This window comes from Monodon monoceros, unplaced genomic scaffold, assembly GCF_005190385.1.
Source record: "Monodon monoceros isolate NGI ecotype Baffin Bay Population unplaced genomic scaffold, NGI_Narwhal_1 Super_Scaffold_19, whole genome shotgun sequence".
Classification (NCBI taxonomy): Eukaryota; Metazoa; Chordata; class Mammalia; order Artiodactyla; family Monodontidae; genus Monodon; species Monodon monoceros.
The window spans coordinates 76931925-76995874 of record NW_021703775.1 but is presented as its reverse complement, the minus strand read 5'-3'; the positions used below and the strand labels follow the sequence as shown (position 1 = coordinate 76995874).

Genomic DNA, 63950 nt, shown 5'->3' with positions numbered 1-63950 from the left:
ATTAAAACAACTCTCTCTTGCTGCTTCCCTCTTGGTGGTGGCTGGATCCTTAGGAGCTAGGAACGAGGGCCCAGAAGGAGCCGGGATAGGGACTGGGGAGTGTGGCTGGGTGCCAATGAAAGGACAAAGTAAACAACCTGATTTGAATTACATTCCCTAGGTTGGGTTCAGGCTCACTTCCTCCATTACACACGGCACATTTCATCTTCATTTTTGGTTGTGAGGAAGTGACCGTATATTCAAGGGCTGTTTTAGTTTTTTAATTCAAGTGATTTTTTTTTTTTTTTGGCCATACCACTTGGCATGTGGGATCTTAGTTCCCTGCCCAGGGATCGAATCTGTGCCCCCTGCAGTGGAAGCATGGCATCCTAACCACTGGACCGCCATTCCTCAGGGTTGTTTTTGAAGGTGCCTTCATGACTCAAGCCAAGGTCGCCTCCATCTTGGAGCCACGATAGGTTTCTTATTGCTCTATTCTAGAACATTTGAAAAAATTTTCGGAGTGATTCATTACACAAAATCTATACTGATGAATGTCTCACCTCCTTTCTTTTCTGTACCTGTTGGGTATGTGTTGGGTGGTGAGCCAGAGAGAATTAACAGTGGCTCAACTACTTAATGCATTCTCCAGCCACAAGAGCTCTTGAGGCAGACAGAGCTGGGCTGGTAGCTCACCACCATCATCAAGGACCCAATCTCCTCCTATTTCCTGCTTCAATAGCCTTAGCATGAAGCTTTCATCTTCAAGGCTCATCACTGCCTTTCCAGGTACCATGTCCATATTCCAGAGCACAAAGGGTATCTTCCAGTCAGATCTTTCCTTTTTTTTTTTTTTTTCTTTAAGGAAATCCTCTCTGTACTCTCAAGGGCCTGGGTATCTCAAGGACCTATTTCGTAGGCCTGACTTTGTAGCGGCAAATCCATCTGGTCTGCAGTGGCCTAGTAAGTACAGCTTACTTGAAAATTCAACACATAACACAATCTCTCTGGGTGTATGGATAATACAGCAAAATTCCACCATATGTGATTGGCTATGGGTCCAAAAGGTCCAATTACCCAACCCAATAAGATGCTGGGTTATTGTGAGGTTATAGAAGTAAATGTCCAGGGAAAAGTGCCAGCTGGGAGTTTTACGTCCCTTTCAACCTTTACCGGGATCAACTGCAGTTTGGCGCCACCTAGTGGTGGTTGTCTTCCTACCTAATGATTTATGTAGGTGGGTTTCTGGAGCCAGGCAAGGATTACAGGACTGTCTCCCTGGATAGTATGTGCCCATTTAATCAGCCTGTTTTGGGCAGGGTGGACCAGCAGGATACTGGACTGGGGACTCCCATCATTTATCTCTTGGTTGGATGAAGGGGTTGCCTGCCACTTCTTTGCTTGGCCTTGTCCTACCTGCCAAAGAGGGGAGCCAATCACATTATATCACAATTCACATTATTGAAGGTATTATTATATCTCTCTCGTATTATATTTACTAAATAAGCTAAACTTGATAGGGAATGAGCAGAAAACATTATCTGTTACCTTGAAACCCTCTCTAGAGACTATTTCTTCCTCTGACCTAGATGGAGTCTCCAGCCTCTTCCAGAGTTTTTCTGGTCACTCCCAGGTAACGAAATGTTGCCGGGCTATTTTCATCCCAATTATAGTCCCATTTCTGTAATTAAACTATTGGGTCCAGTGTCATGATCATAACTCACAACTTTAACCAAAATGACAGCAGCTTCCTCCCTCCCCAGTTTAGCAATGTGGTGAAGGATGCAGTCCATCCCTTTTCTGCTCTCCCCTCTACCATTAGCTGTTGTTTCTGACCCTTGGGGAGCGGTAAAATCTGGACACGGAGGAGACCCACCTTTATTTGGCTGGTGCGTTTGTGATCTGAATCTGGCGCGCTCTGGCTCAATAATGCCCAAGGTCGATTTGTTTTTAGATCAGGGGTACTTTTTGTTGGTTTCTTGGAGATTCTTCTGCTGGTATCCTCCAAATGCAACTTCCATGAAGCAGGTGATGTCTGTCCTCTGGTTAAAAGGTATGAATAAAACAGGGTCCTTTGGGGATCTGTCTGCTGCATCATTTAGCTTCTCCAGGCAGCTTTCTTGGGCACATTCCCCCCCCCCTTTTTTTTTGGCTGCGTGGTATGTGGGATCCCGACTAGGGATCGAACCTGCGCCCCCTGCATTGGAAGTATAGAGTCTTAACCGCTGGACCACCAGGGAAGTCCTGGGCATGTTCCCTTTGAAGAGAGCTTCAAGTTCACTCTCCACAGGTCCAGTCAGCCCTGGGTTTCCCCACAGTTGTTGGAAGAGTGGTCTGCTCCTACAGCTGGCTTCTCTTCCCTCTGGCTCTTTTCCTGCCCTGCTGCCTTGGGGCCTTCTAGTCACAGTTTCTCATAGCATGCCTTTTGCTTCCCAAACTCCTGAGATCAAGAGTCCCCTGGAAAATGCTTTGTCCCTTGAGAGAGGAAAAATATGGCGTACGTGGCATCTATTCAGAACCGCTACATCGCCTAACTCTCAGGGGGTATCACATATACATTTATACAAAATATAATGAGAATATAGACTATAATGTGAATGGTGCCCCCTGGAGGTGCGAAGCTGCAGGCAGGCCTGACTGTCCTTGTTGGAACTTTAGGTGAATCCTATTACATGTAATAGTATAATAATAGAGCTAACACATATATTGTTACCACGTGCTGTGCACTGTTGTAGGTGCGTTACCTATTTTATTCAAGCCTCATACCAATCCTTCAAGATAGGTACTATTATTCATGGTTATTTCACAAATGAGTAAACTGAAGGCCAGACTTGTTCAAGGTTACACAGCTAGCAAATGGCAGGGCTAGAATTCAAACGCAGGGAGTATGGCTCCAAAAGTTGTAGTTCTAAGTCCATCTAAAACATCTTGCCTGAGGGTTTGACTTTTCTCATGTCATTCTGGGGCAGGCTACACATTAGGTACAGCATGGACCCTGAAGTTAGGCGGATGTGGCTCAGATACCACGCTGCCATTCAGTAGCTATATGGCTTTAGATAAGTTACTTAATTTTCCTGAAACTTAGTATCTTCGTCTAAAGATGCTAATACAAGCTGACAGAGTTGTTGGCAGGATTAAACATTCGTTTACTTTTCCTATCTTTCTGCAAAGAGAAGAGTCAAACTGTAAGGACGTCAAATAAATGTGAAATTATCAATAATCCATCAAACACCGGGGAAGGGAGGTTGGGAGACCGAAATCAGTCAAAAGTATTTAGGAAATGACTGTTGGGTGCCAGGTGCTCACTAGCGCTGGTTTTCTGGGCGATGAATTCGGTACGTTCTCTCCAGGTCATTCACACAGCACAAAGCCCTGCTTATCTTTGAGAGGCTGCGGGGTCTGAGTGAGGCAGGAGAGATGGCACAGTTTTGCTGTCAGGTCATCCTGGGCCATTGTGTGACCCTCATCAGGTAACGTCTGCTTCCTTGCATGTGCAAAAGTGCTCCTGATGACACATAGCGTGCTCTACATAAAAGGTAACTCTGAGTACGTCTAATGATGACGGGTCCTGGCCTACTTAGGAAAAGCAAGGGGCAGCTGAACTGGGTCCGCGCCGAGGAGTCCGCGGCGGATCTTTTCTTTGGTCGGAACAGTTCTTTTGGAGCTGGGTCCTTGCCGGGACTTGGAAAGCAGCACACTCGGGCCGGGGGAGGGGGCCGGAAGCGCCGGCCGCTACCGCGCCGCGTGTCCTTTCGGAGGGAGGGAGCGCGAGCTGAGTCGCGGAGGACTGGGCGAAGATGGCGGCTTTCTCCGGTGCGTCTGCGGAGCTGGGGCTGGAGCGGGCGGCCCGATGCACGCCTCGGCCCTGGGCCGGCTGGAGGGGAGCCTTTGGGGCAGGGGCGCACAGGTGCCGCGCGGGACAGGAGGGAGCTGTCCAAAGCTGTCCCCTCGGTCCCAGCACTGCGGGCGGATCAGTGGCGGTGCGAGAGGCCCGATCGGTGCCCGATCGGTGCCCGATCGGTGTTGCAGGGAGAGCCTCCTTTCCCTCCAGGTGCTGGCCGGGCCGGGCCTCCCCGTGCTCGCTCTCTTCTTTCTCTCCTTCCAGCCTCCCTTCACTCGGCTGTCCTGCCGGGACACCCGGGGCTGCGAGAACGATGCGGCGGCGTTGCTGCGGCCGCTCTCGGAGCCCCGGCCTCTTGCTCTTTGACGTGGCAGTGGTGCTCAGGAACCCTTTTCTGTCCGCGCCCGATAGGGGCTTGGCCTGGCCGAGAAGCAGCAGGGCGCGGGGAGGGGTCAGTTGGAAATGACCATCCTGCATCTAGTTTTTTTCAGGCCCTTCCAAAACTAAAAGTTCCAGGCACAAACCTGATATTTATTTGTGGTTAAGCTCTATTATATCAACAGTAACGTTGAATATCTAAGCTAAAGGGAAAGCACTTTCGTCTGCGTACACACCAGCTCATCACAGATTTTGAAAATCGTTGTTTATTTGCGGATGATGCCCTCCTTTATTTCAAACAGGAATTTTAGGTGGCGTACCTAACCCGACAGTTGTTTTTCTCTTTTCCTTTATCATCCTTCCTTTATACATCCACAGTTTTACAAGTTGCAGTAAGCCTTATAGACTAAAAGTCGTACGTATGTTATATAGCAATAAATGTATCAACTTAGGCTTACTATCTTTTAATATTGTTAATCTATTAAGATGACTTCAGATATAACAGAGTATTGTACTTTCTTCATTTTTCTCCTATTAGAACATTAGGAATTCCAAGTTTTTAGTCGTGAGAGAGGATTTCCGATTGTTTTAGTTGCATTTCATAATAGGCAAGGGGAAATCTGCTCAGACTGGGAGCTGTTTTTGTTTCCCCAGCTCTCTCCTCAAACAAGATTTCAGAGCCAAGGTGTGTAGAGCAGTTCCAGGTTGTCATTTTATAGGTTCACTTCTTTGGGAGTCATGCACAGATTTCAGGAATATTAGAGTAAAGGACTAGAAGAGTCTGTGATGTGAAATAAAGACAAAAGTGGAATTAAAGAGCATGAATATTCCTATTTTTCTTCTGAGCGTTAAAAATGTTCTGTTTAAAGAAAACATGGTTTCAAAGCAAACCTGCAGAAAACATGACCAGAATGGAACAAGAAATTGCCTGGAATTTGCTGAAAGCTGTCTGTGGTTGCTGCTTGCAATATAATAGTTTCACAAGCAGCTTCAGCTTGCAGTATTCTGTATGAAGCATATTGAAGACCATCGCTCCCTTTTTTTAAGCAATTTGCGTTGTAGGAGAGAGAATACACCTAGACTTTAATGGGGGCAATTTTTAAAAAGGTCAGCTTGGATATACAACTTTTGATCTTGAGTAGTTTTGCAATCTGTGGATTTTTCTGAAGAGATTTAGGGGTAGGAGAGCCTGCCTTTCTGAAAAAGATTTTTACCCTTTCCCATGTCATCAATGTTTATATTAACTAGTTTACTATACAAAATGTTAGTGTTGTATCTATTGTTAATTGCTAGTATGTGTCTTCTCACCTGATACAAAGAAAAAGATTTTTACCCTTTCCCATGTCATCAATGTTTATTATTAACTAGTTTACTATACAAAATGTTAGTGTTGTATCTATTGTTAATTGCTAGTATGTGTCTTCTCATCTGATACAAAGAAAAAGCTACTGTTGCAGTGGATTGTAGCTTTTTGTGTTTTTTTTTTTCGGTACGCGGGCCTCTCTCACTGTTGTGGCCTCTCCCGTTGCGGAGCACAGGCTCCGGATGCGCAGGCTCCGGACGCGCAGGCTCCGGACGCGCAGGCTCAGCGGCCATGGCTCCCGGGCCCAGCCGCTCCGCGGCATGTGGGATCTTTCCGTATCGGGGCATGAACCCGCGTCCCCTAGCATCGGCAGGCGGACTCTCAACCACTGCGCCACCGGAGAAGCCCAGATTGTAGTTTTATTTTATGCCTTTTCACAAATGATTACAAGAAATACAAAATTTCCAAATAGCTTATCTCTGGGGCTTGGGTATATTTGAGTGTTGCTCATTTTTTAATAGAAATATATACTTTTGTAAAGATAACAATAATAAAAGCTACATTTTAAAAATGCAGGCTTAAAAGAAAGATCACTTGTTTGGAAAGGAGATTTAAGTAATACAACTCACTATTCCATGTATACCCTCTACAGTTCATTTGAGAAGTGATAAAATTTCAAAATCCAATCAGAAATAACCCAATCTGTTCATTTAGGATTCACTTTGCTGTAAATTACTTAAATATGTGAACAATTAAGAACAGAGTAGTTCTTCAGCTGACATTTCCAGTTAACCCAAGTTCTCACCAGCAGCCCCTCCCTTTTCAGTTTACCAGAGTTTTGATCATGACTGCCTGTAAATGTGGGCTGTCTCTACTTGCCTATTCATTTTTCTCAGATCGCTGAGGGTATTCACATGGTCCTCAAAGAGTCAAGGCACATGATTTCCACATTATCTCTAGGTGAAACAACCATGGTACTGGTCTAGAACTTTCCAACTCTGGCAGATTTTTCACCAGTCATAGGGAGGAAACACTCACTGGTGGATACTATGTACTGAGTGATAACTATGTGCCGGATGCATGCATATGATTATCTGTAATCGTCCCATATTCCTACAACATAAGCAATATTAGCTCCATTTTGTGTGACGAAATAGGTTTATAGTTTGCCCAAGGTCACATTGCTAGTGAGAGCTTGAATTTGAACTCAAGCCTTTCTCCAAAATTTATACTCAACAGATACTATGTAACTGAGCTATGCTTCAAACCTGTTTCCCCATTGAACAGTAATTTTAAGAGCAATATGATTTAAGTTTAGTCTGTGTAGTTTTTAAAATTAATTTTTGTTTGCAGAGATGGGTGTTATGCCTGAAATTGCTCAAGCTGTGGAGGAGATGGATTGGCTGTAAGTACCTCCATCTTGAAAAGCTTAAATGTACCTGTGACAACAATGTTTTTCAATTTAAATAGTGGTTAGTGTTTTTATCAAATATTTTTGGGCCCAGTTGGGTAAGTGAAATTCAGTTTTTTCCTGTGATTCTTTAAATCATAGAGTTTCCTTTCTAAACGTTGATATATTTTTAGCTGAAAAAGATTGGCAGTGTTTACCAAATAAAATTCTCTTTTAGGTTTATAGTTTAACATGACTTAATTAGCTTAGGTGATTTTTTTTTTAATTAACTAAAATTCTTCAAAATATGATTCTTTTAGTCTCCCAACTGATATCCAGGCTGAGTCCATCCCACTGATCCTAGGAGGAGGTGATGTCCTTATGGTATGTTTAAATGTGGTGAGGTCGTTGGAAGCTGGGGAAACACAATTCTGAGGCTGTTATGACCCACTTTAAGAACTCCATAGGCTTAAAAATGGTATTTTCGCCAAATTAATTTTATTTATTCACAAACATTTAAGCTACCTATGCTGCATTCAAAGTAATTAGGTAGAAGTTGTGGGGAACACAAAGGTGAATAAAATGCAGTCTTTGCCCTTCAGAAGCTTCAACCCAGTAGCACAGTAAGACATGTACATGGATAAATGTCATACAAGGGAAAATGTGGCACCTGCCTGAGAGGTGCAAAGTATGAAGAGATTCAAGTGGGGTCCAGTTACCCTTCTGCTTGAGGAATCATAAAGGACTCTGCTTGGAAGAAGTAGATTTTGGACAAGGGAAGATAAAAGAGAAATGCTCTCTAGGTAGAGAGCACATCAACAAAAACCGTGAATAGGAGAATGCAGGATATGATCCCAGAGTAATTCACTTCAATGGTAGCATAAAATACGTGTGTCTGGGGTGGAGAGTGTAACTTGAGATAAGATGAGAAGTATACAGTGGGTCAGATTATTTGTGCCCTTTCTTAAGTGTCATGCTGAAGAAGTTGGGTGTTTGTTGGCAGTGTGGATCATTGGAAATGTTTAACTAGGGATGTGTTGCACAGTTAGAATGGTGTTTTTATGAAGACTGCTTTGATAGCAGCTTGTAGTGTAGCTCTAAGACATGAGATACTGTTAGGATACTTTTATAATAATCTTGGTTAGAATAATAAGGGTTTAGATTTGAATGGTAGCAATGGGAAAAGAAAAGGGAGAACAGATTCTTGAGGGAATGGAAGAGGAATGGCAAGATTGGCAATAAAGTTGAATGAGGAAATCTTAATAATCTGGAGACACTGTGGAAATAAAGGTAGCTTGTGAATTGTTAAAGATTTCTACATGGTATCACATTAATTTGATTTCCTTAACTGACAACTTAAACTTTTTTTTTCTTTTTCATTTAGGCTGCAGAAACAGGAAGTGGAAAAACTGGTGTAAGTAATAAACTTAAATTGACTTACTTTTTAAGAGTTGATTTTATTTTTCATGAATTTATTTTATTTATTTATTTTTGGCCACTTTGGGTTTTCATTGCTGCACGCGGGCTTTCTCTAGTTGCAGTGAGCGGGGGCTACTCTTTGTTGCGGTGCACGGGCTGCTCATTGCAGTGGCTTCTCTTGTTGCGGAGCACGCGTTCTAGGTACGCGGGCTTCAGTCGTTGTGGCACGCGGGCTTAGTAGTTGTGCCTCGCGGGCTGTAGAGCGCAGGCTCAGTAGTTGTGGCTCATGGGCTTAGTTGCTCTACAGCATGTGGGATCTTCCTGGACCAAGGCTCGAACCTGTGTCCCCTGCATTGGCAGGCGGATTCTTAAGCACTGTACCACCAGGGAAGCCGGTAAGAGTTGATTTTTTACAGCAACTTTGAACAGTGGTTTTTACTTTGAAGTATTTAATCAAGTATCCTCCTTCCAAAATGTAAAAAGTGGTTGCTTGCCACAGAGAACAATATTTTTGTTGCCAGCTCATTCTGAAATAAGATTTATAAGAGTATGGCTTTAAGAATATAGTTTAAAACTGGTCTTGGAGAAAGAGTTACAGTATCTTTAGTATTTATACTCACTTCTGAATTTTAATGCAGTGGCTCTAGTAATAAGTTGCAAATAGAGGTTGATCTCTTGTTGGCCTAGACTAGAGAAATGGTTTGTCGGAATAATATTTATCCTTTTTAGTTTACTTCATTCTGTGGGTCCCGATTGTTTATTGTTTTGGGCTATCAGCTGGTTCTTATTTCCTTCATTCAGTCAACTCTTGTTATCTTACTGGTATTTTGGGTTTGGGCAAATTGGAGCAGCGCTCAGGAATATGTGTCATTATTTAAGGTGCGTGCATGATTTTTGTAATTTATATTGATTATTGAACTGTCACTGATATCTGAATGCTAATATAGAGAACTCTTGTTTATTTGCTAGGCTTTCAGTATTCCAGTTATCCAGATAGTTTATGAAACTCTGAAAGACCAACAAGAAGGCAAAAAAGGAAAAGCGACAATTAAAACTGGTGCTTCAGGTAATTTTTGCATATTATTAATTTCCTTTTGTATAAATTAGTAATTCTCATTCCTTGCATTTACAGATGTGAAGTTTTTTTTTTTAATAAATTTATTTTATTTATTTATTTTTGGCTCCGTTGGGTCTTCGTTGCTGTGTGCGCGCTTCCTCTAGGTGTGGCGAGCTACTCTTTTGTTGGAGTGCGTGGGCTTCTCACTGTGGTGGCTTCTCTTGTTGCGGAGCATGAGCTCTAGGTGCGCAGGCTCAGTAGTTGTGGCTCAAGGGATTAGTTGCTCCATTGCATGTGGGATCTTCCCGGACCAGGGCTTGAACCTGTGTCCCCTGCATTGGCAGGCGGATTCTTAACCACTGCACCACCAGGGAAGCCCCAGATGTGAAATTTGAGTGTGCATTTTTATTGTCAATATCCAGGGGATGGTATTGTCATTTGGTGCCCTGGAAACCAGGGATGCTAAATGTCATTTAGAGCATAAATACTGAAAGATTGTCCCTCCTAAGATACTAACAGTGTTGTCTTTGAGAAAACACTGGCATTTTAGAAATTATATTTAGTTATTTTAATGTTTTTCTTAGCCTGATAACTTTATGCATAATATTGAAGATAAATTGGTACAGTATTTTACAAAGGCATTAAGGAAAGATTTTACAAATAGTTGATAGAGTATAAACCCATGGTGGTAGGAAATATTGCCTTCTACAGGGAAAAGAGGCATGCATTTTCCTTTAACATAAGAAAGGAGGAGCCCAGGAGGCTGAAATGTAAAGTGTACATTTTAAAGTCAGTTTCTTATTTTCAGTCCTATCTCCATGGAGACTGGTCCTGTCTGTGCCATGAACAACCTTACATTAGTGTTGTCATCCTTAAATTTTGTTGCTTTTATAAAATGCTTTCTGAATTCCATTCTATCTCGAGTAATCTGTGGTTTTGTTATATTTTAAGTCACTTTTGTTTCATGATACAAAATAGGATTGTGACAAAATTGCAGGCTTAAGTGGAGTGAGCTGGCATATCAACATTTTCTTCTCAGTAGTTGAAAGTAACAATGTTACATAGTTTGTAGAATCAACTCATTTATAAATGAATTGTGAGATAATGGATATGAACTATTTAGACTATTAGTCTGTTTAAAAATAGTCTCAGAATTTGTAGCAACTATAAACCATCATTTATCAGAGAGAGTGATGAAAGAGAAGGATCCTATCTGCTTCCACAGAAGGATAACCAGAATGGTTGCAGTTCCAAAAATCAGGTCCTATGAGGAGTAAGGAAGCTAGATATTTAAACATGGAGAAACAAATAAAAAAGGGAGGTGGTATAATTGTTAAATCATTGTTGGGACCTGGAGAGAGAATAATTGTTCTAGAAAATACTGTTTAATTCCTAGTAGCTTGATTGAGCCCACAGTGGATAGAGACCCTCAAGGGAGCGTTACTTCTCCATCATTCCAGGTGTTTAAGCAGATGATAGATACCATTTGCCCAGAAATAATCTAGAAAAGATTTCTACCTTGGGTGGAAATTGGGCTTGAAAACACATAGCGTTCTCTTTAGCTATTGTGATTCTTTGCTTATCCAGACTCCTAAGATGTTTTAGAAAAGGAAAATGCCGATCCCATAAAAGTGAGGAGGAAAAGATTTTGTGACTTAGGAATTATTTAAAATAAAGGACTTGCTTTTCTTTTAATAATGATAAAGTGATAATTAGATTCTGATATGTTGGTGGGTTATTTTCGTTATGATTGAAGTCACCAGAGCTTCCTTTTACTAATGCTTTCATAGTTATGACAAAGATCAGTGCCATCTAATAGAAAGGTACTGAAGCAAGTGAGCAGAAGAGGCTGCCCTGAATGGGCCAGTGACTATTATTTTTGGCTTGTTTCAGTTTTCAGTTTCAGTTTTGCCTTTAATAAAAACAGCAGCAATTTTAATCGTGCATTCCAAATAGTGTGTGAAACCATATTGGAACTAGAGGAGTTAAGGTACCATATAAAATATTAAATATTTGCTTTATTTTTTGTAGAATGTTTTAAATTATGTTTGTTTGGGGTTAACTTTTCTTGTTTTAATCTGCTTAGTGCTGAACAAATGGCAAATGAACCCATATGATAGAGGATCTGCTTTCGGTAAGTGGATAGATTTTAGCAGCACATTTGTGATTCAAAAACTTGTTTTTAATGCAATGTTGAGGAAAGATAAAGAATCCTTGTAAACTGGTAAGGGGTTCTTGTGTTGACGGCAGATAAAGTGTCACCTGTTTTCGTAAGAAAGAGATAAGCAGGCAGTGGAAAATGGGCAAAGGATGTGAATAGGCAGTTCACAGGAGAACCAAATCCAAATGGCAGTAAACATACAAAGGTCAAGTCTACAGGTAACGGGGAAATGGAAATTAAAGTTACAGCGAATGTTGTTTTATACCCATCTGATTGGCAAGAATCCAAAAGGGTGATAACCGACTTACAAATTACTGCCTCTCTGGAAAGGAGTTTGGCGTTACCTGTTAATATTGAAAAAACATATATTCCTGGAAGGTCAAGCTCATTGGAATGAAAGTGCCAGTATGTAAGAATATACTTTCAAAGCTGTTTGATGCAACATTATCTGTAATGATAAAAACTGCCAGTAAAGTAAATGATACTGCTAGCATGGTAAACAAAGATTAGGGTGTATCCAAGGACTGTTGTGTAGCTATTATGAAGAATAAGTCGGAACTGCAGAGTTGACTTGGAGGAATTTTCTCCAGGTGTCAATGAGTAAGAAAATCAGGATGCAGAGAAAGGTAAATGGGCCTTGAGGAATCATGACAGAAACAAACAACCCCACGCTGCTACTCTCTACCATGTGATATCTAATTTATGTAAAAGTTTATATATGTATATATGCATAAAGCATTTTAAATACAAAAATTTTTATGATTTACCCTTGTCAGAGAACTTTTTTAAAAGTTCAGAGGTCTATATAATGTACCCATATGAATAAGAGTTTATACTTTGAATAAATAATTGAATTTCTTATAAGTGAAGGGAAATGTGTGACGAGATGCTTTTTTAAAAAATTTCTTCTACATTCAGGTGGCGAATATGATTTGCAAGCCTGTATCAGGACGGAAGTTACAGTTTCCAGTACAGACAAAGGCCAAATGCTTTACTTAACGCCAAAAAGCACCAATAAGCGCTATGACTGACTATGATGTATAACACAGAACTTCATCTTTTAGAGCCCTAATATTAGCAAATAACAGCTACAGGGTTATTTGTTCAGGCTTTTCCTGCTTTCCCTTCATGGCTTCTGGATCCACGGATTAGGGAACAAGCCAGAGTTTCTGTTTTTCTTTTAGTGTAGCATTCACTCAAGCTCTAATTTCGGCATAAAATCAGAGCAACAAGTATTGATGAGTGGGTGCTGCGTCATCCTTAGTATCCGTTTCTCTAAAGGACTCTAGAGAATAGTTGTCTAAACGTGTGTTGGTGATGCAGCTGCGGTAGTACAAGTCAGGTTAGGTGCTGTGTTGATGCCTTTTTAGAATTGTTGTGGTAAAATCCTGTCCTAGCCAACAGATAACAGTAGAGAAACTAGTCCTCAACGTAAGCCACAGCCCTCCAGGGGATGAATGAGGGCAGCTACTCATAGGGAAGACATTGCTATCCTTCAGGAATCAGCAAGTCTCAGTCCCTGGAACATTGCACCAAGTAATGAATTATCTTATTAGTGAGACTGAACGATACTTGTTTCAGAATGCGTGATTTATGTAATCTGTATTGACATGGTTTTCTGTGTTTTTCTCAAATCCAGCAATTGGGTCAGATGGTCTTTGTTGTCAGAGCAGAGAAGTAAAGGAATGGCATGGATGTAGAGCTACTAAAGGATTAACTAAAGGTATTTAAAGAAATTTGTACTTGTCTGAACTTTTGGGGTGATGTATTAATACCTGAACTTTCTTTAAAGTAGCTTTGAATCGAGGATCTGAAGAGATTTTTAGTGTTACAGGAAGATCTACAATTCTTCATTTGGAAGATACAAATTGTTATTCAGAAACAATGGGAAAGTAGCTACATGGTAAATGAATCATAAGTGTATAATTTATAAAAATCTCAAAGTATTTTGCCCTTGCAGGGAGACACTGCTATGAAGTATCCTGTCATGACCAAGGATTGTGCAGAGTTGGGTGGTCTTCTATGCAGGCTTCCCTAGACCTAGGCAAGTGTTTCTAAAATAAACGGAATTTGTTGTTTTACATTTGTGAATTTTTAACATTTTATTTTAGTGGGGAGCAAAATAGTAAGCTTAACCATACAAAGTTTATATTTAGAGACATGGAAATAATAATATTTACCTATACCCTCCTTGTTCCAAGAAAGATTTGAAGTACCAAAAAATAGATATTATAGCATCATAAAATCAGGAGGAGTAAGGTTAAGGGTATGAATGAAGTCAGTAAAGTTAGCATGCATTAATATGTACCACACAATACTGTGTAGATGCTTCAAAATATCTTCAACTTATGAACTTTTATGGTATTTATAACTTTATTCTTACCACATTTATAAAATACTTCTAAAATCTAGGTACTGACAAGTTTGGCTTTGGCTTTGGTGGAACAGGAAAGAAATCTCACAATAAACAATTTGATAATTATGGAGAGGTAAGTTGTATTAATGACTTAATCATAGTGTTAGTAAGTTTTCTTGCATACTTGATCACTCATGACATGACTGAGGGTATAGAAATGATTGTGAAATTCAAGTGAATTTTCTGAATATTTTCCACGGAAAGTTCAGATTGGGACTTCAGTGAAGAAACGTCACAAAATGAGAAAAGTATTTTGCTTTTATGCCATGTATTAGCCCCTCCAAAGTATATTACTTTGTTTTCTGTGTTCACCCCATTTTGATTTTGGCTTTGACTTTAATACTTGCGTTACCCTCATTTCTTATTTTGAATCATGTTAAATCTAAATACACTTGTTCTGGTAGCCGACATCTCTGGTAATGTGGAGGAGCCTTGATATCGTGTTGATGCTAAGGCGTCTGTCTGATGCTTCTACTATTATACATTATACGCTATACTAGGCATTTTTTAAATCTACGTTAGAATTTTGAGGAAGTATTATGCAACACTAACACGTACTGTGGATGCAGCTACATCTGACCTTTTAACCTTATTTTCAATTTTGCTTTGTATTAACAGCACTTGACTTTCTGGTTTTCTAGGAATTCACTATGCACGATACCATTGGATGTTACCTAGATATGGATAAAGGGCATGTCAAATTCTCCAAAAATGGTAAGCTTTCTAGGGGCCGTTTTGTTAGAGAGTATATATGATATTCATTATTTGTGACTTTTAAAAATGTCCTTACCATCTTCAGTCTTCTTTCTCTTCCTCCCTGCCTTTCTTTTGAACAAATACTTATTGAACATTTGCTATGTGCCAGGCATGCTGGTAGGTGCTGGAGACGCAGCAGAAAATGGACTAGCTAAATTTATGTACACTTCTGTGGGGCTTAGCTACTGATAGGGAGAGACAGACAATATATGTGTTAGGTGGGAACAGTGCGCTGAGGGAGCGTATGAATCCGGGTAAGGGGCTGGAGAGCATTCTGGGGGGTCAGAGAAGGCTTCTCTGAGAAGGTGACATTTGAGTAGAAATATCTTGGAAGAGTATTTCAGGCAGAGAGACCAGTAATTGCAAAGGTCCTGAGATGAAAGCGTGCTTGGGGTATTTAAACAGTGAGGAGGCCAGTGGGTCTGGAGCACACTGAGCATGGGGGAGGGTCGTAGAATCTTGGGTCAGTGAGGTGGTGAGGCCAGGCCATATAGGACCTTATAGGCTATGATACAAACTTTTTATTTTGACTGAGATTGGAAGCCATTAGGTTTTGAGTAGATAATTGGCATCGTCTGTCTTTAACAGTTTAACAGTACAGTCACTGTGGTGGCTGCTTTGTTGAAAACACTGGGTGGTGACAATAGGTAGGGAACCAGTTGGATGCTAAGAGTTCTGTTTGGGGCAAGTTAAGTTTGAGATACTTATTAGACATCTGAGTGATGAAATCAAGTAAGTAGTTAAATGTACAGTTAAGTGTTCAGGGGAGGGATCAGAATTGGAGATATTGATACATCTTTGAGAGTTATTGGCTTATATATGATCCAGTCATAGGTCTGGATAAGATCACCTAGGGAATGAGAGTAGGTAATGAAGAGGAGAGATCTGAGGCCCAGGGTATTCTTGTGGTTAGAAGTTGGCAAGTTGAGGAGACTCCAGCAGAAGTGAATGAGGAGGAAAGCCAAAAGAGGTTGAGGTCGTGCAGTTCAGGTGAAGAAAGCTTTTGAAGGAGGAGGGAAGGATCAGATTGTGTCCAGTGCTGATGACGGGTCTAGCCTAGAAGGATGAGCAATGAGAACTACTGTGTTTGGCAAGTGGAGATCATTAATGAGCTTGACAAAGAGCTGTTGTGGTGGAATGAGGGGTGTGCAGGGGGAGCCTGATTGGGAATCAGTTCAACAGAGAATGGAGTGAAATGAGGTGGACACAGTCAACATGGAAATCAGGCAGTTTTACTACAAAAAGGAGAGGAAAAAATAAAGGACAGATGGAGGAAGTTCTGAGCTCAGGGAGGTTTGTCTAATTCAAGTGTCTACTGGAAGCAATCCCATAGGAAGGGAATAATTAAAATTGTAGAGGGGGAGAGGGGACAATTTCGGGAGTAAAGTAAAAAAGTGAAGAGGTTGGTATTAGCACAGTTAATCTGCAGTAACAGGAGGGGGCGTGTGAATGTGCGTTGGCTGCTAGATTTGGTGGTGTGAGCACGTGGACGTTCTTTCCTGGTAGTTTTAATTCAATTTCTCTCTTTTTTTTTTAAAGGAAAAGACCTTGGCCTGGCATTTGAAATACCACCACATATGAAGAACCAAGGCCTCTTTCCTGCCTGTGTTTTGAAGGTAATTAGAGACATTTTGCTGTGATTATAAGCTACTTTGATCTTCGTTATTTCACATTGGTTAGTTTGCTCTTAGGTTAAGCATTTTCATTTTCTCCTTTATTCAATGCTAGAATGCCGAACTAAAATTCAACTTCGGGGAAGAAGAATTTAAGTTTCCACCGAAAGATGGTTTTGTTGCCCTTGCCAAGGCACCGGATAGCTTCATTGTCAAATCACAGCACACAGGTATAGCACCTGAGAGGGTAAAGATTTCAAGAATGGGGTATTGAAAACTCCAGTAAGTAAGGCTTCTTGTAGTGAGGTACAGATACTCCCCTTGCCTGTTTAGTCATGCATCTTTATTGACCATGTCAGTAAAATTCAGTTTCAAAACCTAATTCATAAACTCCCAAGTATTTGGTTTCGGTTCACGCATTTTGGGGAAGCTGATCGTGGTGATGATGGTATCTGGTATTTATAATGTGTGTGCTTATTAAGTGCCATGGCACTGTGTTAAGTGTTTCACCTGCATTATTTAGTCTGCATAACAACCCTGTAAGGTAGTTTTATAGACAAAGAACTTGAGGAGTAGGGACTTGAGGTCACTTGCCCAAGGTCACAGGACAAATAAGTGGTAGAACTGAATTCAAATCCAAGCAGTCTGACTCCAAAGCTCACACTCTCACCCCATTGTGCTGCCTAACGTGCTTCCAGTTATTTAAAGAAAGTGCATTTCACAGCTCATTGAATTTATCGCAAAGCATATAATCAATTAAAATTACTGCAAGTAGATTTAAAGAATCTGTAGTTCATTTTAAGAATCTTTATTTTGTTTAGTTTGACTATCACCTATACCACTGGACAATTGTTATTTAAAATTTTGATACTGGAGTATTTGTGCTCGTGTTTTACCAGTAAAGGTATCATGAGGTGTGATCTGAATGTATTCTAATCTTTTTTATTTTCTCAAGGTAATGCTCAGGTGGCACAAGCGAAGTTTCTCCCCAATGCTCCAAAAGCTCTCATTGTCGAACCTTCCCGAGAGTTGGCTGAACAAACTTTGAATAACGTCAAGCAGTTTAAGAAATATGTCGATAATCCTAAATTAAGGTAAAGCTTCCCTTTGTGCTCAAATGCCAATTGTCTTTAGGTCTGAGGTGTTTCAGAAGAAGAGTAAAGTAGGAAAAAAAATGAGATGGAAATTCAGAGTGTGTACATATGCATGTGTATGAGTGTGTAAATATATTTAACTGTGACATACAGTAGCAATTAGTTTCTATATAAAACTCCTGTTTAAGTGAGAAGAGTTCTATTAAAAAAAGTAAATTGAGGGACTTCCCTGGTGGTGCAGTGGTTAAGAATCCGCCTGCCAATGCAGGGGACACGGGTTCAAGCCCTGGTCTGGGAAGATCCCACATGCCACAGAGCAACTAAGCCCGTGCGCCACAACTACTGAGGCTGCGCTCTAGAGCCTGCGAGCCACAGCTCCTGAGCCCGTGTGCCACAGCTACTGAAGCCCGCGCGCCCAGAGCCCGTGCTCTGCAACAAGAGAGGCCACCGCAATGAGAAGCCTGCGCACCACAGTGAGGAGCAGCCCCCACTCGCCGCAACTAGAGAAAGCCCGCGCGCAGCAACGAAGACCCAACGCAGCCAAAAATAAATAAATATCCTTAAAAAAAAAAAAAAGTAAATTGAGATTTTTCCTGTGTCTCTTATGTAAAGCGTCATGGTTTGCAAAACTGTATCAGAGTAAAAATTAATTCTTTAAAGGGGCCATTTCATTTAATGTTAGCTTCATCAATTCATTTGCATAGAAAATGTATCTCTGTCTGTCTAGTGTGTTGGTAAACCTGACTTGGCGAGGTTAATTCTAGCCTGTCTCCTAGTGGTGACCATCTTCCCTGTGGGCGTTCACACTGGTCCCTCTAGTTCGAGGGCTCTTTCTGCCATTGCGGGGAGACCGTAAGCCTAGTGATCTTGGAGAACTTCTGGCTCAGTAGCAATCCCTTTTAATTTGAGGAAAGCCATACCATATAAGTAAACTGCTCTGTCAGTTGATTTGACACTTGATTTTTATTAATTTTTCTTTTAATTTTTCTTAACTGAAATATAATTCACACACCATAAAATTCACCATTTAAAGTGTACAATTCAGTGGTTTTTAGTATATGGTCACGAGGTTGTGCAGCCATCACCACTATCTAACTTCAGAAACTCTGAATTATTGATGTCCCGTGGGCCCATCTGTTTATTTATTTATATTTTTAAAAATCTTATTTTGATGTCTGAGGTTTTTTTTTTTTCCGGCTGTGTTGGGTCTTCGTTGCTGTGCGCGGGCTTTTCTCTAGCTACGGCAAGCAGGGGCTACTCTTCGTTGCGGTGCACGGGCTTCTCATTGCGGTGGCTTCTCTTGTGGCGGAGCATGGGCTCTAGGCGTGCGAGCTTCAGTAGTTGTGGCTCACGGGCTCAAGAGTTGTGGCTCGCAGGCTCTAGAGCGCAGCCTCAGTAGTTGTGGCGCACAGGCTTAGTTGCTCTGCAGCATGTGGGATGTTCCTGGACCAGGGATTGAGCCCGTGTCCCCTGCATTGGCAGGCGGATTCTTAACCACTGCGCCACCGTGGAAGTCCCCCATCTTTTTAATGTTGATCTTTCTCATAAGTTAAACTTATTCAGGGATAAATTTATACTTAGTAAAACTTTTTAGGTAAAATAATTCCTAATTTTGTCTTGATGATTGATGCATTTCACTCTTTCAGTAACTATTTGAATACCTACCATGTGTGAAAACTTAGGCTAGGGATCAGGATATAACAACAAGAATTCATCTTTGCTTTTATAGAATTATGTGCAGGAGTGTGGAGATAGTGTGGAAGGCAGAGAAACAGCCAAAGTAATGTGATAAAATGCTTTAAGGATACGACACGGAGAGTCACTACAAGAGTACATCACCAGAGCATCTTCTTAGTGTAAGAGACTCAGAACTCTTCACAAGAGAGTGTTTTTGGAAGAACATAAAACGCTAATATAAGTTGATTTTTGTGCTCTAATTATGGGTAAAGATTAACGTGCGTCTGGACAAAGCCTGGAAGGGAAGATAGATGACAAAATCAATTTATTTGCTAAGATGGTAAAATTGTGTTACTCATTTTGGTATTCAGTACAAATGAGCCTTTTCCTTCTTTGAAGACCCAGCTCAAGTCCTGGTCTTTCTGTGAAGCTAACGTGTTGGTGCCAGCTCGGTCCGTTCTCCCTCCTCGGATACCGCTGTGTTTGCTTCCCCATAATGCCTATGCACTGTCGTGTGTTAGTGTTTCTTGTTTTAAATGTGCATAGCTTTACTCGTCCCAACTCAGTTTTACACTCCATAAGACAGGGGCTGGTCTTTTATATTCCTCAGCCCTACAGTGCTTTGCACACAAGCATAGATTGTTATGTGTATGTGTAGTTTTCTGCTAAATTTGTAGAAATAAATGTATCTGATTAGGAAAGTGGATAAGAGTAAAGTTTTATAGAAGAAATGATAGATTTAGGACCATAGTTACCAAACCTGGGAACTAAGGGACCTTATTTAAAAATACAGATTTACTGGTCCCTCTTTTGTGTATACTGAATCAGATTTTCCAGGGAATAGGAATTGGAACTCTTTGTTTTTTAAGGAAGAATGGCACCTCTTCCAGGTGATTCTTAAGTAGCCAATCTGGCATCTGGTGTTACCGGATTTAGGCAACATGGCTCTAGTGGTAGGTGGTTAAGGACTATGCCAAGGTAATGGACATTCACAGACTAGAAAACTTTTTTTTTTCTTTAAACACTATAAATCACTTAAGATGACAGTAGGCAACCATGAAGCTGTTTCTTTTCATCAGTCATAGAATTTATGAGACTCAGTGTCAACACCATCCCCTTTCCCAGTATTTTATGGTATTTTTTAAATGACTGATTAAATAAGAGTAAAATTAATAAATGAAGATAGTTGATAGCTGCTTCTGATTGGAAGTTGTCTGGCTGCCTCAGGAAGTAATTTTGTCTGCTATTTATAAAAAGGAGACAATCTTTTTGTGCGTAGCTGTAGTGAGATATAATGCACGTGTCATACGATTCACTCTTTAAAGTGTACACAGGTTGTTTTAGTTTCTATTATATTCACAGAATTGTGCGACCACCAAAACCAATTTTGGAACGTCTTCATCACCCTCAAAAGAAACACTACCTTTTAGCAGTCACTCCCATTTCCCTCACACCTTCCTATCCCTGGGCAGCCACTGATCTCTTTTCCATATATAGAATTGCCTGTTTTGGACATTTTATATAAATGGAATTGGACAGTGTGTGCTGTTTCATGACTGGCTTCTCTCATTTACCATAATGTTTTTAAAGTTCATCAATGTTGTAGCATGTATCAGTACTTAGTTCCTTTTTATTGCCGAAAAGCATTCCATTGTATACATATACCACATATTTATTAATCCACTCATTAGCTGATGGATGTTTGGGTTGTTTCCACTTTTTGGCTACTGTGCCATGAACATTAGTGTATAGACTTTTGTGTGGACATACATTTCCATTTCTCCTGAATATACATCCAGGAGTGGAATTGCTGGATCATATAGTAGCTTCATGTTTAACATCTTCAGGAACCACGCAACTGTTTTCCAAAGTGACAACACTGTTTTACATTTCTACTAGTAATGTGTGAGGGTTCCAGTTTCTCCACAACCTCACTTTATTATCTGTCCTTACAGTTATAGCCCTTCTAATGGGTGTGAAGTGGTATCTTATTGTGGTTTGGGTTTGTATTTCCCTAATAGCTAATCGTGTTGAACATCTTTTCATGTGCTTACTGGCCATTTATAAAGTCTGTTCAGATTCTTTGCCCATTTTTCAATTGGGTTATTTGTCTTTTTATTGTTGAGTTGTAAGATATATACATGTAGTATTATGATTAATTATATATAATTTGCAAATATTTTCTCTCATTCTGTGATTCTGTGGGCTTTTTCACTTTCTTGGTAGTGTCCTTTGAAGTACAAACGTTTTTAATTTTGATGAAGTCCAGTTTATTTTTTCATCTGTTGCTTTTTTGTTTGTTCATCTTTTGGTGTTGTAAGGGACTTTGCCTAACCCAAGATCATGAAGATTTACTCTTAACGTTTTCTTCTAAGAGTTTTGTAGTTTTAAGTCTTATATTTAGGTCTGTGATTCATTTTGCATTAATTTTTATGTGTGACCTAAAGAAGAGGTTTAACTTCATTCATTTGCACGTGCATATCTATTTGTTCTAGCACCATTTGTTGAAAAGACTGTTCTTTCCCCCCATAGAATTGTCTTGGCATAAAGCTTTTTTTCTTTAGAGTGTATTTTGTTATTTATTTTTGGCTGCGTCAGGTCTTAGTTGTGGTACACAGGATCTCTGTTGTGGTGCGCAGGCTCCTTGTTGCAGCGCACGGGCTTCTCTCTAGTTGTGGCACGTGGGCTCTGTAGTTGTGACATGCGGGCTCTCTAGTTGTGGCCCACGTGCTCAGTAGTTGTGGCATGCAGGCTTAGTTGCCCCGCGGCTTGTGGGATCTTAGTTTCCGGACCAGGGATCGAACCTGCGTCCCCTGCATTGGGAGGTGGATTCTTAACCACTGGACTGCCAGGGAAGTCCCAAAGTAATCTTTTTTAATCTAAACATATTTTTTAGAAGTATTTGGAGTGAGAAAAATTCAAACACAAAAGGATATTCTGTGAAAAGTAAGTCTCCTTTCACCCCATTCCCCAGTTTTTGGTTATCAACCTGGAGGCAACTTTTAAAAATTAATATTTATATATTCTTTCAGAGTATATATTTTATACACGTACAACCACATGTGTCTATAAAGATTGATTGAAACCAGAGTTTGGGGTACCTGGAATTATCCTAATATAGAAAGATATATAGGTGAGGACTGATGTTTTCTGGGCTCCAAGCTTTCGCATTCTCCTCAGTTACTTTACCGTGCATTAACATTTTATGTAGCTCCTGGAAATGAAGCGCCTTGTTTCTTTCCTTCTCCAGACCTTTATTGTAGATTCTTTCTCAGTTATTCAATTGTAATATCCACCTCCCCAAAACTGAAAAAAACCAAACAATAAAGCAGGCTTTAATCTTTTTCTACGTTATTATTCTGGTATTTATTTCAGGGAGCTTCTGATAATTGGAGGTGTTGCAGCACGGGATCAGCTCTCTGTTTTGGATAATGGGGTAAGTTGTACTTTTAATTTTTAAAAAGTAACACTATGTGTTGTCATTTTGGCAATATAGTTCTGCTGTGTTTCAAGCAAAGTCAAATGAGGCTGAAATTAAACAAGTTCAAAAGAGTGTATGTATGTTCAAAAATATCTTACAATTATGCCTTTTCTTTTCCCAAAAGTGTACAGCATAGTAGTTTCTTCCAAACACCTCATGCAAAATTCCAACATATGTGAATTTTTTTTGGTTTATCTTTTGAGCACCTGCGAATTTCCTTCGCATTTTCATGCCTTTAGTTATTTCCTCTGGGGATAATTGAAAAAGAAGCAGCTGGAGTTAAGAATAGAAATAGAGATAAGGTGGATTGCAGAGAAGGTAGTTTTGGCAGTGATCCTTGGGAGGGCTGAAGGATGGTAAGTCAGTGGTTCTAGTAGGAGGGGAGATGAGTTCAGATTTGTGTAAGGGGAAGTCTTAAAGGCTGTGCTGTTACCGAGGACGAAGCTCGGACTGTGATCCTCATTACTGGGGAAGAAGTTTGGGAAACTCTTAACTGCCTGTCAGTTCAGGTACAGGTAGAACTTCATAAAATATTTTGTATGTATGAAGTAACTTTGTCCTTACAAACTTCTCTTTCATTTCCTTCCCTAAACATTTTATCATTTAATCTAAACTGCTTGATACTGAGTTACGGTGAGCAAATATGTTCTCCCCTCAGTTGCCTTGGTGCTGCTGTCAAATGAAATTTCAGGCTGAATGGTTTTGATTTGACTTGGTGTGGCATATTAAGAGCAAGGAATCATTACTGTACTTAATACTATTCTAAGATAGTAACATAGCTTTGTTATGTTCTTATTTGATTTGCTATATTTTAATGGTTATAAGAGAGATTTAATATGTTCATTCCCTATCTTGGTTCCTCAAACCCAAATTCATTTTCCACGTAAGTTATTAAGTTTCTTAACTTACGTTGTCCAGCTACGGAGCTTTTAGGGAATTCGATCTGCTTTTGCCAGGCAGATCTAAAATTTGGTACTGGCTGAAGCTAATGGCAAAGTAAGGGGAGTGTTATTCCATAGCTTTCCTGGCAGGATTCAGTTCCCTTCTACTTAGGGGATGTAATATATTCTCTTTCTGCTCTTCCTTCCATCTTACATTGTCTACTTCTGTTATCTCCCACCATCCTCTGGCACCCTTAGCCCTGTGTTATGTCTTATGCTGCAGGCAGAAGTCAGCTTTGGAGTCAGAGAATAGAACTATGTAATTTTTTTAATCTTTTAAAGTTGCACGGTTATGCAACATGTGCAGTTAGGCCTGAAGAAGTGGTTGGTGCCATTATCCAAGTCATATAGCTATTTCTCTCAGGCTTTTCCAATTTGAATTTTTGTTTTTAAACCTGAGAGACCGAGTTTCCGTTTTCATGCTGACTACCTGCTGAAATTGAGGAGGGAGGAAACTCGCACAGTGGGTTAGAATCCTTTGGTAAAGAGACATTACCCATAGAACCAGAGTGGTATTGTATTCACTGCTGTGTCCGGCACAGTGCTTGGCACATAGTACATTCTTAATACATTGAGTGGGTTTTATTTTCAGACAGTATTTTCTAGATTGAACTGAGACTTTCTTACAGTTATCAACATAGTTGAAACAATAGCTTCAGAAATGTCTTTCACTTTTTATGGGAGTTTAAGTGCCTTCTACTGGATCAAATTAAAAGTCCATTCAGCACGGTACTTTTTCAGTTTTTCAAGGGGTGAGATATTGAAGTAATGAGACTATAGTGATGAATTTGTTAGGAGATAGTTACGTTTTTAGTCTAGAGTGGAGAACACAAGTGAAAAAGAAGTCATTTTTTATGCCTGTTGATAAAGAGTAGAAGTTTTGAATTGTCTGATTTATTGAATGATTTTATATAATACCTTATTGTGCTCACACACATACCTCCATATACACACTTTAAAAATATTTATCCTTTATTGATTACCTTCTAGAAATGGGCCAGGCCCTGCTAAGTGCATTATATACATTTTCTTATTCAATTCCCACAATAGCCCTTTGTGATGGTCCTCTTCCCCATTTTTACAGATCAGGAAGAGGGCTTATGCCAAATATTAAGTAATTTGCCCCAGATCTTACAACTCATAGGTGGAACTTACTTCAAAGCCTATGTTCCTAATCACTATACCATGGACTTGATTAAAAGGTGTGTCTGTGAAAATGGAAAACGTGGTTAATTGGGTGTACTGGCGTTGGCGGCTCATATTCTCTTTGTAGATGTCTTAAAATTTTTATAATAAAAAGCTAAATAAAACTTGTTCTTACTTGAATTAGACCTTTTCTCATGTTTGGACTTTGAGTTTGAATCCCAGTTGGGGTACTTACTAGCTGTATCATCTAAGTTCTTATGACTTTAGAATTCTAAACTTCAGTCTCATTTAAAAACAGGACTAATAACAGTAGCGTTTTCCTTAGTGGTAACATGAAATGATATAATACCTGTAAAAGGTTAGCACAGCACATGTTCATTATAAGCACTTGACAAGTAGTAATTATTGCTGTTTTTTCCTGGATTAGGTCATCTTCATTATTAATTATAACCAAATTTATCAAGCACCTGGCACACTGGGCATCAAATGCACTACATATCTGATCTCTTAATTATCACAACCGTCTTGCAAAGCAGAAAATGTTACCCATTTAAAAAATGAGAAAATTGAAACTAGAAGAGATTAAGTAACTTGAGGTCACATGGCTGGGTAATGGTGGAGCTGGGATTTGGGTCCTGGTTTAATTTCAGAGTTCCTATAAATTCATTTGATTTTTCACTTGGAAAACAAATTTTATTTGCTAGACTGTCTATAACAGCTTAAAATGTTACAATCAGTTGCCAGAGTCTTCGCATTAATTTCAAAGCAGGTATAAGTTTAATAATACAGCATTATCTAGAACTCCTGTTTCGCACATTTACAGCTGACTATGACTACTTCAATACGCATTGTTGGTTGCTATTCTAAGGTGATTACAATAGTTCTTCAGTTTTCTTAAGGTGCTTTTTTTGGATATTTTTTAGGTAGATATAGTTGTTGGCACTCCAGGAAGACTGGATGATTTGGTGTCAACTGGAAAGCTGAACTTATCCCAAGTTAGATTCCTGGTCCTGGATGAAGCTGTATGTTGAAATATACTCATGCTTTTAAAAAAATATTTGCTTATGTTTTGGGGGATAAAATACGTGAAATGGTGAAGAAAAAATACAATTTAGTCATGATCCCAATATACCTAGAGAGAAACATAGTTACCAGTGTGGTGTATTTTCATTCACTGCTTATATTTATAGTAAATACTATTTTATGTAGTTGCAATCAGGCTATTTAGAATCTGGGAAATCTTTTTTAGAAAAATATGGTACATAAGTATTTCATGTCATTATTTATGAACAGTTTTTAAAGGCTGTCTAGTGGTCTCTTATATGCACACTTCATGGCTTATTTAACCACCCTTATTACTAGACATGTAGGTTTGTTTTGTACTCCAAATAGTTATCTTGTTTGTACATAACATTTTTTGTTTTTTCTACACATTACAAATTACATTAATATGCTTTGGGCTCTTGAGATATAGTTCCAAGTTATTTTCAAGATGAGGTAGTTTTTCAACATTGAAGGTCTTAGCTTTCTCATATTAGAGTCGTATTCTTAAGGAGATGTGGGAGTTACTAACTCTCGTATTCATTTTAGAATACCAGAGTATGGCTTTTGAGTTATTTATTGTCAGCTTTTTCATATTACAGTCACATGGGCTTTAAAGTTGAATTTACAACTTGTCTTTAAATATCCAGTAGAAAATAATTACTTTGAAAGTATGGAGATATGTATGAATTAGTTTCTTTATCTTATATTTTGCAATTGATTTAGAAAAGAAAGATTTAGATACTGATTACAAAACTTATGTTCTTCTTCGCTTCTTATGCAGGATGGGCTTCTTTCTCAAGGTTACTCTGATTTTATAAATAGGATTCACAATCAGATTCCTCAGATTACCTCTGATGGAAAAAGACTTCAGGTATGAAATAACTAATGCATCTTAAAATACATGTAGACAATTGTTACGTATTCATGCTTACTTTTTTTTGTTTTACATTCGCATTTTAGTGTCTTCTAATTACGTTAACTGCTGTATGAAACATTTTCTTCATTAACTGATTAAGTAGTGCACACAAAGGAAACAGTCTTATGGGCTGCTTTTAGAAATAAAGGTGAAGAGAATTTAAGGAAATTACTTAGGTGTAACAGAAGACTATAAGTAAAAAATTCTTAATCGTTATTTTTGTTTTCTACAGAGCATTTAGGGTTTATATTCAAGACTCTGAGTACTGCTTCCTCTTTGAAGGAGAAATGTCTTGAACTGTAGAAAAACAGTTATTTCCTTAGTAATTATTTCTTAAAATATTACTCTTTCTCATTCTCTTTTCTTAGGAAGAATTCAAGAGGAGAGGCTTTTAAGAGAAGGGGACAAGTTTATGGCTTTAGATTTTTAAAAACCTTTTCATTTTACTTAGTTTTTGTAGGACCTTGAGGAATAGATGGCATGATTTCTGTGGCAAGTGAGGGGACTGAAGCTCAGAGAGATTAACCCGCCCAAAGTCACACCACTAGTTGTTGCTACAGAGTCAGGTATTGAACTTGTCTTAGATTCCAGGCTTAGCGTACTTCGTGCCCCACATCTGTATTCATATGCTAGAATCATTATTATTATAAAAGCTTATCTAAATTTTGGTTTTTCTCTTCTTAGGTGATTGTTTGCTCAGCCACTTTGCACTCTTTTGATGTGAAGAAACTGTCTGAGAAGATCATGCACTTTCCCACCTGGGTTGATTTGAAAGGAGAAGATTCTGTTCCAGATACTGTCCACCATGTTGTTGTCCCAGTGAATCCCAAAGCTGACAGAATCTGGGAAAGGCTTGGGAAAAACCACATTAGGGTAAGTACTTTATAACGTTCACATTTGTATAGAGTAAAGCATTCATAAACTAGTTTAACCTTGAGCTCTTCATGATGCTCAAAGCAACCAGACATTGTGCCTTTAAGAAAAGAGAAGTCTGGCACGTTGACCGGAAGAGTTTAGGTCTGTTAGGTATGGAATAAGTGATGGGCTCATACTTTACTTTTCTCTCTGTATAAAGTTACTTCTGTAATCATCTTTCTTGACATAGGTTTTGTAAATAAATAGGATTACCTGTGTATATCTAGGGCCAATTTCTGATATAATGATTTCCATTTTTAGTAGCGTTTTAGAATCTTCTTGATGTGCCTTATTTTTCTAAATATCAGTTTCATGAGTCCATCATCTCACTTTTTCACCATTGTTAGATTTACCTTTATATAATAAGGGTATGCTTATTTTAAATACACAATGTTTTGAAAACCACCTTCGAGTTTTTATTATTATATTTAAAATTGATTAGCCTTAGACCTATAATTAATGAAGTGTTTTTTGGAATCTGAAGGATGGTTTTGCCTATAGATTATAAAGGTGTATGTCTGAAATGCAATCTAAAGTTAGATACGGTTCTCCCTTTATAAAAAGATACCTGTTCTGAGTCATTACTTAACCCTTCCCCACTTCTGTTTTATCCTTTCCTTTTGACAGACTGATGAAGTACATGCAAAAGATAATACAAGACCTGGTGCAAACAGTCCAGGTGAGTTAGAAGAGTCAATAAAATGCGTGGAAAGATTTTGAAAACGAATTGATCCGTTTTACTGAATGTATGCCCTGTCTACTCTCATGAAGGAACAGGAAATCTGAAAATAAAAGGAACAAAAATAATTTAAAAATGGGGGGAAAGCTGATATCAGTCAGCTTAGAGGAATATTAATCACTGAATTTAAGATATTAGTCTCCTGGCATCCAAATCACAAATACTTTGGATTATACAATTCTCATTTTTCCAGGAAGCCAGCAAATTTCTCTGGCTACAGGTTGTATTTTAGCCCTGGATTCCAAGAGAAATGTCATGTAGATTCTTCCTACCTGGCAGTTGAGTAACAAAGGAACATGTCTTTAGCTACAACCCTGTGAAAGATACAGAAATGATCCTGAGATGATTCTTTTTGTGTGTAAGTGTACAATTCAGTAGCATTGAGTACATTCCTACTGTGCAATCGTCACCACTGTCCATCTCCAGAACTATTTTATCTTCCCATACTGAAACTCCATATCATTAAATATTTATCAATTTTTAAAAAGCCTAAAATTAATTGATTCAATGAAGATACTTCTATGCAGAATTGAGACAGTTTGTATCAGGTACGTAATATTTCAAAGATATATGAAGATCCAGCATGATACAAGGATAGTGTTTAGAGAACCTAGAAGAGATCTGAAACCCATTAGGCCACACGTCTGATATCACATGTCTCAAGTGGATCATTGGCAAGGGTTAGACTGCATTTTGTTCATAGTTGGACTCATTGGTAGATTTTTAACAAGTATCTAAAAGGTGAATTATCTGAAATTTTGATTAAAAACAGTTCCTTTGAACTCAGTTTTTTGTGTAGCTCCAAATTTATGAGGTGTATGCTCAGCCAGCCTTATTGTTGGAGAGGAGCAGACACTGATAGTCAAAATAATAATGTATCATCCCGCCGTTTGGGAATGCATTTTATAAAATAAAAATTTTTTACTGCCTCATGTATTTTTCCTTGTAAAAGTTTTGCTTAGTTTTTACTACAATTAGAGACGACTAGAGAGACCTTAGAAATATGTTGGATTACAAAATTAAAATTTTGCATTATATAATTGTAGAGTAACTATAGCCCAGCTTCACACTGAAAAATAGACATTTGGAGGATGGCAACTGTTACTAACTAGGTTTGACGTAAAATATTTATTTCATAGAGTGAAGTTTGAACTTTCTGGTGTTCAGATTGATTTAGAAAGTACATTTATTATTTTTTAAAGAGGTTAAAGTAATTGAGGAAACATTTATTGAGCATTTAGGGAAGTTAATGCAAAGCAGAATATGATTAGTTCTCAATGAGAGGTAGGAACAAAGTTTTGCTGTGGGTATGTATTTCTGTTTATTTGTGTGTGTGTGTGTGTGTGTGTGTGTTTGTACATGTGCATTTTCCCTTATAAGAGGTACGGTTATAGGTGTTTTGGTATCCCATAAACTGGCATAAAAAACATTAAGAGAAACAAAAATAAATGAGCAAGTGGATTATCTCACCATTTCACCCTATCTTTTTATTTCTTGGTTTTGTCTATAATACTTGTATTAAAGTAGAGTTTTTTAGGTGAGTGAAGCAGTAAGTCTGTAATTATGTGTGTTCATGACAATTTCAGATTGAAATTTTGTGTTTTTTTTGTTGTTGTTATTGTGTTACTCAAGAGATGTGGTCTGAAGCTATTAAAATCCTGAAGGGGGAGTATGCTGTCCGAGCAATCAAGGAACACAAGATGGATCAAGCAATTATTTTCTGTAGAACCAAAATCGACTGTGATAACTTGGAGCAGTATTTTATGCAGCAAGGAGGAGGTAATGTTTCCTCACTTGAAATAAATTGTGTTTATTTTCTCACTTAATAGATTGTTAGTCTCATGTTGATGCAGTGTAGCGTGGATGCCCAGATTTTAAGGCAACGATGTAGGAAATACAATGAGATAATTTTCCACATAGGTACAGTTTCACTACAGTGAAGATGAATCACAGCATTCTAAGGCCCTTATATGATTTGGAAGAAGGGTAAATTTTTTGATTAATGTTAAAATTTCAAGTGTAATCATTAAATAATAGAATGTATATCTTCTAAATCAATAACTGAGAAAAAAAAACCTTAATCTAAAAAAAAGGTGAGAAAGGAAGGGGGGAAAAATGAGAAAAAGCAGAGCAGTTGGAAATTATAGAGTAATAACGGCTGGTGGAAAAATCTGAGCGTATGGATAAACACTGTAGTATTTATCAGTGGACTGCAGTCTTCTGATGAAGAGCATAGATTGTTAGACTGGATAAAATATAGCTGTATGTTGTTTACAAGAAACATACCTAAAACCTGAGGACATGGATAGATTGAAAGGAAGGGGAATGAAAAAATATATGTATGTGTCAGCTAAAAGATTAATTAAAAGAAAGTTGGTCTAACTGTATTAATGGAGATGTCATAGACTTTAAGGCAAAAATATTACTAGAAATAAAAAGGGTCACTATGTAATAAAATATTCAATCTACAATGAAGATATAATGATTATAACTTTATGCTCCTCATAATTAATGTTAAATATATAAACCAACCTGAGAGAATGTTCAGTATAGTCAGTCATTAGAGAAATGCAAAATAAAACCACAACGTAATACAATTGTACACTCAGGGTGACTAGATCAAAAATACTTAAAACACCAAATTTTTGGTGAGGATATGGAGAAACCGGAGCTCATACATTGTTGAAGTACAGTCACTTAGGCAAAAGGTCTTACAGTTTTTTATAAAATTAAACATTGCCGTCTTATGGCCTAGCAATTCAACTCCTAAGTATTGGCTCAAGGTAAGTGAGAACATATATTGACGAAAGATGTGTGCAAGATGGTCATAGCACTTCGTTTATAATGGCCCCAAACTGTACAGTAAGAGGCCATTAATAGGAGAATGGCTAAACAAAATGCAAAATATCTGTACAGTGGAATACTCACTACTCAGCACTGAAAAGGCAGGGACTGCTGATTGGCCCAAAAATGGTGGGTGAATCTCAGAAGCATTATGCTGAATGAAAGAATTCTTACACAAGAGTACAGGCTGTATGATTCGATTTGTGTGAAGTTCTAGAAGAGCCAGAACTAATCTATGATGAGAGAAAAACCACAACAGTGGTTGTCCCCAGGAAGGTGGGAGTGTGGATAACTGGGAAAGGGCGTGAAGGTACTTTGTGGATGGTATTCGTGTTCTGTATCTTGATAGGGCTTTGGGCTACATGGGTGTATGCATTTGTCCAAACTCAGAAAGTGTACCCTTAAGATTTGTACATTTCCCTGTATGTAACTTTAACGTCAACAAGAGAAAAAACCTGAACAAATACTGCACTCTAGTTAATGATATGCATGTTGAACTGTGTACTGATACCTGCAGTTTACCTTGAAATGCTTCAAAAATATAAAAGTGAGTTGATAGAGGGATGGATAGACATGTGGTAAAGCAAGTATAGTCAATGTTAATGGTTATTTTTACTTTATCTATTTTCCCAACACTTATTCTCAAACATATAGCAAAATTGAAAGAATTCTCACAGTGACTATTACTACTCTGGTCTGAACTGCACTGCTTTTTGTTACTGTGTCTACTTGAAGACTTTCTTTTTTAGGATTGGCTACCACTGCACTTGCCTCTAAAATACCACTTCTCCATCCTTCCAGTTTGCTGCTTCTAATCTGCTTTGGCCAAGAAACCAGATAACTAAGTTGTTTAGAATACCTCGAGGGGGGCAGGCTTGTGGTCGCGGCCTTTTAGTAAGGGCATGAACTTCCTGATGCCTGTTTTGCTTCTTCCAAGAATAACCTCTTTTGTTTACTTTTTGGCTCTTCGCTTTACGTGGGTTAGGTGAGGTTCCTGGTGTACGCAGAAACGACCACCGCAGTTTGGGAAAGGTGACTTAAAATGTCCTTCAGAACAGATCAGTTTTAGTGCTCGTGGAGTTCATTTTAAGGGTATTTCACCTATGACAGAAATTGTGTTAACCATGGTTTATGACAAGTTGGGGTATAGATCTCTGTAGAATTATACCCCAGCTGGTAGTCTAAATGTTACTGGTTTTTTTGACATCGTCTTAGTCGTCACCTTTTCCAAGGTTAACTGTTTAATGTGCTTTACACTAGGACCTGATAAAAAGGGGCACCAGTTCTCATGTGTTTGTCTTCATGGTGACAGAAAGCCTCATGAGAGGAAGCAAAACTTGGAAAGATTCAAGGTACTGATACTTAGTTGACTGCATTTCCTTCAGACGTAAGAGGGGAGTTGTATCTAGTTTTAATCAGTTCCAGTTAATATTGTTAAAGCAATTCTTGTCCTAGAAATTACAAAATACTTCTGCCCTATTGTTACGTCCTCATCACAGCAGGGCTTTGTCATCTTTAACAGTCAAATGGTAAATTACATGTTCTCCATCAGCACAACACTACTTGATAAGAATTTTCAACTTAAGGAAGTTTTAGTTAAATTCTTTCAGGTAGATATTTTTAAGAGACGTATCATTAGATAGTTAAATCATGTCTGTGAGCCTTTTTTTTTTTTAATAAATTGTAACAATACCCATAGGGAACTTAATTTGTAGATTCAGACAGGGATCAGAATACCTGTTTTGTAGAATTAAATATATTTTGAATTATTTGGGATAGACTGTCACAGTTAAGTGATTTCAGCTCATGAACAGGTTGTATAGCTTTTGGTGTGGATGGGTTGGGCTGAGCCATTTAGAACTCAAGGTCAGTGGCCTCCACCCACAAGCATTCTCATCATTTATCACAGTGTGTTTACCCAGTGTATAGTACAAATATCATTTCTCTCAGACCCATAATATGAAAAAAGGTAGGAAGTACTGGGCTTAAAAATTTTGGATTATGTTTCCATGCTGAGCATAATTGGTGTGGATGTTAAAACATCACAGCGGGGGACTCCCCTGGTGGCACAGTGGTTAAGAATCTGCCTGCCAAGGCAGGGAACACGGGTTCGAGCCCTGGTCCGGGAAGATCCCACATGCCATGGAGCAACTAAGCCCGTGCGCCACAACTACTGAGCCTGTGCTCTAGAGCCTGTGAGCCACAACTACTGAAGCCCGCACGCTCTAGGGCCCGCATGCCACAACTACTGAGCCCACCTGCTGCAACCACTGAAGCCTGTGCACCTAGAGCCCGTGCTCCGCAACAAGAGAAGCTCCCGCAATGAGAAGCCCACGCACCGCAACAAAGAGTAGCCCCCGCTCGCCGCAACTAGAGGAAGCCTGCGCGCAGCAATGAAGGCCCAACGTAGCCAAAAATAATAATTAAATTAATTTTTTAATTAATATTAATTTAAAAAAATCACATGGCCTCATTTCAGCATTTATGCCACCCTTCTCTATCCTGGCATTTTGTTGGACCAGAAGTCAGTATGCCCCTCACCCCCTCCAAATCTCTAACTTTGCTGTGCCTTGCAGCACAAATGACATCTGAAGGCTAATTGGTATATTCCTGGTGAGAACACCAGGGGCCCAGTCTCTTTAGGATTTTATCTGTTGTCACAGAAGGTGTAACCTTGAGGTAAAATATCTAGTATTCTGAAATATTTTAATACAAGGGTAAAAGTAAAGCTTATGTTTTTTACATTTTATTCCGTCTTATGTTTTGAATCACCAGTCAGGATTTCTAAAGATGAAGCCAAATTTTAGCAATGCTTTAAGAACTTTTATGTGAAAAAAGCAAAGATGAATCCAGTCATTGATTTATTCACCTTAAATGTCATATTTCAGCAAATTACAACTTAAAAGTGCAATACTTGTTCCAGTGAATCATGAATGACTAGACTGCTAATATGATACGAATACATTAGTTGTTGGAGGCCTCATTTAGTGGAAAGATGGTATTTGTGGGGTTTTTTTTTAGTATGTATACTAATAAGGTCCTTTCTCTCCTCTCTGTTCTCTTTAGAAAGGAGATGTAAGATTCTTGATTTGCACAGATGTAGCCGCCAGAGGAATTGATATCCATGGTGTTCCTTATGGTAAAAAGAAAGTTTTTATGCTTGCAGTTTGAATTTTATGGAATTCAAAGGAAACCATTTAATATGTTTGAAATACTCAGAACATCAAACATCACATATGTTTGAAAATTTTAGGAACTATTGTCAATTGCTAGTAATTGCTTTTGTTTACAGTTATAAATGTCACCTTGCCTGATGAAAAGCAAAACTACGTCCATCGAATCGGCAGAGTAGGAAGAGCTGAAAGGTACTCTGTCATTTTTTTTTGTCCTTTTTAAGTTTCTGTGCTTCAGGAATAAAGCCTAAAGACTTTTAAAATCTTTCAGGATGGGGCTGGCCATTTCCCTGGTGGCAACAGAAAAAGAGAAGGTAATCTTTTCAGTGCTGTATTCTATTCATTGTTTGTGTCGTCATTTTAGATGTTGGAAATGAAAGCAGTTTGATTTTTTCATTTACATTGAATTCAGTTGCGTATGGAATATAAATGAACTTCTTAATGGCATCTTTTTCTCTTCGTCCATTGAATGGACGACTAGTAGGATGAAGTTTAGAAAGGAAAAATATGAAATGTAATTTTCCCTGATAGCTTTCATATAATTTTCAGTGAAAAGTATTTAAACCCTCTCTGGCATCATGCCATGGTAGACTTTTTATGGGAGAGAGGGTTAACTTATTATTTTGATATGAACTGATACAATAATTTGATACAGATTTACAGAAAAGCTGCAAGAGTAAGGAACTCCCACACACTCATTCCCCAAACTACTTGTTCATTTTGCTTTTTGCTCTTTGCTTTATGGTACTGATGAACCTAGTGGCAGGGCGGGAATAAAGATGTAGACGTAGAGGATGGACTTGAGGACACGGGGCGGGGAGGGGCGAAGCTGGGGCGAAGTGAGAGTGGCATCGACATATACACACTACCGAATGTAAAATAGATAGCTAGTGGGAAGCAGCCGCATAGCACAGGGGGATCAGCTCGGTGCTTTGCGATGACCTAGGGGGGTGGGATAGGGAGGATGGGAGGCAGGCTCAAGAGGGAGGGGATATGGGGACATATGTATGCATATGGCTGATTCACTTTGTTGTACAACAGAAACTAACACATTATTGTGAAGCAATTATACTCCAATAAAGATCTATGTTAAAAAGTAAAAAAAAAATCTTATAGAAAACATTTGAACTTCATTTTTGATACTAATCTTGATATAGCATTCTCCAGTATTTACTTTTCTCATTATTTTTTTCTGAGAATTCCTTTCTATAATTGACATCTGTTTTAGAAAAACTTTTGGATTCCTTTCAAAAAGAACTCTTTCAAAAGACCTAGTTAGTGAGCTACTAATAGTGGTAGTAACTGGATGACAGACCATACCTGCAATCTATTTTTCTTGTGCTCTGAGGACAGAAAATGTTAAAAAACTAACTGAGAACAAAGATATCTAGCATGTTTCAGTCTCCGTACATGTTAATCTTCGTAGGTTTGGTACCACGTATGTAGCAGCCGTGGAAAAGGGTGTTACAACACAAGACTCAAGGAAGATGGTGGCTGTACCATATGGTACAATGAGATGCAGGTAAGGCTCACAGAGTCTTATTAAAATTGGTAGGAATAGACTGCATTTATCTGTAAAAGTTACGTATCAGCTCTTGTCTATTTGTGAATTGTGAGAATTAATGAGTGATTATGTTATGGTAGTTCATAAATTGTAACCTGTGAGTTCATCTCTTCAGAAATCTTACTAAGTATTACAGCCTTCCTGGTTTTATTTAACGCTGTTAAAACGCAACTCTGTCGATTTCCTCTCCCTTTCTTAGTTGCTGTCTGAGGTAGAAGAACATCTGAACTGTACCATTTCGCAGGTTGAGCCAGATATAAAGGTACCAGTGGATGAATTTGATGGGAAAGTTACTTATGGTCAAAAAAGAGCTGCTGGTGGTAAGCTTTGAATTACTTTTAATACTGTTTTAAATGTGAATGTGTCCCTTTTTTGAGCTTCAGTTTAAGAAGAGTATTTCATTTCCTTATGTTTAGTGTATATTTTTAGCATATTAATCATTCCCTCCTTATTAGTCTTACAGCACTTTATTCATACTTGTCTTGCAGCACTTTTTATTGTGTGATCTGTATGTGAATGGACAGCAGCTTAGCTGTTTCTCTTGAGGTGTTAATGTCATAAGAGTAGTTGAAAATTTATGGAATTATTAGGCAACAAGAGAATAATGGTAATTTTGAACAAGGGGTAACCCAGGATACTATTTATTCCCTTTGCCTGCAATGCTCTTAGCTCCTTCCGGAAATTTTTTAAAGATTCAGGCTAAACTGGTGGTTTCTGAACCAAGGAAAAGAGAATAGGGGAGGGGTTGGTAGGGGTATTGGGACAGCTGTTAGTAAGGAGGGCCTAATCATTTATTTTAACTGATTTAACACTTTTAGAACTCAGTTTTGTAGATAACTTGCTCGGTAGTACATCTTTATTGCTAGGAGCAACGTTTAAGTTGATGTAATTGAGCCAAAGCATTGCTGACAAGTTATTTCAGGCATGTCACTCACATCACTTTGTGATTCGTGTGTGTGATACAGGTGGAAACTATAAAGGCCATGTGGATATCTTGGCACCTACGGTTCAAGAGCTGGCTGCCCTTGAAAAGGAGGCACAGACGTCTTTCCTGCATCTTGGCTATCTTCCTAACCAGTTGTTCAGAACCTTCTGATTTTAACATACACTGAATAAGGTTTGAATAATAGAAGTCTATAGTCTTAAAACTCTAAAATAGTTGTACTGCTTCCAAGCAGCAGTATTTATAGTAACTTAAGCTATTAACGCTAACTCTTGCATGTCGAGAAACATCAGTCTTAGGAATTCTTCGTAGAATGGCAACCTAATGAAAATAATAAATTTGATGACTATATTTTCATGCAAGTTTGTGTCTTATTTTAAAATTATTTTCTAGTTTTTCAAGAAAGCTCTGGGTTTATGAAGTGAAGTTTATGGGTATGTGCATTCGGCAGAGGACCTGTGTGGAATTTTCACAAGAAGTGGTCCTAAATAGAGACAGCCTTGAGACGGTCATGGTCGCCTCGGTATACGTTGAAGCTAGAGAAGAGTCGTGGCATGAAAGAAAAGTGTATGATCCTAAGGTGGAAGGACAGCTGGGTTAGTTTGGAGGCCTAGAGTTTTTTAGGGACTTAGAAAAGGTTCTGTGTCTAAGGACTGATGACTGATTTGGTGATGGTGACAGTGAAGATGTATTTCTGAAGGTTTATCTTCTTTTTAAGAACCTTTCTTTCCAGGTGATACATACTGTAAAGATAAAACTATTCTAATGTCCCTCTAGGTCATAAAATTAAATTTAAAGGCCGTTCTTTGAAATACGTTTCCTCAAACCCTCTTGCCTAAAATACCAGAAGGAAAAGGGAAAATTTATATAGATATAATTGAATTGTTGCTTTGTACCTTTTGACTCTTATTTATAAGGTAGTATCTTTGGGAAAATTATTCTTACTCTAGAGATTCCTTAATAGCACAGGCTATTATAATTCCTTATATGATGGTTTTTAAATCTTTTAGCACTGAAATATTTTCTTCAAGCAAAATCTTGAGTGAAATTCACTGTGTAAGCAGTGGGAAAACCATTACCTAGTATATTGAGTCATAGTTTATGTGAAATTATTATGAGGATTCCATTCTTTTATTTATATCTAGACCACTGTCTTTGCTTTTTTTTGTTTTACTTCTACTACATAGAACAAGTAGTTTTTCTTTTATTTAGCAAGTAAGGGGGGTGGTTTACAGAATAGATTAATTCTTTTTTGTGACTTTTGTGACTTTTTTTTTTTTGCGGTACGCGGAGCCTCTCACTGTTGTGGCTTCTCCCGTTGCGGAGCACAGGCTCCGGACGCGCAGGCTCAGCGGCCATGGCTCACGGGCCCAGCCGCTCCGCGGCATGTGGGATCTTCCCGGACTGGGGCACGAACCCATGTCCCCTGCATCGGCAGGCGGACTCTCAACCACTGCGCCACCAGGGAAGCCCTGTGACTTTTCTTAATTAACAGCTATTAAGAATAAGTTTCCATATATTTAGTGATCTTTCTATTTTTATATTACATAGTTTTTTTAATTTACATAATACATTATCTGTAAGTAAGAAGTACATAAAAGTTACTCAAAATCCCAACACCAGAGAAACACACTTTTAACATTGTATATATTATTTTCCAGATATTGATACAAAAGTAAAACAAGAGATAAAGCAAAGAGATTTCTATAAAAAAATTATTTAATAGCTATATAGTATTTTATTGTTTAGGTGTTCCATATATTATGTTAACAGTCTTCTATTGCTGGATATTTAGGGTAAATCCAATTTGTCACTAATTTCAACAATACTGAGAACAGTTTTACACATAGTTATTCATATGTTTGCATAATATTTCTTTGGCATAACTTTTTCTTTTTAATTGGGGTATAGCTGCTTTACAATGTTGTGTTAGTTCCTACTGTACAGCAAAGTGAATCATCTATATGTATACATATATCCCCTCTTTTTTGCATTTCCTTCCTATTTAGGTCACCACAGAGCACTGAGTAAAGTTCCCTGTGCCATACAGCATGTTCTCATTAGTTATCTATTTTATACATATTAGCTAGACCACTGTCTATGGTGATTTCCTAGAACTACCATAACCAATCTCAAAGCTATGTGATGAGCTCCTTGCCGTGTTCATGCCCATTATTAATCACTGCTTTAGAAACAAGTTTTGAATTGACATAATGGCAAGGAAAAGTCTTGAGATTTAGAGCATTTAAGATTAGAGCTGGATTTCCCTGGTGGTACAGTGGTTAAGAATACGCCTGCCAATGCAGGGGACACAGGTTCGAACCCTGGTCCGGGAAGATCCCACATGCCATGGAGCAACTAAGCCCGTGCGCCACAACTACTGAGCCTGTGCTCTAGAGCCCGCAAGCCACAACCACTGAGCCTGCGAGCCGCAACTACTGAATCCTGCGCACCTAGAGCCCATGCTCCACAGCAAGAGAAGCAACTGCAATGAGAAGCCCTCACACCACAATGAAGAGTAACCCCCGCTCGCTGCAACTAGAGAAAAGCCTGCGTGCAACAACAAAGACCCAATGCAGCCAAAAATAAAATAAATTAAAAAAAAAAGATTAGAGCTGGAAGAGGTCTTTCTGATCTTGTTCATGTTCTCGTGTTGTAGGTACAGAAACTGAGTTTCCAGGAGTACGTGTTCACACAGCCCAGTTGGTAGAACCAGGACCAGAACCTGGGTTTCCTAGTTTCAGCTTTTACTCTTGGGTCTCCATTTGGAAGATGATTCTCAGGTCCAAATGGGGAGGTTAGAGAGGAATGCTAGATAGAGGTGGGAGTCTGTGGAGGGGTATTTTGTTTTTCTCCTCAAAGTACTGTCTAAATGCCGTTACTCAGGCAATGGAGTTTTTAAAAGAGGAAGTGACATGTAATCAGACCAGTGGAGGGGTTGCCTGGAGACCTGACTTTCCACTCACATCACCATGAATCCTTCCGTTTATGCTGGGTCCCTGCTTCCATTTTATTTAAAAAAAAATTTTATTAATTAAAAAAAAGTTTTTTTTTTAGGCCACGCCGCACGGGACATGGGATCTTAGTTCCCTGACCAGGATTGAACCTGTGCGCCCTGCAGTGGAAGCGCAGAGTCCTAACCACTGGACCGCCAGGGAAGTCCCTGGGTCCCTGCTTCCAGGTGCCCATTGTTCAGCCTCCGATTAATGCTAAGGATGTGAATGATTGTTAAATTCTGGTTATGTTTTGGTCACTGAGCCATGAGAGATGCTCATTGCCCCCTCCTTCCTATTAGAAATGGAGCCTCCTGAGCTTCAGTTGGTACTGGATTACCTGGCTGGAGACTGTCCCTCCCAGATTCTGGTCAGTGGGGTGTGAGATGGGTGATGTGTCATGTCCTTCCACCTGCCCTTTCCCTCCCCCCTCAGGCTGGCACCTGGTGTATTAGTGAGTCAGTGTTCACCGTTAGAAAAGTGTTATCCTTGGGGAGTGGCAGGGCAGTAAGACAGAGGGAACCTGGGTGGCCTTGTGGAAGAGCTGCCACCGTCTCTCAGAGGCTGCCTGAGCACAGTATGTTTAGGTCCCCAGTTAACACAGACACTAGAGGCACTTGAAGGTCCAGAAAATGTTAAGATATTAACCAGCAAATGTTAGTATTTCCGACTCACAGAGTCAGCTCTGCCTACTATTATAGTGTAAGAATTTATGAGTGTACTCACAGATCTCTTACTGTCAGTCTCCCCTCTGCACAGAAATGCCTAGACCGGCCCCACCTTCAACACTTGATAGACATGCCCTCAGGTCTTATGAGTCTCGGCACATTCTCCCTGTCACCCATCTCATCTTCTGTTCACCATTCATTCTCTTCAAAGCTACCTTCAAGCTCTGTTAGAATTATACTTTTCATAGTGACGAGTGGTTTTGTGTTTGGGGAATTTTTTTTGCTATCCAAATTTGAATAAACTTAAATGAGCTTCTCTAACTCTGGGTTATGTCTCCACTGTATTGCTAATCTGGAAGATACTGGGAGCCTCTTATTAGGACAGAGCCACCCAAGAGAACATAGAAAACTAAACAGAAGGACCAAATGCTTTCATTGCCTGGGGATGTTTGCCTTAAGAGAACTGATTCTAAAGGGCTCCAACTAGTGGGATTAGTTATAGATTGCCAAAACCTTTCTGTACCTGGCTCTTCATACATATTTTTCTATTATAAACAGAAATGAGAACTTCAGGTTAGAGTAATCCCCACCCTTCCCTACTTTTTTACTTATATTCCCACTCGCAGAGAAAGTCACCACTAAATAACATTTTGGCTCATTTCTTTTTTTCTGTACATTTTTTGGTGTACATTTTAGATCTTACCTATATGTACAATTTTTATATCTTCATTTAATGTAAGTATTTTTCTTGTTATAAATACTTTAATCCACTGAAAGTGCTGTGGTCTGTAACTCATGAGCTTTGAGGGAAACTGAAGAGGATGTGAGTCTCAGATGTCAAGCCCGGATGCGATTCCGGCTCTGACCCTACTAGCAGGTGACTGAAGCGAGGTCCTTAGCTCTCGAAGCTTCTGTCTCTTTGTTTATAAAAATGGTGAAAATCATTCTTATCACTCAGGATTATGTTAAACATTCAGCCAAAGTCAGCAGATGAGAGGCACTCATACCACATTTTACGGTATTCACACCGTTTACAGTTGTCCTGTGTTACCGTCAACATCTTTGTTCTATCTTTTGGATTGTTTCCTTCACCTGGATTCCTAGAAACTGGATTCTTGAATTAAAACCAATGAAGCTTATGAAGATTTTTCAGGGTCATTTTCAGATTGCTTTCTGAAAGGGTGGTACTGGCCGACGTTCACATTAACAATATAGAAAGAACTCTGTACAACTTTTTTTTTTTTTTTTGCGGTACGCGGGCCTCTCACTGTTGTGGCCTCTCCCGTTGCGGAGCACAGGCTCCGGACGCACAGGCTCAGCGGCCACGGCTCAGGGGCCCAGCTGCTCTGCGGCATGTGGGATCTTCCCGGACCGGGGCACAAACCCGTGTCCCCTGCATCGGCAGGCGGACTCTCAACCACTGCGCCACCAGGGAAGCCCTGTACAACTTATTTTACAAACTGAAATAGTACTTGTTGCATTTAAAGTTTGCTTTTGTCCTGTCTCTTCACGCGCTGTGTGAGCTGGTGCTGGTGAGTGGAGGTCCGCATGTCCAACTGGCAGCTTCTCTGCACGTGACACCTTAGCCTCCACGCCCTACCCCCTCCTGCCCCACCGCCATCATTATGCTACGAACAAGGATCCACATTTACTGTAAATAAGGTACAAGGCTTCTTTCTTTCTTTTTTTAAGGTAGAAGTGTGTGTGTGGCAGTGATCGAGAACGGTCCAGATTTAAAAATAAAAGTTGGTTCCCAGCCAATTCTAAATGAGCAAAACTACGTAGTCAAGTTTTTCACCTTATTCTTCTGACTTAAGAGGGAACTGTATACTTTATTGCAGCTTGAATGAGATATGTAAAATATGAAAAATGTGTAGGTAAATATAAATGAGATCTGGGGTAGTTTCCTTTATATAATACTTTTATTATTTCCCTATAGATGCTGACATCTATCAGGAATTTTTTTCCAGGTGACCTTATTTGGGAGAAAAAGGAATATTTGTTAAAAGGGAAAAAATGCAGTGGAACAGGAAGGAAAGGGAGGGATAGTATTTTGCTACTCTAGAGTAATTGATGGAGGATTCCTTTGGTGGGAGGAGTGGCAGGGGAATTTTTACTGTTGTTTTCCATCCTGTGGATTTAAATAATTACCTTTCATTAAAACCATTTAAAGCTCTGATTTTTCTTACGGTGATTCTACTTGTACTGGTCAAAAGTGTTGATAGGGAATCGGAAATAGGGATAGGAATTGGAAAGAATTGGAGTCAGGCCTGGACCTGATCCTAGCAGTGCTCCTGACTTCTAGTTATAAGTCACAGGCAGAGATCTCCAGGTCTAAAGTGGGGCCTGGAATCTGCACTTTAACAAATTCCTTAGAAGATCGTGACGCAGATGGACCTCAGACTACACATCAGGAAACGCTGTTACGGACAAATGGCTCTTGGATCTTTAATTCCCACTGCAGTCTTTTACCCCAAGACTCAAGCAAGGTGACTGAAAAGGACACCTGAGAGGGAGGTGCTTGCAGTACTAGAATCGCCTGGCTTCCAGGGCTGGTCCACTGCCTTTAATGAGGTTCCTTCCCTTAGGTCAGTGGTTCTCAGCCCTGGCTGTGCATTGGGACCTCCTTAGGGAGCTTTAAAAGAAAATACCAGTATCTGTACTTCACCTCCAGAAATTCTGGTTTTATTAATCTGGGGTGGGGCCGGGTATCCCCGGTGGTGCTTATGCATTGAGAGCTGCTGCTTTAAGCGGCCTGACCAGATGTTTCTTGATCCTGCTGCAAATCATCGTGTGCCCTCTGCACGTGGCCCAGCTGATACGTGTCTTAAAGTTAAATATAGTTTAGATTCATGCTGGAGCCCTTGCTGTTATACCATGCAGCAGAGGTTATTGTAGAGGAAAACTTTGATAAAAGCGGTACCATTTGTCATTTTTGAGAAACTAATAAGGTTATTTTAAAAATAAATTTTGCCGCCAGATGAGTTTCGTTCCTTTCAAAATTGTTGCTTTGGGGATTCAGACAAATCTTTTTGAGGTTTGCTTCGGTTTTTCAAAACCCATTCAGCCTTTTAATTTTTTTCTTTTTGCCACTTGTTTGTATTTGAACCATTTCCTCTGCTTTCCACAGAGCCACATTATAAGCCTCTGGAAATCATTGGCTCAACTCATTATTTTACCTTAAACCTTGTTCCCCAGCTTGGTAACTCATCCTGTTCACCAGAAAAGGCTTTGGTTGGCTGTTGGCTGTATGTTGCCTTAACTTAAATCCCAAAGGATAAATACTTGCTACTGCCAAGTAGGACTTTGAGGGGGCAGCCAGAGGTTGTCTCTCTGCATGACAGTAATTGGATGGTAAGGGCGTTCTACTTTTTGTGGTGGCTTAGGGTCTCAGGGAAGAGAGTCTAGCTTGGGAAACCCTGATCAGAATAGGAGTCACCAGGGTGAGTGTGGAGGTGGAGAGTGATGGCCAGCAGGAACGGCATCAACTGAGTCTCGTAGGAGCAGCAGTGTCTGCTAATGAGTTTCGATTTTCCTTTCCTACAATGTGATTCCCCTGAAATCCTCAAATGTTGCTCAGGGCGCCGGCAATTAGGTATGTCAGTATGACTTGGGTAGTAAAAGGAGGGCTCTGTCCGTGTTTGGACAGGGAGACGTTGGAGAGTGGGGGAATTGGTTAGGACCCTGTCCTGTGGGAAATTGTTACGTAATGGCAGGAGGGGACAAGAAAACCCTCTGGAGCAATCGTCCAAACCAAAGCTCAGCAAAAGGTGGCAGTCAGGCTCAGGGCAACCAGGTTTAGCAGGCGCACCCACGACTTTCTAGCCATATTTGGGAGAGAATTGGCTCAGCGGTAGTCGCACAGGCTGGAAGCTTGAGGTATTTTGTTTGGCTCTGAAAAGCTAGCAATTTGGAGACATTGAATTATATCCATATCATTAAATACCGTTCACTTAGAATATTGGTGTTAGTTCTGTTGGTTGTAATAACAAACTCTATTATATGCTTCCGTCCATAAATTTTTTATTCATTTCCCCGCTGTTGGCTCACAACCCAGCACCACGAGAAATGACGCAAAGGCAGCAGGGCCCACCTCTACCTACATCAGCTCTCTGGGGTCCGTGGCTTATCATTTCCAGCCAAGTGCACCAGGTGGCGTTAGTGTCACACTGTGAATACCCACAAAGACCTAAACCCTTATGCTGGGATATTTTTACCACTTGGGGTCACTTAAGGATTACCTGACTTCCTTTTTTTCTCTGCTAAGCAAATCACAGATTCAAAGGAATTATTTCCCATTACATCTGTCAGAGTCTGTTGTCTTTTTTTCTGGATCCTGAAGGCCAAGAGATGAGAATTAGGATTTTTTTTTTTTTTATCCGTGAGTTGGCCTCACACGGTTTGTGCAGCAGTGGTTTCTCCTGTTAAAAGCACTTATGGGACCGCTGCACCCTGGGCCCAGCATTCGGGAGTTCTCTGTACAAAAGAACTTCCACACGTGTCAGAATTGCATTTATGCTAATTGCCATTCTCATTACCATCTCCAGAACGCAGGCTGCTTTTCCTCAGTCATTCCCTTGGTTCTGCCTGTCTCTAAAGGCCCAGATCTGAACGCAGTGCGATGGGGTATCATGTTAATGCCACTCACCTTCCTGCCATTCATCCGGTGATCCTAGGAATTACGGCATCGCCCTTTGAGAGCACGATGGAGATTTGTGTGATGATCCCCAATTGACTTGGCCTGCCTGTGGGTGGGAAGGGGTGGGGTGAGGGCAGGATGTGTGGGCTCAGACAGGCAGCCCAAACAAAGAGCCTAGTCACTTCAGAAAGTGGCTGCGCCTCCTTATTTGAAAAGCCAAAATGATAAGCGGACACCCCAAGTGCCAGTCTCCCTGCCCACCAAGTGACTTCATGGGATTGAAGGTTAAGAGAGATCTGAGTGGGAACAATGGCCACATATGTGATCTGTCCTTTGCTTTCTACTTTTCTGCAAAGAATAACATCTTGTGGGGTGGACACAGGAACCTTGAGTCATTATTCAAGAACAGCCTTTTCTGGTATAATTTAAAACTACAACAGGAATTCATTTATTTTCACCATTTCAGTTTATAGTTAATTCGTGTCAACCCCCAGTCAAGAACCTGAAATGGGCTTTTATTGCCTTAATTAAGTCCAGAATAACTTGGACACTAAAGGCCCTCTAAAATTTGGTCCTAGCCTTCCTAGCCTTATTTCTTTTATTCCCCAAGTCACATTGAACTTGGTCTTCTCACTTACCTCCATGTATAACAAGAGCTAACATTAATTGACCCATCCCTATTTACCAGGTATTGTTCTAAGTGCTTACTCGTCTTAACTCAGTTAACCCTCATAACCCCAGAAGATAGGTTCTAATAGTGTTTCCATTTTACAGATGAGAAAACTGAGGCTCCAAGCGGTGAGTGATTTACTTAAGATCACCTGGCTAGTGAGCAGTGGCTCTAGCACTGGAATGCAGGCGCGTATCCACTACGCCCTGTCGTTCTTGCTGCTGGCTGCTGTTGCCTCCTGGGAGGCCTTCCCGCCTTCCCTTTGCCTGTCAGATTCCACCCAGCCTCAGGCATCGGAGTCACTATTACCTCCTTTGTGGGGGGCAAGAGAACACCCCATTTTTGAATACCAACCACGAGCCAGATATTTTATATGCAGCCTCATGTAAGAGCCAATGTTCTTTTTTTCTGCAGATAAGGAATTCAGGGTTCCGAAAGGTTAAGACTGAGGCCAGAAGGTTAAATCAGGGCTCCAGAATCCATGATTTTTGGTTCCATGCTCTGCCTTTAGGAAGGCTTCCAGTACATTGCTCTTGGTCTTGCCCTTATACTTTAGATAGCTCTTAATTCTAAAAAGACGATTTCATTACTTTTGCCCCCTCTGTGTCTTCAGGTGGATCCAAAGTACTTCTCATGAAGGGTTTCTGGGCTCTACTCCCTTTTCTCTTCTGCAGTGTGCATAGTTGGCACATGACAGATACTGATTACCTTATTTTTCACGCCACGGGGAAGAGTCTATCCACTTACCCGACGGTGACGACCATTCTACAGAGACTGAGGCCCCAAACCGAAAGGCATCTATTGACTTAACCCTGAGCAGGAATGGCCAGGACAGGATCGGAGATCAGGACCGCTTTCAATAGGAGAAGATAGCTTTTAACTTCTTCAAGAGAATTTGGCCAAAACATGAGCATGATTTTGAACATACGGGGCCCAAAGCTCCGACACCCCATGGCTGAGGTTTCAGTGTTATGGTGGACCCATACTTGCAGAGAAATATGTGAATTCATCACGGTTATTTTTGTAGCATTAAAGTTGGCGAACTTCCAAGTCAGGAACTTTCTGCCTTTGCAGTTCTCGGTTATTTGAGGCTGGATGACTCACTTTGTGTAACATCCTCTTGTTTTCCTCCTTTTCCTCCCATGGGTCCCCTCCTACCTGAGAGGATTGGCAGGGGCAGAGAGGGTTATGAAACTCAAGCCTCTGTCGACAACTTCTTCTCAGTTTTGTTAACATTTGTTGGGAGGCTGTCTTGATCTCCTCTTCTCTTTTCCCCATTAGGCAGGTCACTTCCTCTTCTGTGCCCTCCAAATCTTTTGTTCCTTCCTTTATTGTAACATTGATATTCCTACATTTTTATTTACCTGCTTCCATGTGAGGGTCTCTTCCTAGATAGGGTAGATCCTTTACAGCAGGTCTGATTTCAGTATCCTCAGTACCTGGACCAGAGTCTGACCCCAAGAAGATCGTTTAGTAAACATTTGTTCTGTTGGAAGGAAGGAAATAGGAAGAAAGGAAGGAAAAATGGATGGATGGATGGATGGATGGATGGATAAACGAGTTATCACGAGAAATTTCTATGAAGGAACTTTAGACATTGGCTAGCAAAATAAGGATGAGAAGTTAGGATTTGTTACCTACTTAGTTTTTATTTTTTGGACAGGAGATCTGCACATCCGAAATACAAGGCCACTGAAATAGACAGACTCCAAGCCTCATCTTTCTCTTTAAGAAGGATTAATGTTTTTCAGACTGACTGTCCTGGCTTAACCCAGAACCACCTGGTTGTTCTTGGAGGAAATCCTCACGACCACTGTCCTCTCTTCTGTCAAGTCATTCTGAGACACAGCAGCAATATCCATCATGTAGGTGTACCACCATGCTTTGCATTTTTTTTTTTTTTTTTTTTTTTTTTGTCTCTACACCTCTGCAAGGCAAGAATAATTATTTTCCTCTAAGGAAACAGAGGTTCAAAGAGGGGAGGTAATAGTTAACGATAATAGTTGGAAACTTCAATACCCCACTTTTAACAATGGATAGAACAACTAGACAGAAGATGAACAAGGAAATAGAATACTTGAACAACACTATAAACTGACTAGAAATAACAAATATCTCTACAACACTTCACTCAGCAACAGAAGAACACACATTCTTCTCAAGTGCACATGGAATATTCTCCAAGATAGACCACACAGTAGGCCATGAAACAAGCCTCAGTATGTTTAAAAAGATGGAAATTGTATATATTCTTCAATCACAATGGGAGAACATTAGAAGTCAATAAAAGAAATAACAAATATGTGGAAATTAAACAACACAATACTAAACAACAAATGAGTCAAAGAAGAAATCAAAAGGGAAATTAGAAAATACTTGGAGATGAATGAAAAAGGAAACGTAGCATAGGAAATCATATGAGACGTAGGTAAAGCAGTGCTTGGAGGGAAATTTATAGCTGTGAGTGACTATATTAAAAAGGAAGATAGATCTCAAATAGATACACTAACCATCCACTTCAAGGCATTGAAAAGATTAAAAAAAAAAAGAGTAAACTAAACCCAAAGCAAGCAGAAGGAAGGAAATAAGAAAGATTAGAGTGGAAATTAGTGAAACAGAAAATAGAAAAACAACAGAGGAAATGAACAGAACCTGAAGTTGGTGTTTTTGTAAAGATCGACAAATTTGACAAACCTTAGCTAGAAAGAGATGAGGTAATTTTCCCAGCATGACCCCAGTAGTAAATGGCTATCGTCCAATAGACAATAGGACTCTCTGATTGCAAAGCTGGGGTTGGGGGGTCTGCCTCGCACCTAGACTGTGAGTGTCTCAAGGCCAGCAGCCTGCCTTACCATCTGTGCCTCCCCAGCGCCTTGCTCTGTGCCTGGCACATGCAGGAGCTCAGGAAATGTTTGCTGAACTAAAATGGAACGCAAGCCTCTCCCCATCCTTTGTCAGCCATCTGCGTGAGATGATAAATTATGCTTCCAGCTCAGATCGGGCTGAACTGCACTATTTCTGATGAGAAACGCTGAAAACAGCAAACTGCTTGTCCTTAAAAATAAACCTTTCAGCTTCAGGGATTTGGCCCAGAAATGAACCGTGTTACAGCTCAAGCCCCAAGATTGAGTTTATTACCTTGGAGCCAGGGGTTATGGGGTCTCTGACTGGAGTGAGAAACTCGATCACCTTGACCTGGCCCCGGGGCGCGAAGTAGGATTTGGCCACACCTCCCCGTCCTGTACCACTCCTGGAGAGGGCCGGCCCAGCTCAGAGGGGGCAGCTGATCCCAGGGAGCCCCAGATGCTGAATCTTGTCCCCAGACTGATAGATTAGGAACAAGGGTGTGGCGCTGGCACCCCAGCTGAGCCAGACCGAGCTCCAGGTGGAGTCTGGCTTTCTGACATTTTATAAGGGGTGAAATGTAAAGAATGTTGACTTCAATTAACCCAAGTGCATGTTGATACGTCCTGAAAGGCTGGTGGAGAGAAGGGGATCCCAGGTAGATTATGTGCCAGGAGGCTACCACGTGTTCAGGCTGGAGTGACAAGCCCACCTGTCCTGGGGGGCAGAGAGAAGGCAGAGTGCCTTCACAAATGGCACATCTTTGGGGCCAGACGTTCTGCTACGTGAGAACGGCAGGGTGTTTGCCCATTTTTCAGAAGGACAAGATGAAGCCCCTAGAAGTTGCCCAAGACTCACAGCGGGCAGGGAGATGAACACATTTTTTGGCCTCCCGGATTCAGTGATTCCTGGTGCACCCCTGCGTGGTGGGAGCCTGCTTGAGGAGCTCTATTTACGGGTCCCCCCCGAAGGGTATGTGTGTGGTGCGAGGCAGGAGGGCGGGCGCTGGGCACCTTCGTGTGTGTGATTTCCCTGGCTTCTGTGCAAGGGCCCCCTTTTTCCCTTTTCTTAATTTAAAGATGACTCTTCTGGAAGCCTCCAACGTGGAATTGACCCTAAAGTGAAAAGAAGATCTTTTTAGGGCGAGAGCTTTGTTCTTGTGAATTTTCTGCCTCACCAACCATGGGGAATGTGAGCGGGGACGGGGGTGGAGGGTGGGGGGGGGGCGGTGAAAAGTCTGTTAAAGAAGCTGCTCATTCATTTCAAGGGGCCGCGGAGCTATTTTGAAGGAGAAAAGTCTCCTCATTCTCTTGGCCTTTTGATCCACGCAGGCTCCATGGCAGGGAGTCGTTGAGGAATTACTCTGACCACCGGAGCCTTCCCACCTGCTGTCGATGGGGCAGAAGGGACTAGAATTAACATAAGGAAATATAAGCTTTAACTGTAACTTTAAAATTAACAATTTTCCACACCATAAAATCAGTAAAATGGTTCCCCGCCTTTTTTTTTTTTTTCCGGGGAAAGTGATGAACTGGTACGTGCATTTTAATCAATTATAAAACGTCTCCCTCTCCTCTTCTGTACATCTGTGTCTTCAGGATATCTGGCACAGAGGCACTATGCCAAATGTCGGACATAGATTTAAAATTTCTTTTTATAATTAGAATAAAAGAAATACCTACTGTCAATGAGTATCAGTGTAAAAATTTGGTGATATATTACATCAGGATTAGGTTCATTTACATTAGCGTATTCAAAATAGTGGTGACCTAAACGCAAAATATTTATTTATTTACTTACTTGCTTATTTACTTATTTATTTACTTTACATATAAAAAAGATGTGGAGGCAGGCAGTCTGGAGCTGATATAGCTGGTCCTCCATCATCAGAGGTCCCGGTTCCTTCTGCTCTGCCATACTTAGTTCATAGCTTCCATCCTCAGAGATGCCTCATGAGCTTAGCTTGCTGCTGGGGCTCCAGCATCACATGTGCCCTTAGAACAGCAGAAAGGGGGGAAAAAGGGAGAGGCAAAAGGAACCCCCTACCTGGTTTTAAAGGGCCTTCCCAGAGGTCTGACCCAACAACTTCTATTTACACCTCAGTCAACTAGAGGCCACATCTCTGCAAGGGAGGCTGGAACATGTAGGTTTTTATCTTTCCTTGTCTTTCTTCTTTCTTCCTTCCTTCATTTTTCCTTTCTTTCTTCCTTCTGTTTTCCTTTCTTCCTTCCTTTCTGTCTTTCCTTCTTTCCTCCCTTCCTCCTTTCCTCCTTCCTTCCCTCCCTTCCCCCCTTCCTTCCTTCTTTCCTTCCTTCCTTCCTTCTTTCCTTCCTTCCTTCCTTCTTTCCTTCCTTCCTTCCTTCCTTCTTTCCTTCCTTATCCAGGCATTTTGGGGTTCTGTGCCTGAGTCAGAATGGAAAGTTGGGTATTGGAGAGGCAGCTAACACCCTCTGCAACATGCACTTTATATATTTGATGGTGGAGTTGTGTGATTTTGGTGTCCATGCATGCGAATTTTTCCCATCCATTGTGTCATTCATCAGTCACTTAGTCCTCATTCTACCTGCTCACGCCTTGCATGCCTAAATGATTAATACCCGGATCTTTTCCTCCTCCTGTGTGGGAGATAGACAAGTAGACAGAATACAAGTAGGATCCACAAGTATGATGGCAGAGAGAACACTGAGGACCCAGAACACTGGGTGCAGGTTGGAGAGTTCAAAGAAAGCTTCTAGGTAGAGGTGACAGTGGTAAATTTTGAAGGATGATTCGGAGGAGTGAGTACTTCAAGATAGGAATGTTTACTTATTTAAGCAGGTGTGTGTCGACCGGTTCTCTATACCAGCATGAACCACAGCAACAACAGCAAAAACTCCTCGGAAATATCCTCTGAGCAATTCCTGCTTCGCTGAGATGGTATGAGTAGAAAATGAGAAACTTAGAGATGTATCAGTTAGGAACCTCCTGGTTCCAAGTGATACCAAATGCAACTCAAACTGGCTTAAGCCTAACAGGGAATGTACCAGCCTACATAACCAAGAAGCCCAGACTCAGAGTGGCCTCAGACAGGACTTGATCCAGGGGCTCACCTGATGGCAACGAGCCTCGGTTTCTCTGCACTCCTTGGTTCTGCTGTTTTCTGAGATGGCTTCGTGCTCAGGCTGTATCTGGTGACCCCCCTCCCATAGGTCCCAGGCCCAGAGCCCCTGAGTCCAGCCAAGCAGAGAACTGCTCTTGTGTAAGACCCAGATATTTTATGATGATTTGAACAACATAGATCATAGCCCCACTCATGACCAGTCACCGTGGCTGGGGATTTGGTGCATGACTGGCCAGGCCCAGGTTGCATGCTTGCTGCATCCCCAGAGCTCAGACCCCCACCGGAAATGAAAGGGATGAGGAAGGAAGATGGGCCCCCGAGGGAAGTTGGAGTGCAGTGGTTAGAAGGAAGGTGACTGAACGTCAAACATCCACTACAATAGGCATGGGTAGGTGTGGTAAGTATTGAGGTGGACATTCACTGGTGAAAATCATGAGGTTCAAAGAGGTTAGATAACGTATCCAGCATCTGTGGCTGGTGATTGGAGCCTTGATTTCTCTGACGGCAAAGCTGGTGGTTTTTGTCATCACTGATCCCACAGCGGGACCCCGTTCAGTCCCACGGCTTTGTGGTTGGGTCTGATCTGCCTGCATTCAGCTGAGTTATTTGCCAGTGGGCTGTCAAGGACGGGCCGGGAGCTGGGTGGCGCCCCAGGGCAGGGTGTCCGCATGTCCTGTGGGATGGGAATGACCTACACCATGGACACCCAGAGCCTGGTGGCTTTGCTCAGGGAAGTGCCTGAAAAGGGCTTTAGAACCTAGAGGAAGAAAATGCTAGCCTGACCAGTGCCTCAGTTTCCCCATCTGCATACTGGACGAAATCATCGGGACGGTCTGTCCTACTTCCCTAAGGTGTTTTTTGTCTTTTATGATTTTGGTCAGTTCAAGACCTGTGGCCAAACAGACCACACCCCATGTACTCAGGCCCTAAATTCAGAGCTGATGGACCACCGATCCCCCTCAGGAGGGGCTCCAGTGTGGACGGAGCCAAGCCAGCACAGTCCTCTTGGCTTTGTGCTGCGGTGCTCGGGCTCCTGGGGGGCAGACACCCTGGCGCCACTAGGCACTGACCCCCTCCACACAGAGCACCCCTCAGGGACAGACCCAGCCTGCCCTGTGGTGACCTTCCCACTGATGGCATGGCCTGGCAGATGGCAGGCGCTGGGTAAGGTTTTTAGGGGCAGCGTCAAACACACTGGGAAAGGGGTTTTATTAGAGAATTGGCTGCAGAGGAGTGAGGGTGGTGACAGGACCACAGGGAGGTCTTCTCTGGAACCCGGGTTCCACTTCCTCCCTGCACATGGGATGTGCAGCCCCTCAGGTTGTCCTCGGGGAAGCCTGACTCCCCAGCTACGTAAACACTGTGATGTCTGTAGCCGGCACCGAGGGCTCTGCCAGGCCCGCCCCGCAAGAGGCTCCGGAGGCTCCAGCGATGCCACAGGATGCCCTGCCCCACCAGAAACAGGATACCCAGCTGGGGACCCCTGAGAGGAGACCAGGGCCAGGAAATGCTTCTTCCTGCTGCAGGGACAGCTCAGTGACCTGGAAAGGTGTGGACTAGAGTGCTCGTGTTTCCACGGTGACATCACCTCTGGTGCGGACCCGAGGCTCAGCTCCTTGGACTCAATGAACTTGCACCGTCCACGTGGTCGGCAGGGAGAACATGGCGGCTGACGTTTTTCTGCATCCAGACAGGCACATCTTGCATTATGGGTTCACCACTGGAAGAATTCCTAGAATCACAGGATCTCAGCTCAAAGATGCCGAAAAAGAGAGAGGGATTCACTCCTCCACGACGCAGGCCTGCTCTCTCCAGCCTTCCACGTGACATTTGCTCCTAGGGATGGGAAGCTCGCTCTGTGTGAGGCCATGGTGTCACAGCTGGACCAATTGTAACTCTGTGTTGAAATGTGGACTCTTGTCATTCCCTCCACTGCTCCTCACATGCTCGCCCTCTAAACCAGATAAGTCTCTCTCTACTCCGTGAAGTCCTTCAGAAATGCACCCCACTGGGCTTTTCTCCAGGCCACAGAGCCAGAGCCCCTCTACGCTTTAAAGTGACTTCAAGGACCTCCTCGTGCTCGTCACTTTTCTCTGAATATGCTCAAGTGATGAGAGACGGAACCCAGGACCGACGCAACGCTCTAAGTAGGATGTGGCTGGTGGGGAATGAAGCAGTGTCTTCACCTCCTTGGAACTGGACATCGGACCTCTATTAATGGAGCCGCAGGTGGCCTGAAGTGTGGGCAGCCGTCAAATCTTAGGAGCAGCCCAGCTGCCTTTCTACCTCAGCCTTCACCCCATTCCAGCCATTAGGTTGTCCGCTTCTTTGACAATAATTGGCATCTTGAGCCCAAATCTGTGGCTTACCCTGTTAGCACCTCGTTGGCACATCGGGATCCCCACCGCTCTCACCCTCCCAAATTGTTTTGTTTTTCACCTCATGAAGGACGACGATTCTTTTTTCTTCTTCTTCACTTCGTTTTGTTCTCTCTGGGCAGCACAGCTTTCGGGATCACAGGTCCCCAACCAGGGATTGAACCCGGGCCCCGGCAGTGAAAGCGCCGAGCCAGGGAATTCCCAAGGACAACGGTCCTGACCATCTGAGCTTGGACCCATCTTTCCCGGGAGATGCGACAGCTTGTTGCCCCGGAGGAGTGGCCGCACTTTGCTGCAGAGCTGCCCGGGGTGCCTCCAGGAGCTGCCCGAGGGGCCTGGGACCTCAGCCTCCTGGCCCGCGGAGCCCGGCGTCCTGTGTAGGACGTGGATTCGGTTCTCTCGCTCTCCCTGTTCCCGTATGTTCTCTCTGCCTCTCCCCGCTCAGCGCCCCGTCCCTCCGGTCGCCCAGCCACTCATCAGGCAACACCTTGGGCCTTGCCCCCGACCTGTGCTCAAGGGCAGGGCCGGGCCTTTCTCTCCCTGTGTCATCTCTAAGGACGTGCCACAGGGAGGGGACACAAAGACAGTGGCAACTCCTGGGACAGCGCGGAAAGCTGGAATCATAGACTTAGAAGGGCCGGGGGGGGGGGGGGGGGCGGGGTCGTCCACTCAGCAGGGACGTAAGGACAGACCTGGGTCCTGATGCAAAACCGGGCTATGAAGGAACCGACGGGGACCAGGTATTCAGGACTGCTGTGCGCTCAGGCGTGCTGTGTCCCATATGAGTGTGCCAAGCCCGGGAGGTGGCAGCTGGGAGCAAACTCCTCCCACAGCGAGGGGTCCCTTCTTTTAAGGTTCACCCTCTGGGCTACACATGCCCCAGATGTCTCCCACCCAGTCCCGTGGGCCCGGATTTGAGAGAGTGGTGGTTTCATGGCGCCTGCTTTGCCATGGCGGCCATGCCTCTGCTTTCCCTCCTTTTAGAAAACGACTAACTTCCTAGGCGGCATCCCTGCCAGCTCGCCAGCTATCCGGTGAGGCTCCCTTGCGCCCCCACGTCGCCTCCTGAAGCATTAAAAGCGATGATCATTGAGGACTCTCACCACGTGGTGATGCTGACGCTTCCGACCTGGGGAACCTCTGCAGCTGAGTCAGGGGAGCCTCATCCAAGTCCCCCCACCTTCCCGCATGGGCTTCAAGTCAGAGGGCTGGGGTGCGCTGATCCGAGGCAGAGTCAGAACCAAAGGTCAGTTCGCCCAGAACCAGCTTGGGCTGTGTGGCCCTCAGCAGGCGGGAAGGACTTGGGGACTTGCCACCTCGAAAAAAGCCCTGTTAGATGAAAACTCCCTTTCATTTAACTAATGCAAACTAGAAGCTGGGGCCGATGACGGGCTATTGTCGCAGGGCTAGTTTTCCTGACTGAATAATAACAAAATTATGGGTACCTTTTAGTGAGTGCTTCTCTGAACAAGAGACTTGGACTCTTTATCTATTCCTATTGAGCCCAAATCTCTTTAAAGCAGGCCGGACCACCTCCACTTTACAAGTAAGGAAATAGAGGCTCAGGGAAGGTTCAAAAAATGCCCGAGAGCCTCCCAACTGGTAAGTCTGGGCCTGAGTTTAGAACTTTGGTATCTGACTCAGAGCTTGTGTTCTTTTTGCCCCACTGCTCTGCCCCCCTGGAAATAGCACTGAAGAACATCCTTCCCCCTCCTACCTCTGCCCCGGCTGCCTGCCCACCAGGGCCTAAAGTCAGGCCCCCTCCCTTTGAGGGGCCGGGCCAGGAGGGTAACGGAAGCCCTGCGGGGTGGAGGCAGGATGGCCGCCTAAATGCACTCAGGCCAGAGATCAAACAGGACAGCATCGGAGCTGCCACGTGTAAATCACCCCTCAGAGAGGGGCAGTTCCAAGTGACCAGCGAACTCAGAGATTCCCACAGACATCCAACACCACCCTCGGGTCCTCCCTGCATCCCCTCGGGGCGTGCCTGGGAACCCAGACAACGAGCCCTCCCAGGCTTCATCCCCCCATCTAGGATCTCCTGCGGCAGAGCTTTGGATCTGCTCCCCACGGTAATAAACACTCGCGCGTGGCCTGTGAAATGGTGGAGGGTGACTGACCTCAGATTCAAAACTGGCAGCTACTTCCTGGCTGTGTGATGTGAGACCCGCACATCGCAAGTTAAATAACCACGCTTTGTAACACAGTGACGGAAAGAATGGTGTTGAGCTGTGGTCTGGGGATGGGCTGGGATGGCGTGTGGAACCCACTGATGCACCTAGAAGAGGCGAGGCCCTTCCCCACGCCGGCCCTCCAGGAAGGTTTTCACAGCCGTCACCCCTTGAAACGTCATAACCCTCGGATAATAGGCAGGATTGTCTCTGCCCCTTGAGGGATTAGGTTCCACGATTAAGCCGAGGTCACTTGGCTTTAAGTGTCAGCCTTAGGACTTGAATCTGGCACCACCAGACCCCCAATTACCTTTTCTCTTCCTGTTCATGTGTTACCTTGGCTGTAAGAGATTTATGCCTAAAATTACCCATAAACTTCGAATAATTTTTCCCTGTACAGTGATAGCGTTGGTCATGATGCCTAATACCTTGAACCCCCCCCCCCCCCCTTTGAGAGACCGGAGACCGAGCAGTTTTGCAAAGGTGCTCTGCAGAAGTGAAGCGCATCCCCGGAAGGGATCCGTCAGTGCCACTCACGCCTGATGACCATGGGTGTCTGTTCAGGGTCCCTCGGAAAAGCCGGGGGTTGTCACCTTCTCTGGGCCTTCTGGTGATGTTCTGCGGCTGCAGGTTGGGCGTCGAAATGACGGCACAAATAACCCCCTCCTTGGCCTTCACCCCTGCCATCCAGCTCCAGCAGCTCTGGATCCTGTGGGAACCGGAGCTGAGACCCCTGCCCTGGGGAAGCCGGGGTCCCCAGTGGACCCCTCATCACCCCCGGGGCCTGCTTCTCGTCTTCCAGCGCCACGGGCAGTAACCCCTCGTCCTGTGAAGGCTGAAGAGGGAGGAATGTCACATGAAAGGTGCCCGAGGAGGCCTGGCCAGCGTCAGGCCCCCGATGGCAGGTGCCAGGTGGTTAGCATTAAGGCAGTGCCGGGGGTGGGGGGCGGTGGCTGGGCTGGGGGTTTGCTGGGAAAGAGCTGGTGCGGACGCTAATGGCCCCCTCGGCCTGTGGATCCTCGTCTTTCCTTCCTTCCGCCTGCCCTCGGCCTCACGCTGCCTTAAGTGACAGGGTTCTCACGTGCACTGTCCCAAAGGCTCCCTAACCGGGCCTGTGGCCTCCACTTGGCCACCGTGCTGTTCCCCTAACACAGTCTGAGCTCGTGCCCCTCCCGTGGCCTCCAGCCTCCCCGGCCAGGCACCGAAGGCCTGAAGGTCCAGCCTCCCCCATCTCCAGCACACGCCATCCTCCAGCCCCACGGAAACGTCCACAATTTTTGTGTTTGTGGCACTTAGCACATTACACGATCAGGTGGAAGGAACGTGTCTCCAGCGTGGCCGGGAGCAACCCGGGCGCACCGCAGCCCCACAGCAGCGTGAGGGGGGGCACCGTCCTCTCCTGGGGCGGCAAGTTCTTTTTTTTTGCGGTACGCGGGCCTCTCACTGTTGCGGCCTCTCCCGTTGCGGAGCATAGGCTCCAGACGTGCAGGCTCAGCGGCCATGGCTCACGGGCCCAGCCGTTCCGCGGCATATGGGATCTTCCCGGACCAGGGCGCGAACCCGTGTCCCCTGCATCGGCAGGCGGACTCTCAACCGCTGCGCCACCAGGGAAGCCCGGGGCAGCAGTTTGTTGAATCAGGCAGAAACCCCAGAAGAAGGTGTGAGTCAGGATTGCTGAGCGTGGAGGGAAGGGCCCTTAGGATATATCGGTTTGAGGATCCCTTGTCCCCCCGTAAATGTATAGAATGTTAAAGATTCAATTAATCCCTGAGCGCTTACGAAGTTCCCTTATTCTATTTTCCTTCCTTTGAAACGTTTTGGACATTTTCAGAAATATGAAGTAAAAAACAAAAAGTAACATGCCCCACTGGGCTGCCTGTGCCCCCTCCTGGGGGTGAAGCTCCTCTCATCCGGATTTCTCCCCTGTCCGTGCACTGGGAGCCGCCCTCGGGCCAGCAGCCGCCTCTTCTTCATCTTTATGTCCCCGGAACCTTGCTCACAGTCTGCACGTAGCCCATGGCCAGTGCTTGTTGAATGGATGAGCTGATCTCCAAAACCAAGATGGATTATTTCTTCTAATAAACTGCAGTGATATCACCATGCCTTTGACCGTCTGAGTTGATTGACCAGTCCTATTGCTTGATTTGTCCACGTTTTAACCAGACCTTCTCGTTGCATCCCAGCACCTGTCTATGAGCTTTGAAGGTTCCACCCCAGCCTGGTCGTACCACGTGCTCTACACCCTGAAGTGTGAACCACGAGGGGCTTCCACCTTTGGGTTAAGTTGAACAGGAGTGAAAATGATTGTGCTCTCAGCCTCTCTCTCTTTTCCTTAATAAGAGAGGAAACGTTACCAATGGCAAGGTCTTCAAAAGGCCACTTCGCAAACCCCAAATTGACTTGAAAGCACACAAGCTTTCGCTGGAGGCCAGGGTTGGTATGTTTCTTATTATACCAGTGACCCTCACCCTGAAAACCCTTTGTAGATGGGCCTTTTTTCTAGACAACCCACTGATGAGCAAATGATCTAACAGATTTCACACCACATAAATTTAAGCCTAATAAATGCCTTCAAATCCAGAGCTCCTAACTCTGGGTTCAGAGAGGTAGTCCCTTTACAAAAGCAATCATGTAGACAATTAATAAACCCACACACAGCACTGGGAAAGAGTGAATTCTGCTCCTGTCCCCCGATCCCCTGTCCCGAACCAAACTCCCGATGATCAACTCCGGGAAATGTAGATTTACCCTGGGGCTCCTTATTGGGACAGAAGGCGTGTCCCTGGTAAGGTCCACTTGGCTGTAAACATATAGTGCCCTGTGCAGTACATTAGCCACTGGCCACATGTGGTTCTTTCAATTTACATTTATACTAATTAAAATGTAAAATTCTATTGTTTAATTGCCTTGGCCACATGTTGTTAGTAGCTACTAAATTACAGCACAGGATAGAATGTCTGTCACCGCAGAAAGCTCTATTGGACAGCGCTGGCCTATTATGCAGGCAAAACCTCTCAGGGCCCAAATTGCTTCTGCTTTGTCTCAATTATCAGTAACCACGCCCCCCTGGGACTGTTTTATTACATTCGTTTAGGTAAGCAAAATGAGGTGAAGTTCATACTGAGGGAAAATGTAGAATAAAAGAAAAAAATCTTAATGAGAAAAAAAAAAAAAGAAATTTGTTTTAAATCCGCTGATGAGCTCATCTTCTTTCAACTCTTTGCTATTTTGGGCGGCGTATTTAGAGCTTTGGGGATGAATAATCTCGATTATTCAGGGCCAGAAAATAAAATCTGCTTTCTCATACCAGTAAGACAATTGCTCTGTCTGAATTAACCAGGTGATTGCTGTGGCTGGTTGTCCTTAAGCTGCTAAGGGCAAGTACATATCTACCAGCGGCAGTGAGGGCCTTGGAGATCCTTGAGGTCCACAACCTCATGTAGGTTGAGGTGGGAGGGGTGGGAGTGGGGCGTGGCAAAAGCAGGAGTGGGAGGGCTTATCCGTGGCCACATGGCCACCCTGTGGCAGAGCCAGTCCTCCTGAGCCAGTCCTCCTGACTCATTCTCCATCGTGAATCACATACCACCTCTCTTGGGATGTTTACGCCTTGGTTTAACAAGCTATAAAATGGGGAAAGACTTGCCCTTGTCTGACAGAAGGAGCTACTTCAGTGCCAAGCCAAACCAGAAGCTTGTAGGGCCACAGAGGTCCTGGGAGGTATGGCCCTAGATCTAAATTACAGGTCATCCCCAAAGCGGGCCTTCTCAGCTTCTACACTGGGAAGTGGGCTTTTCCTCCTAAGACGAGGGATTTCCCAAACATGAGAAGTGGGTTTAGATGAGGGAAAGCCCAAAAGAATGACAAATGGTCAGTAGCCTTCAACCACAGATGAAGTTGCCTGCTTACAAAATCGCGTCCCGGGCGTCCCGTGTGACTCCAGACCTCTGGATCTTCCTGTTTAACATCGTTTTTGGGGGGTATTTTAATGGCACCTCAAACTTATTAAACTTACCCCAAAACGAAACTGGTAGTCACCCTTCTCAAATCTGACCCTCCGCAATATTCACCAGGTCAGCGAATAGACCATCATTGTCTCGGTTAAACAAGCCCAAAGCCCTGGCATCATCCTCGACCCCTCACCATCCCTTGGCTAACTGTGTCATTGCCCTGTTTTCAATTCTTTAATGATTTCCGTTGACCTTAAGAGAAAGTCAAAGCTCCTTTATTAACTTGGAACCCTTACATAGGCTGCCCCTTCCTCTCGCTGGTCTCCCCTCTCTCCATCCTTCCCCTCTTTTCCTCCATTTTGGATACATTCTTTGGCATCTGTCAGTCTCTCTCAACTCCATGCTCCTTTCTCCCATAGAGACTTTGCAGTTTCCTCTTTCTGAATCCCTCCTGGGGTGCCAGGCCTTGGCCCATGAACTCTACTCACACTTCCCATCTCAGCTCAAGCATTACTTCCTCAAGGGCATCTTCCATGCCCTCTCGTCAAGGTCAGATCCCAAGTACAGGTTCTCAGAGCACCATGGACCTCTCTTTCAGAGCCTGCATTGCAGCTGCAATGTCTCATTTATTCATGTGATAACTAGACAAGCATCTTTCATCCCCACTAGATTGTAAGCCCCATGCTGACAGGGATCACGCCTGTGTGTTCACAGAGAACCCCTGGCCCAGCATAGAAGAAGCACTCTACACTACTGAATGAATGAATGAGTGAGTGAGTGAATGAATGAATGAGCTCCACTGTGGAGTAGGTCATGGCTGGGTTTGAATCTTGGTTCCAGTATTGCCTCAGTTGTGTGAACTTGAGCAAGTCATTTAATCCCGCTGAGACTCACTTTCCTAATATGTAGAAGAAGAACCTAATATTTCCTACAAGGAACTTAGGACAAATGAAATGATGGTGAGAGCACGCCTAAAACAGCCAGTGTGTCTGGCACACAGTAGGTACTCAAGCAATGGTTGTGGTCATCATCTAAACCTTCCCATTGGAAGACTGCGTATCCTACTTAATATTCTTTAAGGTTTATTTTTTTTTGGTTTAAATTGGCCTGTGTGTCTGCTGTTTGCAACCAAAAAATCCTATAGGGGGGCTTCCCTGGTGGCGCAGTGGTTGAGAGTCTGCCTGCCAATGCAGGGGATGCGGGTTCGTGCCCCGGTCCAGGAAGATCCCACATGCCGCGGAGCGGCTGTTCCCGTGAGCCATGGCCGCTGAGCCTGCGCGTCCGGAGCCTGTGCTCCGCAATGGGAGAGGCCACAAGAGTGAGAGGCCCGCGTACTGCAAAAAAAAAAAAAAAAAAAAAAAAATCCTATAGGGAATGTAGCTGTAGTCCAGACTAACAAAATAAAATCATCAAGTTCCAAGTTGATGCCTATATTACTTCTTTCTAATATTTTTTGGTACAAACGTTAACTCAGTCAATTCTATGAGCATGTCAACCCTCAGAGGCATGTACTATCATTATCCCTATCTTACCTAGTGAAAACTGAGACACAGCAAAGCTAAGTAACTTGTCTGAGGTCACACAGCTAATAAGTACCAGAGACAGGACTCGGACCCAAGCTGCCTTGCGTTTGACCCTTGTACTCTGCTACTTTATCTATATTTTGAAGAATTAACCCCAAAGCAATTAAAGGTAAATAAACAAAATGCTTGAAGCGTGTTACATCGACCACTCCCTCCACTCCCATCACCTCCACCAATATCCAAATTACGTAAAAAAACCCAAACATGTGTATACTTATCACATACGCAGAAAAAAGACATGAAAGACATAAACCAAAACAATGATTATCTCTGAGTGATAGGATCATACGTAGTTAAAAAAATTTTTTTCTTCACCAATTTTCAACCCTATAAAATGTATTACTGTTATAATGTAAAGAAACCAACTTTCTGAAAAGTAACTGAATTTCTGAGTAGTAAAAAAAGAAGAAGAAAGAGAGGACGATATCAAAAAGTACCACTGTTTTCAAAATCCAAACAGAAAAGGAAGAGAAGGGAGTATGACATGGCCATTCTCCCCAAAGCTTTGCTGGATGAGGCCCATCTTTGCGGACCCGCCTGACAGCTGCAATTCTCGTTTTTCAGGCAAAGCTCTCGGAATTTTCAGTAATAAATAACCTTGGGCCACAATTAGCCCACTCAATATTGGATAATATTAGGTAGTAGTTGAGCATTAATTAGGTGCCTGGGAAAAGCCCTCACTGGGATGCAGAGGATACCTGGGCTCTAGCCTGAGCTTGGCTGTCCCCTCATCGTGTGCCTTGGAAAATCTCTAGTGTCTTCATTTGCCAAAAGGGAGTGGTTCTATCTGCTTCATCACCTTTTGATCTGCTGCGAGTTGCAAGAAAGACAGCAAACCCTCACTATTGTAAGCGCTTCACATAGATGAACTCATTAAGCTTCAGGACAGACCAGCAAGTTAGAAATTATTATCATCCCCATTGTACAGACGAGGAAAATGAGGCATAGAGCAGCTAAAGAACCTGCCCTGGGACACATGATTGATAAACCTGGAGCCAGGACTCAAATCCAGGCAACCTGGCTGTCTAGTGAATTGTACGGGGTCGTAACCACTATGCCGCGGGACAGCTCTGCGCTTTGAACGAGATTCAACTCAGGAAAGAGCCTGGAGTGGTTCAAAACACGAAAAAAAAACCAAAACCAAATACAAAGCAAGCAGTTAGTTTTGGGTCATTTTAAAGGAAATGACTTCTTGGTTTGGGGCAATGTTTTAGAATGGTTAGTGATTAGGAAATAGGTATAAACCTAGGAAAAGCTGCACATAAATAAAACATTTCCACCTCTCATTGGGGAAAAAAAAATGTTTCCACCAAGAACACAGGAGATTCCCCAAACAGGAAGAGAGACGCCTTACTCAATAAACTGGTGATTCGGTGTTTATGTGTCCTGCTCCAGTAATCTGCCATTCAGACAGCAGAGAGATCATGTAATTAGACTTATGAAAATTGCTTGGGCAAAGCAACCTTGAAACTTCCTCCCTCTCTCCATGAGTCAGTGTGTCCTTCAATGCATCAGTTGACCAGAAATTTGGTGCAAGTCCTATGCTGGACCCATACTCCCAAGTTGAGTTAGTTGCCTTTGATGGGAATTGAATATTGTCTTAAGCCTCCTTGGTGGAAAAGACCTAACAAGGTCACCTGGTTCACCCCTTTCCCCACTTACCCTCTTCCACCTAAACTATCGTCAACAGATGAGGTGAGGTTCTCCTTGCAGGGACCTCCAGCGAGGAGGAGTGTCTGGCCTCCCCCTGGGAAGCCCTCATCAAAATGTTTAGGGCCTGTGGAAGAGCTGCAGCGGGGGCCAGCTTATCAAGGTGGGATTTATTTACTTACTGTCCAAATCATTTCACATCAGATTGGCTTGTTGCTCTCTCAGCTCACGGGCTGGAGAGCGGAGGTGACAGATCACTCCATTGCTTACTTAAGCAACCATAAACAGGACTTGAAAGAAGGGCGTTTGCTGCATGCAGCTCATCTTTGGAGAATCTGACATGCATCAAGTTGATGGCAACCTTCTGCTCATTATCTCGAAAGGTCTTTTCTATTTTTTTTCTTTTTCTGTTCCCAGAGGAAGGCATTTTCCTTAGAAAATTCACTAGCTTTACTCCAAAGAGAGCAGTAGAATAATGTGGATCTAAGCCAGAAAGTGGTGTCCAGTCCCAATGGCC

The 63950-nt window shown here is 42.3% G+C and overlaps 1 protein-coding gene and 1 long non-coding RNA gene across 2 annotated transcripts; both read left to right on the top strand.

The window, feature by feature from the left end:
• The first annotated feature begins 3693 nt into the window (after positions 1-3693).
• DDX1 (DEAD-box helicase 1) lies at positions 3694-37149 on the top strand. Its single transcript, XM_029232263.1, has 26 exons — positions 3694-3792; positions 6855-6906; positions 7212-7275; positions 8276-8305; positions 9280-9376; positions 11454-11501; positions 13168-13251; positions 13489-13572; positions 13941-14017; positions 14586-14658; positions 16240-16316; positions 16429-16543; positions 17269-17407; positions 22460-22520; positions 25576-25674; positions 26478-26567; positions 27297-27485; positions 28155-28206; positions 29899-30045; positions 32371-32462; positions 34177-34249; positions 34403-34475; positions 34555-34597; positions 35710-35805; positions 36047-36167; positions 36813-37149. Exons 1-26 carry the CDS (start codon positions 3777-3779, stop codon positions 36941-36943), a joined length of 2223 nt encoding a protein of 740 aa, XP_029088096.1. The 5' UTR covers positions 3694-3776; the 3' UTR covers positions 36944-37149.
• A 4718-nt stretch (positions 37150-41867) lies between these two features.
• On the top strand, positions 41868-48325 carry LOC114900327. Its single transcript, XR_003794827.1, has 2 exons — positions 41868-42113; positions 47424-48325. It is a non-coding gene; the product is annotated as an uncharacterized LOC114900327 (long non-coding RNA).
• Positions 48326-63950: the final 15625 nt, after the last annotated feature.

Coding starts and splice junctions, on each gene's coding strand:
- DDX1 (XM_029232263.1), top strand. Junction 8,306..9,279: donor CAGGAAGTGGAAAAACTGGT/GTAAGTAATAAA, acceptor TTTATTTGCTAG/GCTTTCAGTATTCCAGTTAT. Junction 34,476..34,554: donor AGAGTAGGAAGAGCTGAAAG/GTACTCTGTCAT, acceptor AAAATCTTTCAG/GATGGGGCTGGCCATTTCCC.